We start from the raw sequence: 72089 nt of genomic DNA, 5'->3' as shown, positions 1-72089 counted from the left end.
ACCAAGGTCAGAATGACAGACAACAAGCCCAAGAACACAACAAAACGATTTCCAGGTTTCTATCTGGTTTCTATCTACTGCACACTTAAACCTTACACATGGCGATTTCATTTCTTTTTAGTCAAGCTATAATCTATCTGTTGCTTACGGAAAAAATTATTTTAATGCATTAAGTCAGCTCCTTTGCTGTATCTCCAAATAGTCTTCAGAGATGTACATGAGCCTTGTCACACGCTTATTTTATCTTCCATTTTTGGTAACTGCTCCTAATAGGGCTACTTTGGAAAACAGCAGCCTCTTCCTATGGGCTCCACTTTTCAGGGCAATGAGAACGAACAGTCTCTCAGCAGTTTCCAAGTTTTCCACAACACTGGTGTAGCCAGGCATGCTGACAGGGTTTGGGAGCAGCGGTGTGCACCGCAGTTTGACAAAAGATGCACAAGCCGGCTTCCTGGCTGAAGGCTTGCAGAGCCTTCTTTTTTAACCCTCCTCAAGCAGAGTGGCAGAATGATGGAAAGGTGCGACGGCCCTGCTCTGCATCACGTCACTCACCGAGCTGAGGGACAAGGAGCAGCAAAATCTCTAAAAACTGCCTTTCCCCTCCAGCTGATTTCTCCTCTTGCTTGTGAGCCTGTCCCAAGCCCTCTCGGAGGTCTATAACACCACAGTGGAGTACCGTGCCTGTGTCTGCCTCCCTGGCTCCCAGAGGCTACCTAAAAAGGAGTAATAAATTGCATGCGCAAGATTCTTATGAATCTTTATAAGGTATAGAGATGTACAAAAGGATTTGTTCCTGATTTGCTAAGTTGTAAAGATTTAATAAACATATTTGGAACCGGTATCTTTTGAGCTGTTTGAGGGCATTTTGGGGTTTGGGGTTCTTTTTTTAGAGGATTAGTGGGGTTAACAATACTGCAAATGCAGTTAACTCTCTACTGTCAGGGGACATGATGGCTTGCAAAGGGCCCTGTGAAAGCACCTGCTCAATTTCCTGGTTAAAAGCTGTACTGTTCTTGTCCAGTCCATCAATCTCCATTGAAGTTATTGGAGGTTTTCCACTACCTGGGGTATCCCTCGGCCTTAAGAGACAAGGAAAACTCTTGAAATGAGAATATAAAGTGCAAAACCAGTTCTACTCAAACTGTCCAAGTTTTGGGGACTGCTTTTATGCTAGAGCACATGTTGGAAGCTTGTGCCCACGAGACATGGTAGCAGGGAGGAAGAGGAGCAGCTTCCCACCATGTGGCCACCCTGCTTCACGTGCCACCACTGTAATACAGAGAGACTCCTGCATGGCTTGAGGAGACCTTAAAAAGGAACATAAAGGAAACAAAGTACACCACCAACTCTGAGAAAAACATGTGGACCTGGCTTAACTGCCCAAGTCCAGCATCACTAATTGAGGTTGATCTCACTGATGTGAGGTGGGGTGTAGGTGTCAAGGTCTTCAAGCAGAAAACTCTCTGAAACAGTAGGATGTTAATGGCCTATTTAGAAACAGCAGTGAGATTGTGTTAACTATGAAAATACTTAAAGCCATCTCCATCTTGCAAAAATTTAGTCCTTGTTCTTATGACAAAAGACCTCCTCAGCTGCAAGTGTCTGTAACACGTTCCTCACTCTAGGTATTTACCTAGTATAATTAAGTGTGGAATAGAGTATAATATTGCTGAAATGCAATATAAATTAATTGTGCATTCATAATGCATGGACACAAGAGAGTATATTCATTATTCTTCAATTTTTTGAGCATATTTTGGCATTTTTCTGCAACAATCTCTTACTTCTCTGGTTCTTTGCCTGAAAAGTAACATCTAGCTAGCAATTTATAAATGTTTGCTATCTATAGCATTGTTATAACCCTATATATCTTCCCCATTTCCATGATGCATACAGTGTATATTTTCCACTTGATAGGAAAACAGATGAGCAATGCTTTTGCTACTGCAGCTGTTGATTATGCAGAAGGGAGTCTGCTAGAATTTTCCCAAAGGGAGCTTAGCAAGGTTTCTTTTCATTCCTTTTTTTTGTGAGGCCTGCCTTTTCAGCAAGCAATTCACTCAGCACCTTGACAATGAATCCCTCATAAAATTGCATTTGCTCGGGTTGTTTTTAGGCACGGTGCTTAATACTGGTCTTAGGATGTTTCTAATTACTGAATGAGGGGCAATGTGTGATAAGCTTGTAGTTTATTATACTAGGGTGGGCCAAGTTGTAACAACATTTTGGGTCAGGCCAGGGTCTCAAGAGATCATTAAAATCTGAAGTAGGCCACTTGACAGTAAATACCAGTGCAGAAATGAATCTGATTCCTTTAGTTCTGAAAGAAAAGAAAGTCAACTCATTAGCTAGCTGCCCAGACTGATTTCATACAGCATAGTTTCTTCTTCTGTCTAGCACAACAATGTGTTTTGATATTTACTGGTTGTTAGAAAAAACCAAGGAAAGATACTTTCATGTGCTGGTGGAAATCTTGTGCTTGCTAGTGATAAAGCATTTATTTTCTGTTTCATGTTTTTAAACAAAAATGACCAAAAAAAGAAAAGGGAAGAAGGGGAAAAAGGGAAGAAAAAAAGATCTGCTTCATAAAAAATAAGGACTGATGAACTGGCTTCTAAACACAGAATCTTTTGCCCAAATTTTTATTAAATTTGCTGAGATCAGCATTTTTTCTTCCCCCTTCCACACAGATCCTCTGAGTTACAGGAGATGGTAGTAGACATATATTTACAGCAGCTCCTAAGACATTAAGTAAACACACCTTGGGGCTCATCACTGTTGCTTCTGTGCTTCTCTGATGTCACTGGGTTAAAAAACAGGACAACTAAAAACTATATCTCTGCTGGTTACAAAGAGACTGTCTTAAGCCTGATATTTAGAGGTATGTGGACAAATACAGCTTATTTTCATTGATATATTCACGTTTCCTAACTTATTTCTATAAGTTTCTAAGCCAAAACAAGTATGTACAAATACATATTTGAAGACTATGCTACCGGAAGGCAGCTAAAGTGGGCCTAAGTTAAAAAAACAACTTTGCTTTATCCCTTACCCACATCTGAAAGCTCTAAATTGGAAACTAAATAAATAGGGAGAGGCATAAAGGACTGGACTGAGCCATGAGGTTTGCATCTAGATATGAATTCTCTCCCAGTTGCTGAAAGTGAATCAAGAATGGATTTTTTAAATTCAATTTAGAGAAATAAGGCTAGGAAGTCTTGCCAGGGTTATATACCACAAAGCTACTTACTCAAGATAAAAGTGCCCCTTCACATACAACTTGGTTGGTATTAAGGTAATTAACTCATCCTTCCCTCCTCAGTCTTCCTTTCCTCACAGGCATTTCTCCACTTTCTTTTGATCTGTGCTTTCACCTTCCAGCTGCCATAGTCGTGTTACAGTGCCTTCCTTGGCAGTTTCTTCTATGGATGATTTCTACCCGTTGGTGAGCTTATGGCCACCTCTCACCTCCTGATGTCAGCTCTCTGGGGCAAGGACCTTCTTCATCACCCTGCACAACAGTGACTTCATTCATGTGTAGGTTCAGTGAACACAAACAATTTGCCAGTGATAAATCATTAATGTCACGGGAGACGGCTCCATTGGGATGACCCAACATAAGACCTCACCAGTATCACATGGGGAAGCCTGTCTCTGTCTCCCACCTCTCCTCTCCATCCCTGCCCCCAGTATTTGGCTCGTTCCTCCATCACCTGTTTGGCCTGTATTTTAGCTGAGAAGCAGAATGGGAGCAAGTGGCTGGAGGATGGTGGGAAGGGAGAGGAAGGAGTGCAAGCTGACAGGCAGCAGCACTGACCCATGAGACGGTTGGAACAGTAACCTTGCACAGGAAAATAGACATTAGGAGATCAGATCGGCCTTTTTTTTTTTTTTTTCTCAGAGGCCTAAAATTAAAGGATCTGGAAACACATAAAGTTACGCATAAGTGAGAAATCAAATCAATGGAACAAAGCCAATTTAAAATAACTAAGTAGGTTTGGTCCCCAAAGCTCATGAGTTATTGGCATGAAGTCTCTCTCCCCATCCTTTTTATTTTCCTAAGGATCAATTCCACTGCCTTGTTCTTCATCACTTTTGCATTGTTACACTCCAATGGTCCCCTTGCAGAGTAAGACCTGGCAGACACTGAAGCCGAGAAACATTCTTTTCGCTCCCATGGTTTATCTTCCAAGTGGGGCAGCGGGTTTTTTCAGTGCCAAAGTGAGAATATTAAATTAGTCCAGGAATGCACTGAAGCTCTTGGCATGTCTACTGCAAACCTGGCTGAACTCAGTCACAAATCAAGGAACTGCCAGTTTTTCCTGTCCACAAGTACAGTACAAGTGATTTAAACACTGTATATAACTCTCTTACAGCTGACAAAGTAGCCAACATTTCCTAAGCCTACAAAGAGTTAACCTTGGCCCGCAGCAGAAGGAGGGGGAGAAAGAAAAACACAGCTCATAGGGTGGAATTAAACCCCTGTGCTATTAAAACTGGTAAGGTCAGTATCGCTGCTCGTTGAGCTCACACCAAGCCCTAGATTTTGCAAGCATTTTCCATGACCTTGTCTAATCCAAGCAAGGTGCTCCTGTAGTTTGTCACACTTGTATAGAAAGAGACTGGGAGTGAAAGGAAGGAGAGGGAGGGAGGAGAGGGAGCGAGAGCTTGAGCCTCACCCTGAAAAGGATTACAGCGCGTGCAGTTTTATTTCATGGTCTGCCAAATGCCCCTTGCTGTGTCTCTGAATGGAAAATGGGATAGAAGAGTGAGCTGGAATTTACAGAGCCTTTGAAAAGCAACTGGTGTCAGCATGTGCTCCAAATATGCGAAGTACTTCTTTCAGTAGAGAGAAGGCCTCTTTTGGGTTTTATGGGGCACATGACAGTAGGCAGAAGACAACAAACATTGCCCTGCTGTGACCCCAGCAGAGAGAGACATCTTCCCACATCTCCTCACCTACAAGGCCAACAGGAGGACATATGATCACAGCTATTTTTGTCCTGTGTGCATCTCATGGCAATGCTGTAGCCAACATCTGCTAAATATAGCTTCAAAATGCACCTTTCTTGGACAAGACAGGAAGGTGATATAGCCTGCTGGGTTCCTATCGAGTGCTTGGCTCCTCCGAGGGAGTGGGTCTGGGGTGTGTCCCCACTTTTTTCCTACAACTGCAAGGGATAGAATTTTTTTGTTTCTTAAGGTGAAACATTTGTCTCACAACCCTCCACCTGGGGCTTCCAGTACCAGCTCTCTGGCAGCAGGAACATCACATCCATTGTTTGGGCATCTGATGTACCACGGCTGTGACCTTAGGTGGACCACATTGGTGGAAAGTGTCCCATCAGATTTGGATATGCTTTCAGCCAAATAGAGCCTTGCACAAGACAGTGCAAAACAACATGTATGAGTACCCAGTGGTTCCTACTGGAAGAGAAAGCCCAACCTAATGGAAGCACCATGAGCTGCAAGAGGAGGTGAGCTTTGGGGTGGCTGCTAGCCAGTAGAGGAATTCTGGTGGAATGATACCCATATGTTTAGAGGGAGGTTATATGTTATTATTCCTTTTCCTCATGAGCTTTGTTTATTGTTTTTGGAATGGGATAAAGAGAAGAAAATTTGGACTTAAAAATAACTTGCATAGCCTGATGTACAAAGATAATATACATGACAGCATAAGACACAGATTACAGGAACACACAAATATATATTTAACTATGTATTATTTTTAGATGCATAAGAAATATGGAGAGCTTTCTTCTCCAAGCAGGGGAGAAACTGTGCTCAGGAGTGGTCTACCCAACTTCAATAAAAATAAAAGTGATGTTCACTCTTTGCACAAGGTTTGTAACACTCCCTTTTAGCTTGAATGAGAGTCAGGCACAGGCTTACAATACTTGGCTGGATGGTGGGTCAGCTCATTTCAAGATCTAAGCCCTGAGCAAAGCATGTCCTTCTTCCTACTGGCCTAAAAAACTCTCCTCTTTGTAGAGTCAGAAACTCTCCTCTTTGTAGCAGCTTCCTGTTTCTATGACAGTTGTTGAGATCTTAAGGTCTTTAAAGAATGTCACTTCAGATGATTCACTTTCAATTACAGAGGGCCTAAATGCAAAGTTAAAAGGGATGTGCATGTGTGTGTGCATATGCACATAATTGTGATCCACCGGCAGCCTTGATGAATGCATTGTTTTACAGAACAAAAAGTTTGGATGCTCCTTTTCCAAGCAGATAAATTAAATGCCAAAGCACTCATGATGTTCCTAAAACTAAATATACTTCAGGAAATGAGCAGGCTGAGATTCTTCTAGCAGTTTCAGCTACCTCACACTATTCATAATGTAGTTGTAATAAGGTGTGTTTGTTAGTGCACAAAAATAAGTTCCCTATGAAAAAAGAGGAGGAAATTGAACAAAGGAGACATATAGGTTAGAGAAGAACATTTTCATCTCAACTGTTACGTTTTTCTCACCTTGTCTTAGCAAAAATCAGAATGTTTTGGATCAAAACAGAGAATTTTCTGTAAAAATAGAAAATATTAACTGAAAGCTTCAAACAACTGAAAGTAATGTCCTGTTACATAAACTGCAAGGCCACTTCCATTCTAGCATTGGGCAGGTCTATATCAGTAACCTGTCCTTGTGAGAGATCCTGCTCTGTAACCATCCAACAGGCAAACGGGATACAAAAATGCCACATTGCTGGGGTTTAAGTTCCTAAAATCACAGTCACAAAGGGGGGAAAATAACATTTCAAACTACTAGGGAGTTGCAACATTTTTCCCACTAAAAACTGTTTATAAAAAAGTTATTATTTTCTATTTGCACTGAGACTTAAAAACATTAGCTTCACTGAGAAACGATGATAGGGAGTATGTTCAATAGAGTAGCTGTGTTGTTATAATTGGAAACAAATACTGGTGAAAATGGATCTAAAGAGATTTGTGTTTCATTTGGCAAAATTTCAACTTCAATGAAATGTGATATTGCACTGCTTTGCGACAGGCCAGACTAGAGTTAGAGTGTGAAAGAATCAAATGGGAGGGTAGATATGCCTGAAGGTGGTCTTCACACATTCCATACTAACATTTTCCTTGTTTGTCCCCTTCTGTATTTAAAGTACAGCTTCAGCGATGAAATGTGATCATAACAGAACACTACTGATACTCTTATGCTATTTGTTCAAAATATGGAGTGTGAAGGGACAAAATTTCAAGCAAAAGTAAATGATGATGATGATGATGAAAGACAGACTTGGCAGCTAAATGAGCAACAGCATCCTACAAGGGCTTTACTGTCTAGTCTTCCACAGTTTAAGACCTGTCAGCATACTTAAAATGTGAAGTTTCCCCATGTAGGGCATGGTCGCTATAATCAGAGTATAGGAAACTGCTCACTGTGCCATCTGCATCAGTAACACATTTTACAGTACATCTTACATTTAACTCTGTTTTGTATGGATGTGGATGTTACATAGGTAGCCATATATGATATACATGGCTAAGCAAATATACATGTATATCATATTAATTTCTTATCTATATCTCCCACTTTGTTGTGTGGAGCTGGACACAGGTAAAACATCAATCTGAGCTTTAAGCGAAAATGTGTTTTTCTTACAGCTATGTCCTTGCTCTTCACTTTAATGCAGCCTTGAAACTTTCAGGTCTGAAGAAAAAACCCCAAATCTAGTGTGTTTTAGTATCCAGCTATCAGCAGCCCGTATGAATTCAGGCTGTGAGCTTCTCTGAGCTCACTGAAAGACAGCTCTCCAGTTATTTCCAGCAGCTTTAGAGGGGGACACATGCCAGGTTTAGATGTGTTCAGAGTCCCCCCATGATGGCACCACCATGTAGAGCACTTCCACAGTCTTCCCTTTGTGAATTTTTCTCCATAAAATACCTGGTCTAGACAGAAGTGGGGTAGAAATTCCCATCTCACCACTCCAGACAGACGGCATTTATGATCACCTGCAACATAATGCTAGCTCGAGACCTCTGAATAAATGAATTGGCATGGCTAAAGCTCTGCTGAGAGCTTGCTATGCTCGGGTCAGACTCTGTCAGTTTCTGTGAAAAAAACTTGCTTTCCAGAAAAGTCTTTGTTTGTCAACAGATAATAAAACCTAAGTCATAAACCACACCAGGCAGGGGTTAGGGTGGAGGATGCTCGATAGGATGTCAGAGAATTGACTGCCTGCTAGGTCCCTCCTGCCAGGCTTTTTGCTGATCCTGCTTGAATTTGGAAGGGGAGGAGCAGGGAGGAAGGGGGAAAACATTTCTCCTCTGTGGCAGGCAGGGTGCTGCAAAGTCATGCTGCTTGTATAAGAAACCCAGCCTGAGCAAAACAAAACCACAATCAGGCAGCTTTTCCTCATTTGAAGAGGCTTAACTTCTTTTGTGACAAGAAATAGATCTTGTAACACTCAGGCATGGGTAGCTTTTTTCTCTGCTGGCTGTTCCAGTTCTTGTGTTGGTTAGGGAACTGCTACTCTGATTTGTTGCTCTGTTCCTATGAGGCATAAGTGCATAGCCCAGGCTGAGCCTGTTGTTTCAGCCTGTTGTTTCAGCATCCTGAGGGGACTATTCTAGATGCACAGCCTCAGCCAGAAGATGAAAGCTTGACCGATAGGATTTAACAAGTGGGAGCCCAAATTCTCCCTCCTTCTCCTCTCCCCTCCCTCATTTATTTCTTTCTGGAGGCTTCCAGCAAGAAGGGATTATTGGAGTAGGATTTTGGGAGGCACCTGACATACAATAACTTTTATAACACAAGCCTGGGCTGACAACCAGCAGCCCTTCACTGCCTGGGCTCCACAAATACTGCCAAATAAAAGTAAACCACTCACCCCAATAAACGGTTTGATCTTTATGAGTTTTCAGAGCCATAAACCTAGGGGCTCCCTGGGACTAAGGGAGAGCTTGATTGCATGAGGCTGAGAGGTTGAGCTGGAGCCAGAGGACACTTGGCACCTCGCTGGGTCAGACACTTCCCATGCTGGGCCCAGCAGAGCCAGGTGATTTGCCACTGACCCCAGTGGTGCCACCATCTCACAACAACGTCCATCACAGCCTGTGGTAGAGGTCCAGATGACCAAAACAATGTGTGTGGAAAGAAGCCAGATCCCAGGGTTCATTATCCTTTGCAAATTGCAGGGTGGTGGGAAGGGAAAAAAAAAGAACAGGAACCCTGACCACTTTCAACAGCAGCAGGGCAGTATTTAATTTTCAATCAAATACCTAAAAAATACTTCAAAGGGCATTTAAGCTGACAGTTTTATTTTCTCATGGAGTAGGAGGAAAGATGAATAAGCAAAGAGTCAGATCTCTCTCAAAATAATTGCAGCCTTGACATATTTAAATTAGTTTGTGAAAGAAAATTCAGGGGCAGTTGATCTTTTTAATTAGAGATGCACCAGGACTGTAATACCCAGTTACTCAAAGGCAGCCTGGAGCTACTAAAATAAAATAAAACAAATCTTCCTTCTTCTCCAGTGAATTCAGAACATACTCCCCTCCCTTTCCCCTTTCCCCATTTTGAGTAAAAGTCATAACAAATACCTTCAGTTTGGAGGGGGAAGGGAAGAAATGTCTATTAAAAACATGTCATGAGATCCTCCTCCCACCTTACATGTTTCATTGTGTTTATGATGGATTGCACTGTCGTACATGTAATGGGTTTTGTTACAAATGACTGAGAAAACAAGTAACTCCACATTTAAAAAAGCATTACTTAAACACTATTAAAATCCTTTGATGTTGTTTTTTTTTTCCCGAGGAAAATAAGCAGTATTCTTTCTGATTAGGCTTGTAGATGGTCTTTCACTGCAATAATTTTTACTTGGAGTACTCAGGCACCTCTGTGCAGAACACTCCACGTGATCAGGAGAGGAGCCTCTGCCTTGGGGAACTCAGAGCGCAAATAAGGGGGAAAAGAAACTGAAGGGGCAGGATAAGAAAAATGCAGGGCTGAGCCTCAGGTCACCCGAGTTCACACAGAACATCATTGCCTGGCATCTGCCCACGCACTGGCCTGTGGCAGAGCTTTACCTTTATGTGGTAGACAGGTACAAGCACAGTTCTGCTCAAAAGAGCTGTGCTGGGTTTGAGAAAAGCTGGGGCTGCAGGGACCCCAGGGTTGTGGGACCTGCATGGTATTGAAAAGGATGTATCATAACTGCAAAGCATCTCTGACATATGTCCCCAGGGTTTTGAAGGTCACTCTCTTCTCCTTTTTTGTTTGAAACTTGTATTCAGAGAAAAACATGCTCCATCTCTCCCCAGAGTGAAAATCTTCGTGGAAGTAACAGGGCTGGAATAGAAAATAAACTTACTCGTCCTTTCTGGCATTAATTCATGATGGATGACTGGCAATCAGTAGACAAACTATCTGTAGTCTTTTTTGGGCTTAGATAGCTGTGCAATCCTTCTTACTTTTGGAGCTCAAGGAGAAGACACTAGGAATGGAGAGGACATGTCTCTTTCTTTTTGTAAAAGTGAGAAAGCTGGAAATAAACTTTCCTTTTCCTAGCCTGCCTATGTCAGGGAGATCAAGTCTAAAAAGAGAGGGCAAAGAACAGCTCCTTCTAAAACAGATATGTCCATTTTAGAGGGGGGTGCTTTGCATGGCTGTGCAGGCAATAAACTAACTGGAATGGGGAAGAGTCAGAAGCATGTTGAGCTCACGCAGCTCATTTGCTAAAATATTTAAGATTAGAAGCATAGTTAAAATTACAATTCCTAGTGAAGGGGACAGGAAACTCTTTTCACCTCTTTCTTCTGTAATTGGAATACAGATGACTTTTTCCTTCATTAGCTGAAAGACTTCCAAATTATCCAGATTTGCAACAGCCAGGAACCACAGGTCTGACCCTGAATAAAGTGAGAAGTGGTGTTTGGGACTAGGGGGGAGTAAAGCACATCCCACATACTGCCCAAGCCTTCCCTGTTACTCTTGAAGCATCGTCGTATCTCAGGGGGCAGGTGGAATTTTTAGGAACGCCCCGGAAAGTAGTGCATTACATTTTCCAACTGTAACAGCATCTTCAGTGAATTTTGAACAAAATATTTGCTTAAATATTTCTTAATGCTTATTAAGGCTACAGGACCTGAGAAGACATCCCTGTGATAAATCACACAGGAGAGAGTTCGCTAGAGGTGAAGGCATCTGAGATGACTGAAGGAAAAATTAAGTGGCCGACCCACTACCTCATGAAGAGAAAAGCTGTTTTATCTTATGAACCTTAGACAATGCTTTCACAACAACTGAGAAAGTTTTATGAAACAGATTTCTCCCTTGGAGCAGGAGTCAAAAGGCAGACCTGAGCTGGTCAGTCTCCAAGGGACAGTGCTCCTCCTTACGTGCTACCAGTGTATATTGATGTGACCATAGTAAAAGATAGTTCATCTGTTAAAAACTTGCCATAACCCTCAACAGAAGTATATTTTTATAGAGCATTGTTGGGTTTCGAGGTAGTAAACATCACATAAAGTAGACTAACAGAAACAGACTGGCACAGGTAACATGAAGAAAGCAGTCCCCAAGTTGCTGAGAGGCTGAAGGGGTTGCAGTTCCCCTCTTCAGCTAGACCCTGGCTCACTGTCACTCCAACATTTTGTCAGGAGCTACCCATAATGAACAAATGGCTTCTAGCACTTGTGGTTGGAGTCATTCTTTTTCACAAGAATATCAGTGACCTTTAAAGTTAAATTTAACTCATGCAAGTCAAAAATCTGAAAAGTTCAAAGTATGGTTGCATTTTTTCAAAATAGCAGAAATCAAACTCAAACTTCAGACCCAGGCTGTTATTTATTTTCTAAATGTATAATTATGAATTTTAAGCAAATACATGAATTTGCAGGGAAGATTTTTTTACATGGTTTTTGAAAATGCTGATGTTAGTAAAATTGGTCTTGAGAGGTTATTAAACAGGAGGATAGAGTGACAGTTGCTGGAGCATACTTTCACGATGACTGATACAATGGTGAACTTGAAGTGCTATACACACTTATAAGTGCACATATATATAAATAAATATTTCTAGATATGAAAATAAAGATTTATAGATATAAAAATAAAGCTAATGATAACATGGATTGCAATTGTCAGAGATGGTGGGAATACCAAAGCTATTGAAAGGACAAAGTTCTTAAACATTTTGTCTGATGGCAGACACTGTAATCAAAAAAACTGTGCACTCCCAATGGAAAGTCCAGACAAGTTTCACAGAAGTAGCAAGTCAAAAGGCAAACCTTTCTGCACAGCCACATTGCTTTTCTTGGATTTAGTTCAAATGTAAAATGAAAACAAGTTCCCATACCCAGGAAGCTGCTGCAAACTGTGAATGTCAACTCTGAGTCCATCCGTGTGTGTTTTCAATGGAAGCCTCAGTCCAGGACACTCTCAGCATGTGCTTGAGCCCCTTTCCAAATGTTTTCTTGCAATAGATTTGTGGACCCTTTGGAGGTAGAAACCCTGAGACTAAAGAAGGACAAAAGGATGTGAAAAAGGAATGGTCAGCTTCTTCTTACTCACATAATGCTTTACCACAAAGCAAAAAATGCAAACCCCACATGTTCACCCTTACTGTAGTATATAACTATAGTTTGTGAGGCAAATTAAAAAACTACTTGTGGAAATTGCTCTAGAAGAAGTTGCCTTGGAGAACAAATTGAATGATAAAAAGGTGATCACTATTTTTCATAAAGAGGCATTGACTTGCTGTGTCTCTCCCACGAAGTGCTCAGGTTTTTCAGAGGATCATCCCTTCATACTGGAAGTGGATCAGCCATGGTGAGGTGTGCCCTGTTACCTTTTGCTGCCCCCAGCAGCAGCAACAGGCACAGCACTTTGTGGGCAGCGATTAGAGACTCTCACCATTGCACAGTGTTGTTGTCCAGCACTCATGAACACACCTTCTCATTTACTCGAGGTGGTTCTATTATATATATCTATATATATATATATATATAGATATATAGATATATCTCCCGTGAGACTCCTCCAAGTGTCCTGCCTGAACCACAGTGATGGACAGTGATGCCACCCTTGGGCTTAGACTGAGCCTCCTGTGCAGCAAGATCTGGGGATACGAGTTCCATCACCACCTGTGAGCAGGCCAGGGTTCCCTTCCCTTCCCATTGACCATCAGGATGCAGTATAGCCCAGCAAACTGCTTTAGGAGCTGGAAATAAATTCTTCCTAAAGTTTGGGGCTGAGGGATGCCCTCCACAAACTGAAGGGGATCTAGCATGTCTCCCTGGCAATGGATGTGGTTGCCATGGTAACTTGGGGACTGCACACATCAACAGATTTTAACATCTTGGCAGTTTGGGAAGTGACTGTTTAGGCATTCCAATTAGGCCGGATATTTACACGTTTAAAGGTATCACACGCTTAAAATAAAAATAAAAAAAACCCAAGGAGATCTATTGGAGAGAGCCTAAGCAGTGCCAAATTAGAAAACAAGCCCTAAATATAGCCTTAACAGAGGCACATTTGAAAAACAACATCTAAACACAAGGAAGAAAGAGGAGCAAAGAAGGAAAATGAAACTCCCTTTGAAAACAAACAAGCCACCGCCCATGGCTTGACAGTAGGTGACACTACTCTGCACTGTCCCCTGCCCCAGCTCAAGTAGGGAGACAGCTGCAGCCAGGGCAGCCTGTGCTTCTCCTCTAGGTCTCCAGAGGAACCCCAGATCCCTCACATCTTTGACTGCAACTGGCCCTCGCCTGTGAAATGCAACCAGTTCAGTGTTCTTCCCATGCCTCTTGGAACCGGCCTTTTCTGTCACCCTGTTTTCAGTGCACCACAAGCGTCATGACAGGCTGATGTAGGTTGTGACATTGGGGCTGGAGGTTTTAAATATGGGGCTTCATCTCCTGGGATGGCACCTGCTCTAACCAGAGCCTTCAGCTAAGATCAGCTTTGAACGATATAAATGCTGACTTTTAAATCGCTATTTCAAATGTCAGGCTTAGCCACCCCGGAGGCATATAAAGCGGTTTACACCTCTCAAATCTTTTGTTTCACACAATAACCATGTTTATACCTAATTCAGGTTTCCAAGGTGTTTATTTACTGGCTAAAGCTACAGATGTGGAGACAGACCCACAAAACACAAAGTGGTACTAATTAAAACAGACTCTTGCAAGCTTTGATCCTGGAGCACAATGTTTTGAAAGCTTGCAAGTTCAGTGCCTGCAGAGTATGACATCCCTCCTGCTGCAATTAGAAGGATGACTGTGCACACTGTGGCTGAGGAAGGGGAAACTGCTTCCAAATCAAGGAAATCTGAAATAATTTAATCATACAGGGTTAACATTTCCACACAGGCAGAGCAGAGGAAAGATCCATGGCTGCACACATGAGCTTCAAATTCGTTAATGCTTTTCTTGCAGCCTTGTCCATGTGCCAGTCCTCATTTTGTCAGAGTTCTGACCCACAGGCACATCCCACAAATCTGCCATGTGCTTTTCCCTAGACATTCTCCCCCTTCCCTCTCACCACTGCAAATTCACAGTATCTATTTGTGCTTTCCTTCCCCCATTTGTGTTAAGTCCAGATCTAACACCCCCCATTCCTTGGCCACCTGCCACTCCTGGCTACTACTCATACTCTTGCATTGCCCCATCCACCTTCCCCAAAGTCCCTTCTAGGTGACTCTGGCATACCTCTCTCCAAAAGCCTCCCACACCCCCTCCCATCTCTTAAAATGTCAGTGATCTTCTCATCTAGGTCAGTCCCCTACTTAACTTGACTGGACGGTACACAATGCCAGCTGCTTCTTCACCTCACTTCTTGATCCAGCTCTCAAACCCTCCCTTCCTCTTGCCATTCAGCATCTCACTCCAGTCTCCTTGGAGGTGAAAACAGAGCAGCTTTTCAACTATTTGACCTTCCCTTCTGCCTCTTCCTCTGTAACCGCTTGTCCTTCCAAAACATAAGAGTGTTTCATCTGCCTTCTAGCCCCTCCATTCATCTCATCTACCCTCTTCTCACTGTTTTCTGGCTCTTTCCTCTTCCCGCAGAAAGATGTACAGTAACCTCACCTTAGGAAGGACCTTGACTTTTGATTGCTCTTGCCTCTTTGAGTAGAGCCTCTCTCTCCTTTCCTCCTATTCCAAATAGAGTAGCCTATATCCAGCCAACCACGATCTGGAACTATTCTCTTCTAATTGCATCTTGGAAAATCTCTTGTCTTGCACTCAAGAGAAACCTTTTTTCACAGAGTTTCTAACTACTTCATCTTGACCAAAGGTTGGGGCACTCCTTCATCTTGAGCTTCCTTTGACCCATAAGCCATCCGTAAATCACACGACTGAGCACAATTCATAGGCTGGTATCTCTTGTCTCAGTCTGCCAATCTCACAACCACAGCCGTCCTTCCTCTTACACCTCTTTATCTACCATTTCAAAGTCAACTGAGTTTAAAAACAGTTCCTTAACTCTTTTGATAGTCTCTCTTGGTTTTCTCTAATTATTGCCATGTTAGCCTCTGCTGAGACCTCTATGCTGCAATCTGTGCTTTGTGTTCTGCATATGTCACTCTTCATATTCTTGTTTCTTGGCCTATGGCCAAGTCATGTACATTGTCTTTCCGTGGTATCTCTGTGTCACGCCATGCTGCTGAAATTCTCATTCCCCTGCACCTGCATCACTGCAACATCCTTTTATCTGTCCTCCTCACTGTTATTAATCCAGGATGTTCCCAGTAAGCCAGGGATTCTTACCCATTACTTTGATCCCATACCTTTTCCCTTCACTGTTTTCCATTTCTCAGGTGTGTTGAATGTGTCCCACATGTCTTAAATGCCCGAACTGACTATCCTTGTACTCAGTATAAAAATGTGGCAAATTTTCAAACCAACACTCCTTCCAAGAGTTCCTTCTCCAGCCAAGGTGTCCACGCTGACACCTCATTAGCCCTCTTCCAGTTGTTAAGACTCTTCCTTATCATGACATTTATGCAAAACGTGGCAACTCTTAGACTACAGTTGAGATCTCTGCCTATCCTGCTGACTGATACCATGCAATGGTTTGTGTGGGCTCCACCATCTGCCTGTATCTGCTTTGTCTTGCACTCACATCATGAGCTTCCCAGGAAAGTGGCAATCTTTTGATTTCACTCAGACTGATCTTGGGTACTCGTGCTTGTCACCCATAGGAATTGACATTGCAATAGCTGTCTCAAATTAGTCACATTGACATAACAGCACAAGGCCTGACCTTAATATTAGTATAATGTGTCTAATAGGCATGGAAATAATTTCATTAGATTTGTAAAGAAAAGAGGATGTAAAATCAAAATAGTTAGCATTTTTATCAAATATCTGTACAAAGAATAAACAAATTATTCTTTAACCCCCTTTGCTCTAAAACAAGATCCTTCTTTGTACATGCCTTTCCTGCTTAATTAACTACTGTATCAATAAGCCAATGAAACTATAGAAAGTTGCATTTACATAATCAAATCTATTTAAAATCAATGTAACTAAATTGGTGCATGCCTATAATGTAGACATTTAAACTAGTGTAATCCTCACACACAGTTTTTAGCTAGCATTGATAAATCACTGTAAACTGATTTAAGCAAAGGATTAAATTAGTTTTTGTACATCTAATTGAGATGTTTGTACTGGTTTAACTAGATCCATGTTAAACTTAATTCCTGAAAGCAGTGCAAGTTTTTTATAAAAACAAAACTTTGTCTTCCTTTCCCTTCAGTTCCCTTGCAAGTCCCAAGTCATGGTCTGCAGGCCATTTACTGACAGGGTCTGACTCCCCACCTCATTTCCAGGCCTTCAATCTCTTTACTGCTGGGAGGAACCTCAGGTTAGTAAAAAACAGCAGGAGGAAAGGAGAGTAGTCAACCTAAGTTGACCTCTGCCTCACGTACTCACCCATCTGGTGAGGCTGCATGAGTGAACACCTCTCCCAACGCCTTTTAGTGCTCATCATCCCACAGCTTTCAGATCCTCTTCCATGAAAATTCCTTATGAATCAGTTAAATTGTGGGATGGCTCATTTAATATCAGAACGGTACTGTGCTTATTGCCCTGAAAGCCTTATGAGAACCCACTCTGTTCCTCCAGATTCAGTGTGCATAAGGATCACTGTTGGGTGAGAGAGAAAGGCTTTGAAATTTTTAGACTCTACTTTCAGTGTTTCCTTACGAGTATTAAAATACTTCTCTTTCACACTGGTCTGCAGGTCCACTGAACACTTCCAAATTTATCTTTTTAATTCCTAGATCAATTCAATTGCAGTTCAATTCAATTTTTGTACGTTATTAAAAAAAAAAATAATAAGCCAGTTTTGGGATGATATCTTCTTGTCACACAATCTTAGCTATTATATTTCATTTGTATCATTCTGCATCTAAGGGCTTTATTAGACCCAGCTGTAACCTTTCAGAGCTTCTGAATGAAGACAAGGAAAGTCAGGAATTAATCTTTATGCTGAAGCTTTTTCAAGCCATTTCAGTTCCAACATTTCTTAACCTGTAATTTGGCATAGTATTGCAGGGTGCATCATGCTGTGGAACTAACTGTTCTTAAATTGTTCTATTTTAATGAGCAAATTTCTCCATTTTAAGGTTATGTCATGGTGAAAAACAGTCTTAATTTTAATGAAACAAATATTTTTCTCTCTTCATATTTCTATAGTAAAAGTATCAGCCTAAAACCTTGAGGGTGCTGCTCTTTTTTGCAGCAGAATGTCTCACTCATAATTTATCATTCAGTTGCATAGAGTAAATGTGTAGCTGAATTACTCTGAAGTGGCTGCCTAGCAGGAGGGACATTTATGTCCATTGAACTTTCTTATCCAGGCAATGACTAAGCACAAGTAGGGAATGAGACACAATTTTGTAGCTTTAGCTTTTAGGAAGGACATTAGACTGATCAAGGAACACAAAGATGACGAAAAGGTGAGTATTGGATCCCTTTCAAGCTCATCAAAATATGGCTACCACCGTTATTTCCGGGGGAAAACTCTGCAAGCTGTACAAAACTGTGGGCTCATAGGCCAACAGTATTTTCTTCTCAATGTTACTGTCTTAGTCATTGTGTGCACGACACCTCTAATCCACTTGCCAGCATATGCTTAATGCAAAATGATCTGAGGAGCTATTTAACCTTGTCGCTTTGCGTGCAAGCAGAGATTTATGTCTGCAGAACAGGAAATCCACTATAATGGCAAATGTCTTGTGCCATTAAATGGGCTGTTGAACATCGCTAAACTTACTCGGAAGGAGTTAAAACCCCCACATTGCTTACAATGATTCGTTGCAATGATTAATTCCATCTTCTTTGAACTTTTTTTTTTTTTTTGGCCAGGAAAGAGTATTTAGACCTAAAAACTAACAGGTGACAAAATCTGGAAATTAGATAATGGAAGCATGAATTTCATCCCGCTACCTAGAAAATTATTGCATTTTATAGTCTATTCTATTCATGGCAGCAATCTTCAGATCTATACCCAAGTACAGAATGGTAACTGAATGCCAGTGCAAGTACAAATAAATTTGGCGTAAATAGTATGTTAAAAGCTGTCCACGTGTTTATGTACTCAAGTGTCCCAATCAGCAAGACTGGGACGAACACTTTTGGAGGAGTTCATCTTATATCTGCAGCACACAAAAACGTTCACGCAGCCACCTGAGAACAGCATGCATGCTTGTAATGTGCACTTCTTAAAATTCCCCCAGCTGCATGCTAACAAATGTCATCAGATTCAACAGACGGCAAATCAGGTAGGCAAAACACAGAAACCGCTTTGAAAATCTGCCAAAACAGAATCATCTCGAGATCTAGCTGCCATTTAGAACGCAGACTATTCTGTGTGACAGGGATGCAGACAAAACGAAGCAAAGCGAACAGCTTCATCTGGATACATTTCTAATCAATTAATCTGAATCCTCATTGTAGATGAAACCATGGTTAGCAGAGTCCTCAGCAAAGATAGATACAGATCAATAAACATCCCACAAAGTGGTGATATACATCTTAGCTGGGGAATCAAGATTTATGTTAATCTGAAAGGGCTCAGCAAGGATGCTTTCATATTCATTACTTCCTTTTTAAGAGTACATTTTATAACACCTGTTTATAAAAAGGAAAGTCAAGATCCCTGTTGGGCACAGTGTCCTTCCCCTGCTCTCATTTCACAGGAAGATGTTACCTACCTCTGCTCCAATACTTCAGAGTTACACAATATTTAGAAATGTCACCTGCAGTTACCAAAACCTGCTGAGCTCAAGTCCACTGATTTATTTGGGGATTTGTCCTTTGAAAAGTGTCTCTATACTGACAACTATGGAGATATATATATATATTGATTAGGAGAGCATGCTTTAAAAAAATGTATTTCAGTACCATTTTAAACTTCCAGTCTAGGAAGAATAAGTTATTTTTTGATGTGATGAATATACGTCATAGAAGCGATGTCATACAAGCAATACATATACACATAAGTAATATAGATATTTATGTATATATAAATATAAACATATGGATTTTCTAAATAACTTACTACTAGAAACAAACAAAAAACCCTATCAGTTTGGTGCATGACTATGCAGGTACTTTTTGTTCCAAGAACTGTTCAAAGGTGTGAAACTCTGTCACTGTGATTTATTTAGGAAATAAAGCATGCTGTTCATCTCATCCCATGTGATTTTTCCCTGCTCTACACACTCTTTGGTGCTGCCTCTAACCCACTCTAACCTAAACACTGTTTTACTGAACCCTAGCCTTCAAATCCTGAGTTTATTGCAATAATTTGCCTTCTGGCTCACTGCCATAGTCTCTGTGCAACTCAATAACCCTATTTCACTGATACCTCTGGGAGATTTTTTGCAAGCAGGGGCACTGAAAATCCCCCATACAGTAAGCTTTCTTTGGAGCATCTGAAATTTCAGTACCTTATCTCAAACCTAGAAACTTCCAGGTCTAAAAGCCATATTTGTTTTATTTGTTTATTTGTCTTTTGTTTTGTTTTTGTTATGGTTTTGGTTATTTGGTTTGTTTGGTTTTTTGTTTGCTTGTTTGGTGTATTTTTTGAGTTGTTTTGGTTTTTTGGTTTGGTTTGGTTTTTTTGGTTTTGGTTGGTTGGTTGGTTTGGTGGTGTGTTTTTTATTTTTAGTTCTCCTTATGATTGTTGCTAGATGCTTCAGTGAAAAGGGAGAAGAAAACCCCTATTGTCTAAACCAGCCTCTCTGAAGATATCATCCTGACACCAGGCTTATTAGAGAGCAGTTTAAGCCATGGGATCCTAAAACTTTACATTCTTGCCTGGGACCATCAGCTTTAAGTATAACCTCTTTTGATAATCTATTCCATATAAATGTGCAATCCCTATCTGAAAATTGCTGAATTACTGACCTTAGTGATTTCTCAGGTAACCAAGTTTTAACTTTCTATTTATGGGGGGAAACTGTTTTACCACTTTTGAATTTACCACCTTTTGATTTCAATGACTGTTTCAGTACTTTTAGCAGATGGGGAAGAGAAGCTCTCATTCAACTTTTTCTATTCTATTCATTCTTCCATAGACTTTTTCTTTTTATCTTGAGCCCTATCTTCTTTCCAAGCTAAACAAACAGTTTTTTCAATTTCAAGCATGTTATGTTACATTATATAGTCTAAGATCAGTATCTATCTAAGCAGCAGCAGAAATAAAACATGAAAAAGAATCCTGAATTTAAGCACACAGTGTGCGTTATCTGCCATAAATTGTAAGAAGTCAATTAAAAAGTTCTTTAGCCAGTATCAGCGATGTGTAATGGGAGCATTTACTTGATTGCTAATGGCTGGGTTTACACGATGTCTCAAAGCATCAGTTGTGAGGGTTGGCAGCAGTACAGCATTAGGACTGTGATCATCACTATAAATTAAGTTTATGTTGATATAATTAGCAGTTGTAAGCTAAAGTAATATTTATATTGATCCTAGAAAAATCAATGGTGTACCAGTAAAAACATACTCCAAAAGTTCATGTGTCCTGTGACATGGAATTCCAGCTGTTTGCTTGTTTCAAAAGACAGGAAGACGGAGAAGTTCAGCAGTTTAGCTGGTGCTCAGGACCTCTGCAGAGGTGCAAAGACTACTCTTTTGTGTCCTTTCGTTGGGTGGAGTGAATGCGGAAATCCCCAGGGGAATGCAGTCCCGAGAATAATGAAGAACTGTAAAAATAGCAGGGTGAGATGTTTATGTGCATTTTCTTTAGTCCTTCTCTGACATGCATTTACAGAGTTTTGACTATGTTGGTTTTGGTGAGCTTAAACACAGCAAGTTGTTCTCTCAAATCCTGCTATGTAAGGATTAGGAAGAGGGGAGCCTGCAGCGTTGCCACCGGCTGGGAGCACGCAGACAAGACAAGATAGCTATGCTCCTGTCTCTGGCTTACACGTAGGTTTAGTTTGCTTGAAACAGGGTCGTTTGCTATTTGTTTTGCTTAACCTCTACAAGAAAGCTGTCTCTTTGTTTAACAGGAGTTTAAAGCTCTCTGCTTTTGGTTCTTAAAAATGTCTGATAAGACGTCCTTTCGCTTTGGTACCTACCCCAGTGCTGGCAGCAGTTTACATTAAACCTCTGCTTAATTGCACTGTATAAATAACATTTATACTGAAGGAATAGCTACAGGCCCCAACTAAGCTGGGACCCTCGGCTGCCAGCCCCTGTGCAAAGAGGGAGTTAATAATAGCCCTCGGAGCAAACAGCTCAGTGTCTTAACGCCAGGTGCCTCAGGTATGGAACTTGCCCTGACAAGTCGCAAGTTACATTTCTGCCACTCTTTGCGGGGCTGAGAGGAAGGTTTCGAGGGAAGTGGGGGGGGGGGGGGGGGGGGGGCTGCTGTGTCACTAGAAAACCCAGCTGAGGACCCAGAGTCTCCTGCAAGAACCAGCTGCAGATTCACCCCTGGGTCCCTGGGCTGAAGGCACCCTCTGGTAGCACAGCTCCCTGCCTGGGCAGCAGGTCATGCCACACTGTGCTCAGCCTGGGCTAAGCCTTCCTTTTGGATGGCATCTCGAGTTTCATAACTCCTGAACAAAGGAGAGAACATGTAGCAATAGCATCATTTTTTGTTTCTCACTGCTACGAAGTGACGTGTGAAGAAGAAATTACCAAAAAAACCTACCCAAAAAAACAACAACAACAAAAAAACCCCGAACAAAAACCCCCACAACCAATCCACAACACATAATTATTTTAAATTAAAACATCGAAAAAGCAAAACAACGACAGCAATTAGGCTGAGCATACTCTTCGATTTGGAACAAAAACAGGAAGCTCAACTCTCTGCTGGCTGAACTCCACTGAAGCCAATGTTTTGCTAGCAAAGAATTTGGCTCTGAGTTTCCAACAGCAATAATAAAGTAGATTTATTGCCTAAGTAAAAGAGTAGACACTGCTCTATGTATTTCAGTGCCCTTCTCCCAAAGCTTTTGTCCAGGTGAGCCAGCGTGATCAGGATGATATGCTGCTAGTCCCTATGGAACGTGATGATGACGGGCAAGTGAGCCAAACCAGTAAAATCAACTTCAGCAAAACAGAAGACAAATCTACAACTAAAATTCTGGGTAAATGTGTGGCTATGACAATGAAAGGGCTCACTGTGTTCCTACCAATTTTTACTGTGTGTGACAGAGAGAAGAGTGTGACTTGGATAAAGGGTTGCCACTGCCTCCACCTAACAAAATCAGAAATAATCACCTTTTCCATGTTGTGCATGCAGGGGTACAACTCAGGTTGCACACACAGAAGCAGCTGTGACAAGAGCCCAGAGTCCATGTCCCCAGCTCCCATGTACAGCCCACGTGATGGGTTTTTTTTGTCTGCATCTGCTCTTCCACTTGGCCAGTAAATCTGTTGTTTCACTGTTATGCTGCTGTTTGGAGAACCTGAGCTTCGCTCAGGTGTCCTGAGGATCTCACATTGCTGTTTGTGTGTGAACTGCCAGAAAATGGGGCAAGGGGAGGTCTTCGGTGAAAATACAGCACATCTAATCTGTTTTCACCTGGAGTGGAATCTCTGTCCTCGGGTGCAGGAATATAAACACTAATTCCCACCTCATGGAGGCTGCTGAAATTCTTGGACATCAAAGGTGGTGTGAGTGTGGGCACATGGAATCGGCTCAGGCAGGGGCCTGGCACCACCATATTCCCTGTGGCTCAGATGAAACCAGGAACGGCCACATGTCATTTGGCTGCCACACCACCCTGTTGCCTGTACCCCCCTCTGGAGCAGAGTAGCTGTCAGTCTCTGCTGAGTCACCAAGGGAAGCTGATGGGGTTCTACTGATCATAGCCTCTGGTTTCTCAGAACAACAAGGCTGTGGATAATACTGGGAAATTATGGTTTCAGCTGTTTCAAGATCCATAGCCTTTTATTCTCTCTCTTAAAACATAACCAGGGGAAACAGGGGAGCAATTTTGAGCCTTGTTAATCACAAGGGGCCTTTTAAAGTGTTGCACTGTCAATATATAACTTTTATGAAATTGTATTATAAATGCCAGTTTTAGACAACTAACATATTTTAATAGTATTTTTAAATGCAATCTCACTTTCACAGTTGTTAATGAAAAGCAGATAACTGAGGATGGATCAAGTCATAAAAAGATGTGGAGACGTGACCCTCCTCTGTGGAGCTGGAGATACCCTTTCAGGGTCAGCCCCCCCCCATAGCCAGAAAGTCTGGTCCTGCACTGACTGCCAGCTTCTGTGGCTTTGCCAAAAGAAGGCAGAGGGCTCACAGGCTACTTAATGGGTGTATAATCTTTCCATGAGCAAAGGGATTTGCCAGCATTTAAAAGGGGCTTTTAAGTGTCATGACTGATGAAAAGTGTTTTTAGCTTGCTTGGGATCCCTTGCTGCAATAACTGAGGTATTTCAGATCCCAAGCTAACAGTTACACTGCTCAGCAGAGTCTCATACAGACACCACCTGGTTGCAGCCTTTATTCAAAGGCTGTCTCTCCTAACATAGCAAATTAAACCTCTCCCTCTGCTAGTAAGCCAGCAGCAGAGGGTAGCAAACATGCTCTGCTGCATAAGGCAGCCTGGTGCTCTTGCGTCCCTGTGAATGAGCCTTTCTGAGTTGGGAAACACTTGGGTTCTGCCCACCGGTGCCTGCAGCATTCCCTGCAATCCCTGTGTCTGTCCAATGTGGAATTCAGAAGTTACTCTGCTTCACACAGGGAAATACTGCTGAGTGGAAGTGGTAGGTCTTCACTGTTTAGTGTATTATTCCTGCACAATAAATACATGTTATGAGCATTATACTGATATGAAAAGATTAAGTTATTCACTGATATGAAAAGATTAAGTTATTCAGAAACTGCTTCCTGCATATGAAGAAGTTAAAAGGAATTCTGTAAACAGAGACGAGTGTGACCCCAGTGTCCTTTACTCTCTCCACAGATCTCAGAGGTGAGACATGATACATTCCAGGGATGGAAAATGAGAAGAAGACATAGACGTGGACACACATATATACACACCCCTCCATTTATCATGAAGAATACTTTGCTGGTATATAGTGTTTTCTATGGTTAAAAAGTGTGGAGGCCAATGTAGGTAAACTCAGCACTGAAAAAAGTTTTGATTTCTAAAGAGCACGTGCTGAGAAAATGCCCAGCCCTGTGTGGAGAATGGGTTCCTGCCTAAACAGGGGCAAACAGAAATAACCAAGGCAAACTGCTGAGGGCTTCATGTGGCAGCTGGTTCCTGCAGTCAGGAGAAGACTCTGTTGCCATGCAGATATCTACCCAGAGGATGTTCATGAGCGTGTCTGAGGATCTGTTTACTGTTGGAAGTCGTCATTGCACATCTCTGAATTAAATTTGATATTGTGTGGGGATAAAAAGACTTTTCCTTTCAAATCACAAATATCCTACTTCTTCCCTCTCTTTTTCTTCCCTCAGATGATCTGGCTGTCTCAGCCTGCTCTAGCTAACTGTTGGAAACAAATGTGTTTTGGCCCGCAACAAGCTCCTCTCCAATAGGCTGGAGATGGAATACTGGTCCATTTTCTGCAAATGGCTTTGCTCCTGTCAGTCATCCCTCTGCTATTGCACACTTCCCTCTGCTCCCCCAGCATATATACCTGTTTGTCTCCAGTGCTTTGAAGCCAGGGAGATGAGGAAGGGCTGCATGAGGAGGAAGAAATGGAAGGCTGGAGGATTTGTAGTGGGTGCAAGGGACTTTGTCATCAGGAGCAGTGGAGTGTGTGATTTCCATGCCTTACCCGCCCTATCTGACTTTACGTAAGACTCCTTTTCCCAGGAGGGTGAAAGGGCATTTTATAAATACAATTACAATACTGTTAGGATCAATACCATGAGGCAGATAGATAGCTCAAAAGAAACAGATAGATTAGATGGTGAGATAAAATAGATTAGTCAAACTGATCCAGGACCAGCGAGAAAAGGTCCTTCCTTCCAGAGTAGGCAACAGTGGTGCATGTGAAGGATGCCTCTGTGATGTGTACACCTCTCTGCTGCTTTTCTGTCTCTTCTCCCTTTGTCTGCTTCATGCTACACCAAACCAGAAGAAGAACAACAACAACAAAAAGCAGAGATAAACACCACTAGGTGACTCAAAGCCCTTTCTTCTGCATCCTTGCTCCTTCCCAGCCACCAAGCAGGAGCTTTCAGCTGGGTACTTTTCTTCTCCCTTCTAATTCAGGGTCCCAAAGTTTGCCACTGACAAGAAAAACAATAGAAGGAGCTAGGAGCTGTGGTGTTGAGTCCAACAAAAGCGTGGCCTGCTGTTGAGCACTCTCCTTTCCAAGAATAAGTGTGATATAAAAATACTGGTTTGAATTATCTAGGTAAATCCAGGAGAACTGCATGAAACCCTCTTTTACCAGGAGGCTCATCAGAGAGATGTGCACTGTATACACATATTATATGCATACTGACCTTTGGTTTTCATTGCAATGTGTCTGCCAATACATATTCCTCTAGCAGACAGTTGGGAATGACAAATCTACTTCAAACCACACCTGTTCATCAAAACCCAAGGAAATAATAGCAAATGCTATCTGTGTATCACATAGCCAATTAGCCCTTGCAGGAGAAATCTTAACTTTGGGAACACTTTTGAATGCCAAATTTTATAATCTCTCTGGTTTTATATTTAAATTTCTTCTACTCCTTTTTTTAGTTTTTTTTCTCCCCCAAGGAAAAAAAAAGAAGAGAAAATGAAAAATCCTGAGACACACTGCTTTTACAAATGCAGTTCCATCAGCAGCACTGGTAATTTCTTTTACCTTTGGCTATTTGGCTCACATGACTGACATATTGCATGTTACAAAAAAGCCATTCTTCAGAGGAGAACAAACACATCACTTTTTTCAGTCCCAAACTGCCTCTGCCCTGGCTTTTGTCAGAGCCAGGAATAAATGTATGGGCATTCAGGGAGGCTAGAGGTAGATGGCCCAGCCTTGGTTTATGCCCTGAGGGACTGAGACCTTCACGTGGAGATTTTGCCAAATGGTCAGGGCCCAATTTATCTAACAGACTTAATGAAGTGCCCTATTTTATGTTACAGCAGTCCATGGAGTTGCATCCCTTTCTCCCTGATCCTCACGTCTGCAGGCTGTTGGCTCTTCTTTGTTTAGACCTCACAGAAAGCTGGTTTAAGGGGCTCAGGTGGGAGAAAACTAACCCTGCTGTAGGAAGAGAGGCATTCAGTGCTGGTTCAACCCACTGAGGTGGCTCACTGCGGGCTCAGAAACAGATGGGAGGAAACGGGCAGCCAGGGACAAGAGAGGTAAGGGAGGAGTAACACTTGCCCCTTTGAGCAGCTCACAGGTGATTAGTTCAGCTTAGCTGTAGCCTTAAATGACACTTTAAGCCTTAAAGGGCCCAAATCACGTGTCTGGCAAGAGGAATTGATAAACTCTATCCCTAGTCTTGCAATGGGATTTGTTATACCCTCATAAAACAGCATCAGTTAGAAAAAATGAAAAATTATGACTAATTCCCTTACAAAGAAAAATTGAATTTATCGAAGTTTTCTTCTGAAAGGAAAGACTGGACAAAAAAAAAAAAAAGTCCCAAATCAAAATACTTCTACCCAGAAATCTAAAAACTGCAGAGTTTTACAGCACTCATGAGACCCTTGTCCAGAGCCCTGCCCCAAGGCAGGATCAGCTGTGCTCAGTCTTCCCTGATAAACATTTCTCTGCCTACAGCAGTGAAAATGTTGCCCTAGGAAGAGGTTAGCCAAAAGTCTCATGCTTCAATTCTCCCCCACAGCTTAGGCTGTTCAGACCACATCTCCCAAAATAAATGCAGTTGTTGTGAGTAGAGACAGGAGGTGGTTTAATCAGAAAAAATCTGTGAAGAGCATCACACAAGAACTAGTACCTCTTGATGTTCAAAGTCCTTCAGCAGCAAAGGCACAGAGAGAAAATCACAATGTGGAAGAGCAGCCACATTGAAGTACATCTGGAGGACTGGTCTAAACATTTTTGCATTTTGGCACCCAACTCTGCTTTTCCAGTGTTCACTATCTCAGCCATATCTAACAGGTAGGCACATGTAGGAAGCCCATAGCGTTCACCTTATATCGCCCATATGGATTGCCACAGTCTCCTGCTGGTGGAGAAGTTACTGTATCCATAATTTCAGTTACTGGCTGACTTGAACGGCAGAAGGTATAGAAAGTGGTTTTGCCCCTGGGTAGAGCAGAAGTATGCAATGAGTCTCTGCATGATCAGCAGAGTTGCTTCTAGGCTGCTGTTGACATTGGCAACAAAAGGAGGGCTAAGGAGAATCTCCATCCTTTTTTGGATGCAGGGGGAAACATAGTGACAAAGGATGAGGACAAAGGATGAGGTACTTAATGTCTTTTTTAATAGTAACACCAGTTGTTTTCCAGGTATCCAGCTCCCTGAGTGGGAAGCCTCCATAATCCAAGGGCATATGGTCAGTGACTTGTTATACCACTCAGACCCACACAAGTCAATGCAATCAGATAGGATCTACCCAGGGGTACTGAGGGAGCTGGTAGAAGTGTTCACTGAGCCACTTTCCATCATTTACCAGCAGTCCTGGCTAGCAGGTAAGGCCCTTGTTCACTGGAGGTTACCAAATACTGCACTCACCTGCAAGAAGGGCCATAAAGAGGACCTGGGAAACTACTACAGGCCTGTCAGCCTGACCTTAGTGCTGGGGAAGGTCATGGAGCAGATCATCTTGAGTGCCATAATATGGCAGGACAACCAGATGATCAGGCGCAGAGGGTGGTGGAGAATGGTACTACATACTGCTGGTGGCAAGTGGAGTTCCCCAGAGCTCAGTATTGGGGCTGGTCCTGTTTAGTATCTATACTGATGACCTGGATGAGGGGATCGAGTACACGCTCAGTCAGTTTGCAGATGACACCAAGTTGAGCCAGAGTGTTGATCTTCTGGAGAGTAGGAAGGCGCTACTCAGGGATCTGGACTGGCTGGTATCCATAGGCTGAGGCCAGTTGTAGGAAGCTCATTAAGGTAAAGTGCCTGGGCCTTCACTTGGGTCACTATAACCCCATGCAAAGCTACAGGGCTGGGGAAAAGTGGCTGGAAAGCTGCCTGTTGGAAAAGGACCTGGTGGAGCTGGTCAACAGTGGCTAAACATGGGCCACAAGTGTGCCCAGGTGGCCAAGAAGGCCAGTGGCAACCTGGCTTGTATCAGCAATATTGTGGTCAGCAGGACTAGGGAAGTGATTGTCCCCCTGTACTCAGCACTGGTGAGACCACATCTTGAATCCTGTGTCCAGTTTTGGGCCCCTCTCTACAAGAAAGGCACTGATGTGCTGGAGCAGGTCCAGAGAACAGAAACAGATCTGGGGAGGGGGACAGAGCACAAGTTCTCTGAGGAGGGGCTGAGGGAGCTGAGACTGTTTAGTCAGAAAAAAGAAGGCTCAGGATGGACCTTATCAGTCTCTACAGCTACCTGAAAGGAGGTTGTAGTAAGTTGGGGGTCAGCCTCTTCTCCCAGGTAACAAGTGATAGGACAAGAGGAAATGGCCTCAAGTTGCACCAAGGAAGGTTTAGATTGGATATTAAGAAAAACTTCTTCACGGAAGGGGTTGTCAAGCATTGGAACAGGCTGCCCAGGGAAGTGATTGAGTCACAGTCCTTGAAGGTATTTAAAATATGTGTGGATGTGGCACTTAGGACCATGGTTTGGTGGTGGACTTGGCAGTGGTGAGTTAATGGTTGGACTTGATGATCTTAAAGGTCTTTTCCAACATAATCAATTCTATGATTTTATTCCATGATTCTGTGAATGGCAAAGGATACTTTGGTTCTTAAGAATATAAGCTGCAGAGAACTTGAGCCATTATATTAAAAATATTATTAATATCTGGTTATATAATAAATTGAAAGTCCTTCCTCCTGTACAAATATGTTTTCCATCTGATTTGAAGTAGCTATCATACAGAAAAAGTTACATTAAAGAAAAAAAGAAAGGCTAGTCAGCTGTTCAAAGGTGTGATATCTATGAAAGAAGCCAAGTCAGAGAAGTGATTAAAGTGGCCAAGTTAAACAAGATACAATTAAAGCCACTGCTTCCCCACCATCTCCCCAGATTTTCCAAACAAGGATTTATGAATCCTAGGGGACCAGGTTAGCTCTAATTGTATCTTGTTTAACTTGGCCAATTAAACAGCAAACTCTTCTCAGAGCTGGCCCTGCCTGCAGATATCACACCTTCTTTGCTTCTGACTTCTTTCTTCAGTTTTTGAAGCATATATACCATATATTTTATTAGCTCTTGGGAATGTGTTTCTAAAAATGCCCTTTGGTTCATACCTATTGCAAATATATGAACAGCCTTTTCAACTATATTCCGTTTCTGTGGAATAGTCAAAAATGTCACCCTGAGCTGTGATACCCTCACGTGTAAACCCTTTAAAGAGTGGACATTGACTTTTCAGAAGGATTTGGGAGAAGACCAGAAACACCTTTTGCCTCAAGACCCCATTTGCAGCAGGCTGGAACCGAGCTGAAAGTGAGGAGAGTGAGCTGGCACTGCAGATTTTTAAGATGGACAGAGCTTTTACTTTTCAGAGGAGACAAAGGGCAACACCTGAATGGAAGAAGAGGGGACTGCACTTCCTCTGGGCTAAGTGAGCAAGAGAGACAGAAATGGCCTCCTTACCCTATAGATTACCAAAAGATGGAAGGGAAACGTGGAATTTGTTACTACTTTTCAATAATTATTTAAACTCAATATTTGGAATTCTATATGACTCTACTTAAATTAGTAAAGCATGCACAATATTTTTAGAGGTAAACTGGTCTTCTGCCTGTTCAGGGTGACAATTTCCACTGTTCCAGGGAAATGGTTCACTTAGTGCTAAATTTTACTAGGAGTTACTCTACTTTTGCAGGGGAAACTCGTAACTGTCTATTAAACAAAACTATACACAAGTACTCAACTCTTACAGATGAACCAGACAATCATTATTCCTACTTTGGAGAGAGGAAAATGGCAAAGTGACCATAAAAACTGATAAAAGAGGCATGCCAAACCTCAAAGCAGCATTACACTACATTATGTCAGAAATGTGCATAATCCAAGGGATACATCCTGCTTTCAGGTAGGAGAGAGAAACAGACATCCACAGCTCCAACCACAGCTCTGTTCAAGACTTATCTCAAACAAGTGTCCCCAATTCATTTTCCCATAAGTAACACAAGGACTAGGTTTCTCTAATTCACTGAGAAGTGGCAGCAGATAATATTCACTTACCACCTTTAAAAAGTCAGGTGCCACCCAAATGCACACAGGGTGCCTACAACCTACCTACAGCACTGTCTGGTACCAGAAAGAGCACATAAGTTTGTCCAGGAGTGCAGAACCAGCACCATCAGGCTCCTGATGAATTATGAATTATTAGGAAACACTTTTTTTTTTTTGTTGCTTTACCTTCCATTTTTTGAAAATCAAACTACTACTGATAAACTTGATTGAGAGTACATTTGGAAAATGTTTTAATTGATGCTTGTTGAAGTTTCCTGTGATTAAAATGCTAAAAAGTTAAAAAAAATCAGCACGACAAGATGCCTGAGGAAGCATGCTAAGTAATGCAGAACAGTAATAACTGCTGGAGTGCCTGATGAGAGAGCTTCGCCCACTTGTATGTGGGAATCACCAGATGGCACTGTAACAACACATAGTTTTCCAAATTTTTACTCTAAGTGAGCAAGAACTACTGGGTTAATGAAGAAACAATACCTTTCTGTTGTTACTGTGAATAAGTAGTTTTGGGATACTGGTGAGAGGGGGAGCTATGAGAGATGGTTGTTGCTCCTAACCTACCTTCACCTAAAAAGTCAAGTTGATCCATGGATGGTAACTGTAAGTGCCTGGGTGTTACTTGAGTACCTCTGGTATATGTGTACACTTAAATAAAGAAAGAATGCTAAAACCCAAAGTCTCTAGGTCATCTTCATTTTGTCTTTTACGGCATTTTGAAACATTCCTTTAGCAGGAGATTACTACATATTTATGTAGTTATATATGTATGTATGTATGTACAGACACATACATATGCACATCATTTGAATTAATCAAAACACAGAAACTTCCCTAAGGTTATGAAGCAAGGCAGTGGCAGAGCAAGGAAAGGAAGCCAAGAAAACTCTAATAAACAGCTGTAACAGAAGTACCTTATTCATGTGTGACTCACTAACACATAATTACTCTGATAACAAATAACACATTCTTGGAGAGTCTCAGTTTTGATTTATGTCACAGTTTCAGTAAATACAGAGGAGCTGCCAAATTTGCCTATATAAATTCCAGTGATCTCATTTGTTTTAATCAGAAGTTTTGGAAAAATTAGACAAAAAGGTCTTCCCCCCCACAAACATCTTTTTTATTTTACCTTATTAATTTGGTGCTCCGGCATAAGGCTCTGTTTTGAACTCTGCTAAAGGAGCAAGCATTTCCAAGGCCTGTTTATGACAAGATATAATTAATACTAGAGGGGAATTAAAGGAGATTTAAGAAAAATATTGTACATATTTGGAGTTAAAAAATAATTTAGCCTCATTAAAACAGGTTTCCATTTGCAACTAATTTTATTCCTGGTTACAAAGGCCATCGTTTGTCTGAGCAAAGATGAAAAAGTAGCTGTTAACATAGTGCAAATGAGAATGAAATTGGAAGAGACATGTATGTTAATGAGCATCCAAGTGCACTACAGTGCGCAAAAGAGAGCAGAAAAAAAAAACCAGATTCCCCTGATATTGTTGAAAAGCTAATGATTATTTGACATGGCAAGGAATGCCCTGAACATGCAATCTGCTTTACATGAAGATACAGTTGTTTGCAGGAACAGGGGCTACTCAGAACACTTTGAGTACAATACTAATTTCTTGATAGGATATTAATTATTCATTTGCAATTTTGGAAATAATTTAAATAATTTTATTTCCTTGCAAGAGAAAGGTCTGGCAAGAAGTGGCAATAACTGTGCATTTAGAACCTACCCTGGGTACCTGAAATCTAGTGTCCATATGTGGTGATGTGCTTAGCTTAATCCCTGCATGTATATGCAAGTTGTTGATTCTCTCCTTCAATACAAAATGTATCACTGAGCTTGGGAATAAGTAGAGAGAGAGAGCCATGTTTCATGGAGATTTATGCAGTATGCACACTCATCAAAGCCAGAAGGACCATGTCATCGTAACAGAATTTGGTCTTTCATATTTACGTTAATGTACTGAATGGTTTTGCGTGTAGGACTCCAAAAATTAGTATTGAAACTTCTTTTCAGCTGAAGATAACAAATTGAAAACAGAGACTCCCCTCCTACCAACAGCCCAAGCACTAAAATATCAAAGAGGAGGAGCCCTGTCTCCTTACTGTGACTTAAACGATAATAGATCTGTCCATTTTGAATGGAAACCCCATAAGCAGGAGGGCAGTGCTGAGGGCAAAATATGTGCAGGAGACACACCATTTGTGGGTTCCAGCAACAAACTCCATTTATTCTGTGGGTATCCAGAATGGTGCTATGTATTCCTGAGTGCTGCCTACTGGCACCTTAGCTATTTTGTGTGCAGCCTTGTGGGTGCCTCGTACACGTCCACAAACAAGTTGAGCATTTTTGACACCTCTCTGCCCATAGTAAAAAATAAATCATCTCCATGGACTTGGAAAATATGATGGAAAGTTTGTCTCGAATTGCTCGTCAAATTTGTTTGCAATGACTTGAATTTGCAGTGGATATCTTGTCTGGGGCACCCACTGGCTGCTGCACAAACAAGAGAAGTGGCACTCTGAGCTCAAAAAACTAAACTTGGGCAGGATTTAAGCCTGGGAAAGCATTTCTACTTTCTCCCAAGCTATGCTGCAAGCAGAAAAAGAGTTCTTGGACACACATCCAACCCAAAAAGCACTATTATCTCTAAAGCAACTGTTCTGCCTTGCTGCTGAAAATCTAAATGGGGGTCAGTAATGTCTCAATCCAAAACATTCTATTGTTTTAAACATTGCTGTGTTTATTACACCCTTTCCCATTCATTATGCAAAGAAACATTGAAAGTTTCTTTGTGATATAAACGATATATGCGAGATAAACAAGAAGCATGAATAGTTGAGTGGAGCCTGCCAGAATTCCCAAATATTTCATATTTTGGCCCCTGGGATGAATTCAGGCTCCAGACCACCTAACTAGAGAAAGAGCTGGATGTTGTAAATGTGTTTGGACAAGATTACAAAAACTTCTGAGTTAAATCATTTTGCAATGCTCTGCTAAAAAAATTTCCTTAGCATCCTCCTATTTTTTTAGATCACACCTTGCCAGGGTGGTCTTATGCTTGTACACCAGTCATCAACACATGGAAATACTGATTCAGTGATGATGTTTGCAGTGTTTGCCAGACATGGAGCCTTTCGAGACCCCCCGAGTACCCCTCAAGATAACTAACAGGCCATAACTTCACAAAGTGTTTGGAGATAGAGAGCCAGGCTCAATAGGGGGTTTAACTAACACTGCTAAAACCATTGTGCAATGAAATGATCTTTCTTTGAGCTTCATAAACTATAACATGCAATTGTTGAATACTGAAGTGTGGCACAGATAGCCAGTCCATGCAACAGAATCCAGGTAAGTCAACCATTTACTGGAACATGTGTTTTAGTCATATAAAGTATGGGATATTTTTCCTGAGGATCATATCCACAAGATACCAGTCTTACCAGTGTGGCATTAGAAGTATTGCCCTGCTGAAACAAATGTGTGTTTTTCCTTTTTTACATCCTTTTCTCCTCCACTTTTAACATGACAGCCTAATCTGTGCAGGTGTAGTTCGCCAGACTGCTTCATCCCTTCCCTGGTGTGAAATTAATTCATGCCTTCAGCATAGTCCACAGACTGCTCATAGACCCCTGATCTTGCTTCCTTATTTTTTGCTTTCTGATTCAGTCTTCTTACTGCAGCAATTCTCCAACAGACTTATTTTACATGTTTATTCTTTTTTGTGTTCATCAGATTTTTTACACTGGTTAGGAAGAAATACCGCACCATATTCTGATTTATAGTGTTGTCTTACATTCTCTCCAGATTAAATATTTTTCTATGCCAAAGCAATAGTCTATTAAAGTTGCTGTATCTGAAAATATGGGTACATCTTTCTTTCATTCAACTGTTTGCCTGGACACACAGATCCCCAGCTCTACTAAAGGATTCAAAGTGATAATGTCAATCAAATGTGGATGGCACATCTTCATGGCATTTGTTTTGCTGTGATCGAAACTGTTGTACATAGTGCCCGTGTTTCAGTCAACATTCACAAAATCCTCTATTTCTGTCGCTGTATTGATGTGTGTTTGCTCATCCTTCCTGGCTGAAAAATGAGAGGAAAACTCTGGTTGTGTTCCCATGCTAAGTTGCACAAATATGATACTTTCAGTGAACTGACAGGGAGTTGGTGGCTTCATCCCGAAGAAAGAGAAAGTGAATATGCATCCCGCTCTTACACTTACTGCTCTCAGTTCTGATTTTTAAGCAGCTGGCAAAACAAGGTAAATCATAGCAGAAGAGAAATAAACTGTTTTAAATTAAGACATTCCTTTTTCACTGGGAAAATACTGGCACTGACACTCCTGCAGCAGACCGTGCCCACTTGTACTTTGCAGCAACACAGCACCACACAAAAGATCTACAAAAGACTTTAAAGGACCTGGCATCTATCAGTGAGCCTACAGCCCGAACACCAAAGAAAGAACCAAAAAAGGAGGAAAACAAAGCCTTGAGGAAAAGAGCTGGTGTGATCACAGCCACACTTCCTACCATTCCATCTCTCTGAGAAACTGAAGCCATTCTCACTTGCTTCTCAGCCAAGATATTGGAAATCACAATAGAATCACAGAATGACAGAATATGTTGAGTTGGAAGGGATCCACAAAGATCATGGAGTCCAACTCTTAAGTGAAGGGCCCATACGGCATTCCTCTAAATATTGTCTCCTTTCACCTTAGTTTTTACAGAAGAACAAGAAAAGATACATTACAGGTATTTACACCATTACCATCAACACATATATTGAAACCAGAGAGTCTAGGAGGCTTTTCCAGGGAAACAAACACTTTCCACAATTCTGCACCAAAGTACTTCTATTCTAAACCCGCCTCTCCACTTTTAGTCTCCCTCATTTCATGTAGTCATATGGGAATGCCTATGCACAGCTGAGGGTCCTGCTCTGAAGAGGGAAAAAAAACCCAAGCCAGTTTTCACTTCAGCTTTGCATTGTAATTCGTCTTTCAATTGTTTGACAGCAGCATGCAAAACATTGCTCTGATTCAGCAGAAGCTCTTCACAGCCAGAACACAAAGCCCTTGCTTGAGCCTCAGAGGGAAGAAGGAGGGCTTTCAGCTGAGTTGTTTTATGATAGGGCAAGTTTCGCTCCTTACAAACTTTCTATGAAGTTGCCAGAAGAGTAAGAAAAAAGGAAGAGAATTCTCTTTCAAAGACTCTTTCTCAGCACATTCTTGTCCTGGACACAGATTTATTTATTTATCTGGCTTAAAAAAAAAAATCATACTTTCTCCGCAAACAATTTAGCAACTAGACAAGTACCCTGTTTAGCATTTGCAGAAGTCAGGCAGGTTTACCTTTATTTCCAGATGACAGCTCCAGTCTGGCCAGGGGCCAATGCAAAAGTAATCCAATGTTGTTATTGTTACTAAGTTGTCCTAAAAAAAGTTGGAGGTGGTTTATCTTTTACAGCACTCCTTTCTAATGAATTGGCAACACATCTGACTTGGGTCCTTGTATGGGGCCTCCCCTGAGCCCTCTCACCCCTGCTTGTTACTGGCTTCCTGCTGATTTACAATAAAACTTTGACATTTGGTCTGCTCCTTAATAAGGGCCTGTGACATTGCCCAGGTATGAAAAAGGAGAATAAAATTATGTGGGTTAAAAATGATATAGCTCTTTGAAGGTGGAGACAGCAGAACAGGGCTTCAAAGTCCAGAGAGAAAAACGATACCCACAGAAGGCTCTTTGTTCGGATGGCTCGACTGGCATAAATCTCCCAGCTGTGGTCCTTTATACCACCTCTAATTATTTGAAACTCATTTATCATTTGAGCGTCAAATAATTAGAACTGGTGTAGAGAAACAGAGAATAAGAAGGCAGGAAGGCAGGAAAAAAGGGTCGGAAGGAACGGATACCATAGGCCATTCAACTGGGTGATTTTGAACAGGAAGAACTTATTAAATTATCTTGATAAGGGGACTTGAATAATACCTGAATTTCAGGGAAAAGCAAACCAGGCCTCTTTACTGTTTGTATTAAAGGGGTATCAGAAACCCTTGGACTGCAAAGAAGAACATAAGCTTAGAAAAGAAGATTCAAATTAAGCATCAGAGCAGTGATAACTCCCTGAAATTCCCAATCAAAAAAGCAGTGCTGCTTGAGAGCGCTGCCTACAATTCAATACAGTGTTACAGCTCTCCTGTGTCAGAGGCCTGAAAAGGAGCGTAGGTGTTCTTGTACAAAGTAAATGCTAAGCTAATTGAGTTCCTGCACTGCAGCATGAGCAACGCAATGATCAAGCACTTTGTTCAAAATTTCCTAAAGGGCTCAAATCCTGCCCTGACTTACCCTTTTTTGCAAACCCACCAACTTCAAAAGGGTTTAGCAAAATGGGTTAGCAGCAAAACCAGAGTATTTCTTGCTGGGTGGTACTTTATTGGTCTGGCCAGGAGCCAGTGCAAAAGTAACCCAGTGCTGTTATTGTTATTCAAATGTTTTGAAGTTCTTATACAGCGATATTCACTTTCCATACTCTTCACTTCTTCAATTATTTCTCCGCCTTCTGCAAAAATTTAATATGAAGTAAATTTGGGCAAGGTAAAGACAGCATGACTTTAATAGATAAAATCTATACCTCTCCAACCTATGACATCTATATCTAGATAGGTGATAACAAACAATGGATAAAGGCAATGGTATGGCTCTGTTTTCATTTATGAACGATCCCCTACAAACAAAGAAAAGGATGAGAGGGAAAAGGGATTAAGGCGGAAAAGCGAAAAAAATAAACCCATAAAGCTGGCTAAGAAACAGAAAACACACACGAGGAATGATTTTCCAGAGTTACGCAGTACAATCTGTGTTATCAGGTACAGGGGTCAATGCACTGTAGCTACAGGTGCCAAAGATATCACGCGAAGATTTCCAATGGCCCCCAGGAGGACAGGGGAGGAGGAGCAGACGCGCATCTGTGAGAGGCAGCTGCTCCCTGCTCCCACCAAGCTGAGTCCCGAGGGGAGATGGGAGCTGACTGTGCGTCGCGCCTAGCCCCACGGGCAGCATTTTGCCTTGTTGAACAGCACTGTTCAATGCTCACAGAGTTCCTACTGCTGCTTTTAAACTGTAATTTGGGAAAGCAAGTGCCTCCTGGAATGCCACCACAGGCCTGCTGTGCTGGTGACTAGCCTAGAATAGTTATCGAGTCACGGAAAGACAGAAAAAAGGCTTCAGGGCTGCCTATGAGAGACTGGAGGGGGAATCGGGACAGCAAGCAAGCCAATAGAGGAACACAGGCATTTCTGAAGGACGCATGCTGGGACATGAGCAGCAGCCCAGGCCAGCGAAGAGATGCTCAGGTGCTCAAGGCAGCGAGGAACAGAGCAAATGCCCTGCAGCAGAGGTCTGGGCTCGGCATCCTTGCAAGTGCTAGTCTGAGAGCCCAAGCCCCAGGGAGCAACGGCAGCCATGCTGAGATCAGTGGCCAGCCCCCGCTGTCCTTCCCCTCCCGTTAGCTGTGCCTCCACCTTGCCTTGCAACCCCCTCCTCCTTACCCTCTTCCTCCATGAAACGACCCCCTGTGCTAAAAATACCCCCCTGCAGCACTTGGTACAATAGATAAGCCTGGCAAAGCTCTTGTGGGAGACGCTGTGGCTTCACATCTGCTTGTTAAAAATATCACATATTATTAAAAAAAAAAAAGTTTCTTGTGACTAATTTCAACAGCAAACCATATGGTCTTTTTACTTCTCCTGCACTCATAATAATTAAATGGCTAATTTCCCCTCTTAAACTACCTTCGGCCCACAGAAAGAAACAAAGGAAATCACAGCTATTCAGCTACAAAACATCTTGTTAAAGCACAGCAAAGAGTTATGCAATTAACCCCACAAAAGCTGGAATTTCACAGTTATATCTAACACTCCGAGTTAACAAGAACAGGCTTTAAATTGAGCCTTTTTTTGTTGCTGCTGCTGTTTGCTGGCACAGCAGTCACAGTTAAGGTCAGGTGTCAGACCAGATTTAAGCCATAAATGTCTGTTTCCTTGTTTTTTTGTGAGCCGGAGTCAGCGCCGTATTGTGATTTAAATCAGTCGCTGGGTGCTTTGGAGGAGGCTTCCATTAAAGTGGGGAACAAAGAATATGATTGCTTCCACGGCACAACCGCCTGCGTATCTCCCGGTGCATTTTAAGTGCCGAGGCGAGCGCCCTGCACGCTGGTGTGCCGCGTAAGCCACCGATGTGGTTTATAGCTTCATCTTGGGGCTGTTTCGGGGCGGGTCAGGCTTGCCGTGGCCTGCCCAGCTCTGCAGGGCTCGGCCGTGCTCTTCTGCTGTCCACCTGCACCAGAAATGGCCATTTTGGTAATTCCATTTGGAGTCTCCATCGGGCCATGGCCCCAGAGCAGTGGGATGCCAGGGATTTTCAAATTTTATTTGCAAAACAGCTAGGGTGGTGCTAGAGAGGTTATTAAATTGGCTGAGAAGGTGCTTGAAGCAGAGAGGCAGTTCTTCGGGCTACAGACTCCAAGTCCAGCTGCAAACTGATGCTCCTGGGTGATGCTGTGAGCATCATCTCTTATCCCCATAAGAGACTGTGGGGCTCAGCGGCTGCCCCCAACAGAGGCAACTTCCACTGCAAAGCCAAAAGCACTTGTGTTATCTTTCAGTCATCTTCCATTTCCTCCTGTTCCTGCTAAACAACCCCAAGGTCTACAGTGTGGGACGTGCCAGTGGAGCCTGTCCCTGTAAGGATGCCGCACAGGGACACATTCCCAGTACCCAGCCCAGCGATGAGCCCTGCTGGAGGAGCAGCAGTTTCATGGAGGAGGATGCCAGTGGCACAGTACGATGAACAGCATAGCAATTGTGCTCAATGAGACAGAACGCTTCTAACCTGTCAGCTTAGGTGAGGGTGCCCATTCACCTGCTGTACTGGAGTGCTCAGATTGGCACTTAGGAGAATAAAACGGGTATTTGGGTACCTAAATGCCTGTCTGAAAATTAAAATTTAGAACTGGGTGCCTTCATTTAGACAATCAGGTTTGAAAATTAGAGTGAGAGATTGCATGCCTGAGTATAATTTAGAGCACAGACTCATTATGGATAGTTTTATTGTTTAAGAAAATCCTTCCTGTGTGGAAATGAGGCAATGACCAGGACTGTAAAGACTGAAGAAAACTGTGATGGTGCTGGGCAATTTTCTTGATAAGATGAGCCACTAGATGACACTTTGCATAATAACATGATGGACTGAGCATTTCCGTGCTACATATTAATTTTCTAGCTTGGTAAAGCCTATTATGGGCTGGTGCCAGGCAGCCCACAGACCATAAAGCTAACTAGGGCCTTCCTAAAGTACCTGCCTTCCTGATAAGGTGGGTGGTCTCCAGCTACATCTCATGCATGCAAGTGGCAGAAAGAAACTAAAGAGAAGAAAGAAGAAATTAGCAGAGAAAATAAGATCATAGGACAACTGAGAGGGAGGGAGCTGGGAATAGGCCAGGACAAGATTTGGTGAAGGCAAAGCATCACACATGGAGGAAGGGTTACAAGGCGAGACACTAAGAGATCAGGAAGGGTGAACAAAGTAGCAGTGGGGGCTGAAGAGATAAAAACTGGTGACAAAAATAAGAGTAGGAACTAGGTGGAAAAGTGTAAAGTTGAGTAAGATGGAGCATAGTCTAAGAGAGAAGAACAGAAGAGGGCCACTTGGGAGGAATTAGAACATAATTATCCACTCATAAATTCATACAATATAAAATAGCAATATTTCATTCAGAAAAAACACTTCACATGTTTTCCCAAGCAGCAGCCTTCAAAGACAAGAGAGAAGAAAGAACAGGGAGAGCAGACAACATGACTGTATGTTTCAAGTTGGTTTCTTATATTTCAGAGAGTTTATGTATCTGGCATTAAATACAAAAACATAGAATAATATCTTTTCATTCTGTTATGAGATGCAGTTTCCACTGATTCAAAAACTGAATTTAGAAAGAAATATACCTCTCTGTCCAAACAGAAAATAGCCGATATAGATTTCTTATATTACACTATTTATCTATCCTTGCCTAAGAAAACAAATACACACTTCCACTGGAATTTTCTGGACCATTTATCAGCATTTCTCCCTGTGATGTGGATCAAAATGCTGCATTTTTGTCCTGTGCTTTCTTTCCTTATGCTCCAGCTGGAGAATGACCAACAATGTAAGATCTATCGTGAAATACTGCAATGTGCAAGTTAGTTGCACTAACACATTTTAGGTTTGGTTGGGTTTTTTGGGAATTTGGTTTTTTAGTCTTTTGTGGTTTGTTGGGTTTGGTTTGATTTTGTTCTAATTAATTTTCTGAATGACTTACTAGTTTTTAGTGAAAGCAGTTCTAGTTAAGTTGAATGTTTTCGTGAAAGTGCATAGCAACCGTGCTCAATGGAACTGCAAGTGTCAGGGGAACCTTCAGTTCATCCTGTCAGCTAGCAGCCTGTTTGCAACTGCTGGTATTTAAGCAGCATGGACTGACTGGTGTAACATCTTCGCATCCACGCAGCTAAGGTCACTAAAATACATGCATCTGGCAGATCTTGGATAATTTCACTCCCAGTGTGATTAGCCCTTAGTCTAACCTGGAAAAATGCATGGTATTTGCCTTTCTTTTGTAAAATCAGATAAATAGGGGAGATAAATATATTGGGCAAAGAAGGCTGTTCCCTTGTTCTACTCTTCAACTCCTTCGGACTCAAAAATCGTCAAACCTTAGGATGCTTGCAAGGGAGTCCAACAGATTTTCAGGAGCAGGTGTACCATGAGGTACTGGAAATAGGAAAGAAGCAGACCAGATACTGAGGAGCCTTTTTCTTCCTTTTCTTACTACCTTTTTTTGCTGCTTTCACCTAACATAAGCAAAGCCTAGTTTAATATTACAACACAAGACAGAGGTCATAGAGGTGCTGTGCAGGTAATGAATACTGAGGACTACTGGCCAGCAAACAAACTGTTAGTCTGAGCAGAAAGAAAATTTTTAGCCTTTCTCTACTGCTGAGGTGTCCTATGTTTCTGCTGTGGCTCTTGGGAATATCCTGCTTAGAAACCAGTCACATAATGATGCCAGAAACAACTGACTTTAGTAGTGTGAATACTCAAAGAATTAGTAAATGTGCAAAACGACAGGATGGTGGAAACGCAGCACACTTTACTGTCACTTACAGACGGTAACAGAAAATTACCGGGTGCAAATGGATCTCTAATTATAGCCCACTCCCCCACAGCTAACATATTGTCAACATCATCTTCACAAAACATTTACACTTTCCCTTAGGGATACCTACTTCTGTTTTGGTAAAAGAAATCGCAGTTGCTTGGAATCTAGAACACAGCAAAGTCATAACAACAGAACAAATTAATCTAATTTAACAGTAAGATTGGTCATTTTTTTAAAGGTGAAAATTGGTTTACAATTTCCATCTGTCCCCATGGAAGCCAAAATATATTTTGACTTTCATATCTGTGTCTGACAATCATAATCTATAATACAAACAGTAATAAAACTTCCCTTTCCTCTGACAAAAAGGTACCCAGAAATACAAGCAATCCTTTGTCAGTTCCCTCTCTCACGTCACAAAATGTGGATATTTAGAGTCAGATACTCCTGCTCAAACCTGTCATAAATGAGCCCTGCAGCACCTAAATGCTTTTTCTTTTTAAAATGTGATTTGAGGTTCCCAGTTGTGAGTTCTCGACTTGGAAAACTGGGAACGTGTTACTGTTATAACAAATAGCACATTTGGATTCTTCTCAAAGGGTTGGTATCTGATTTCTGTGCAGAAAGTGAGGAAAGTAGCTTCTTAGCCTTTCCCTGTAGCCATTTAGTGGCCTCTCTAAACTACTACCTGTTTTAGAGTAACTGCAAGCCATATATATAGCCATTCCCAGGAAATGGCGAGGCAAAAGAGTGCTGCTTTGCTGCAAAAACAGGTACAGAGCTTTATCCAAGCAAGTGCTACTAATCCTTTGCTTCTATCAGCACTTAGATTTGCACACAAACCACAAATCCAAGTGGCATGGTGAAAGACATAACTCAGGTATATCCCACTGAACTCTAGTGTAGCAAGTGCCAGTAGAAAAATTTTGAAATTCCTAAGCTGAATTTTTCTTACCGAATCAAGCCTAACAATTTTATTTTTATATTAATTGCCTCTTGCATTCTGAGGTCCATGAATGAAGGGCATTTTATAAATGTAAATTTGATGGACTCATACATGTATATTTATGAGAATGTAGCTGGAACTGAGTAGGTTAATGTTAGTTTACACTCCAATTTTGTCAATAAGAATCAGGAAAAGGAGGGATTAATGGCTCACTTGTAATCTAATCATATCAATGCTATTCACTAACCTGGACAATGCAAGAACATGTCTGTTACATGAACCCTGCATAAGTAATGATTTTCCAAATCTGCAATTAATATTTAGAACATATTGCATGAGTTTTGGCACTCATTTTCATCAACCATTTGCTGCAGAAACATTTGTATATAGGAACATGCAAACCATTCAGGGTTCATATCACAGAGGGAATAAACTGTGAACACAAAGAAAAGATAGATAAATTTACATAACTGAACCCTGGGTGGACAGCAGGTATTCATGCCGTAAAGAAATATAAAACGAGAAAACAAATTGTAATGCAGTAGGGTTCAAGCATGTTTGCTGAGGCAAGGCTCACAGAAAAGTGCATTTATGCCTCTTGCTAGGTGCTATGATAAGCATGGTAACACCCCCCAGCAGCAAAATCCATGCTAAGGACCTTCCACAACGCATGGCTACTCTGGTGGTCCACTAACAACGCTCACCGTAGGAGCACTGACACACACCGTATGTCGATATTTTATCACCCAGGCTGTCTAACCTTATCTGGAGCAGAAACACAAAGACAGTGATAACAGGGACTGCTGCTAGCACCTCGGCCGTGTTATGGGCCAATGCTTGCGTGGTGGTCCTAGCTCTGATAGCCCCAGTGTTGTTATCACTGGCAGCAGGACAACAGTAGGAGCTTCCTCAAGCAATATTATCCCACTGCTCAACCTCCAGATTGTCTATTTTTCTCAGTGCAAGTTGGTTGTTGCTTTGTTGTGTTTTGGTTTTTTTTTTAATTGTGCTAGCATTTAACCCAACTTCCCCTGAAGTTCTTGGGTAGGAAATAGGTCTTTTGGCTCTAGCCAGAGATAATGCTTTGACTACTGTTGAGAGGAAGCGTGTATCGAGCCTGACATCTATCAGAGCCTGTAGCCCTCTGCTTGTCTGTGCCAGGAAACGCAGTCCAATTTCTACGCTCCTGTGGTCTAACTGACAAGCTGATTTCTCAAGCCCCTTCATAACTCTTGATGCTAACACCCTTCTTTCTCAGGGACGTTTCTTACAAATCAAAGTGATATTGCAGCTCTCAAGGCTGGTATTGTAAAGGTGACAGTGGTTGCTGTTCTGGTGTTTTCAGTCCCAGTTTTCACAAAGGCATCAGGGACATGAGTCACAGCAGGTACTCCTGCTGCTACGACTACTTTTGCTAACACTTAGATCAGAAAATGGCTGGAGTTAGATGATGCCACAATCTCAGGCCTCTGAGAGCCACTGCCAACCACACAGCCAGATGAGAATTAATGAAATGGTAGGAAATGAATGTCCATGTGTATCTAGTATTGTATTATATTACATTAATGTAAAAATGGCCTGAGTGACCTCATGGAGTACTTGTATGATGAGAACACCCTTGTAAAGCTACAGCTGTTTTGAACTATTAAAGGTTCATAAGCCAGACATGATTTTCCCTGCAATGCTTCTGCTAAATGAGTGGCTATGTATTGCATTAGCATTCCCAGATGCCCTCCCTCAGCTCAAGCAGCCTAGGGGTAAAAAGGCAGGAAGGCTTTGGGATGCACTTCTGTGTCTGAGAACTGCAGCGCAAATCACCCTAATTGTTTGTTAGATGAACAATGATCACTAATTAACATTGTTAAAATGTCATCAATGATCACTAATTAACATTGTTAAAAAATTGTTAACAAAGGAAATTTAACAATATCTTAATTAGGAAGGATTTCTAATTTGTGATATAGAGCATGTTAGACAAACAAGGCACAACTCCTCCTTTGTTTTTCAACTCTGCAGCAGGAGAGATTACATGATATGACACAACACAGTCTGCATTTGCCGTTTATCATTCTGTGTCCTCGACACAGTTCTCCTGTATAATTACAGCCAGGGCTAATTTTACCTGTGTTATTGTTTGCCCTGTAATTTAGAGAGAATGGGCCATGTTGATGCTATGTGATTTAGTCTGGGGCAGTCAATTGGCTTTTTGCCACAAGAATACTTCTCATATGTTACTGCAATGGAGTGCATATATTGCGAAATAGAAAGAACCTCTTTAGTGTTTTAATTTACTTAATAGTACAGTGTAAAGGTAGCAGCTTTCTTCATATTTTCTTTTTTGAAATGTAATTTATCCACTAACCACTGAAAGGTTAGTACCTTTCAGTGCTGTGTTCTATTTCAAAACCACTGTACATTGTTGGAAAAAGTCCCCTCCTATTATCTATTACTTAATTATTAAAAACCGTCTACTCTGTTTTCATAAATTATCTATGTATCAGGGATGTTGGCTTATGAGGAGCAAAGACATGCACACATATAAGCATGCAGGCTTGGGGAGGTTAAGAAGTTAATTATCCCTGACGGAAACTCAGTAATAAGTAAAAAACTCCTGATTTTATTTCACACAGTCCTGGAGTCAGAGAGTGAAAAGGTTTTGAGAACTTCTGTAGCAAATTATCTTTAAAAGTAGCACAGATAAAATGGCAAGCTCACCCTGGTTATGCTCTACCTGGCAGAATACTCCACATATTTGACACCATTCCCGAAGGGAGTATATTTATTGCATAATGCCAAAGCCTATCTCCAGTGGACTCCTACTACCAGAGCAGAGGGAACTTTATTTGCTTATTCATTTTGGTGGAACCATTGTACAAACCCTGCCATAAATACAGATGAATGGTTAAGGCTGTGCTTGTTTTCATAAGTAGGAATATGAAGATTTACGGCTTCAGTGTAGACCTGCCCTTCTGGTCTAGGCTTTAGTTTTATATGTTGTATGGAAATCATCTGCTTGTGGTGATGGATCACTCTTTCTTTTCTCCCTTTGCAAGGTCCTTCTACATGTTTTTATCCTCTACAGTGCTTCTTCCAAAGGACTGGGGAAATTTGGATTCACTTTTGAATAGAAATACTCCTGTCTTCTCACATGTGCTCACCACCACCTCAAAAGCAACCTGATGGGGAGTGAGAGATGATGTTCTTCCTAAGAAACACTGCTTACATTCATATCACCCAGGAAGTCTGGAAAAAGCCTGATTCCTTACAGACCCTCCTGCATTACTCAGGAGTGTTCAGCTCCAAGGGACGCCTACAGTGTGCTGCTCACCCTGGCACTGTTTTGAGGAGGAGAATGCTCTGTCAGTCCCTCAATGAACACATGCAGACACAGGGATGTTCCACTCCTACACCAGTCAACACTCTCACACAAAAAATGGGATAACTTCTCAACACTGTCACACACAAAATGGGACAACTACTTACCCCTAAACCATCAGTGTACAGCCATAGAATCATAGAATATACTGAGTTGGAAGGGTCCATCAGGATCATCGAGTCCAACTCCTGACCCTGCACAGGACATCCCAAGAATCACACCATGTGCCTGAGAGTGTTGTCCAAATGCTTCTTGAACTCAGACAGGCTTGGTGCTGTGACCACTTCCCTGGGGAGCCTGTTCCAGTGCTCAACTACCCTCTAGGTGAAGAACCTTTTCCTGATATCCAGCCTAAACTTCCCCTGACACAGCTTCATGTCATTTCCTTGAGCCCTGTCACTGATTACAAGAGTGAAGAGATCAGTACTTTCCCTTCCACTTTGCTTGTGAGGATAGTAAAGACCAGAATGAGGTCTCCCCTCAGTCTCCTCTTCCCAGGCTGAACAGGCCAAGTGACCTCAGCTGTTCCTCATAAAGCATCCTCTCCAGTCCCTTCACCATCCTTGTGAGCCTCCTTTGGATACTCTCTAATAGCTTTGTATCCTTTTTATATTATGGTGCCCTAAACTGCACACAGTACTCAAAGTGAGGCCACACCAGTGCAGTACAGAGCAGGGCAATCACCCTCTTTGACCAGCTGGCGACACTGTGCTCAATGCACCCCAAAACACAGTTGTCCCTCCTGGCTGCTGACCCTGATGGTTGGAGAACTTTTCTGGAAAATGGCAAACATGGGTTCAAATTTTCCCCAGGTATAAGGAAAGTCAAGCTTTTGACATTCCCCTCTGATTTCCTTACAAGTGTAAAGTGCTGTGTCTGGGGTTTCACCCAAGGTTTCTTGTACCATGTTTTGTTTTCAGAGTTTGGTTTAGCAAGGAGAGAAAAAAAAGTTAAGTTAAAATTGTACTCAATGTTATTTTTCCTTTTTTAATTACTTGCTTTCTTGGGGAATAAAACTATCAAAAGTAATTATTCTCAAGGTCTTGTCTTGCTTTCCTAAAGCATTATTGAAAATTCAATAACACTTGTTTTCTTAAGAATGACATTGTTTGGCTCCAGTTACACAGGGACACTTATTTTGTCCCTTTTCTCTGTGCTTATCTATCAGTCCCTCATGAAACACATTGCCTTAATGCATAAAGCCATTCCGAAATCTGTTCTCAGTTAGGTTTTCTGAAAAAGAGCCTGCCTTTTTTAGACCATTGTTCAAGTGACAGTCTGATGTACTTGCCTGGAAGGTGAATTTTTTCAGGTTTAGTTGACCATGTACGTACTGAAAACAGTATCATTGCTTCAATTTGGCCTCTGAAATTTTTTTTGTTTAAAAATTATATAATTTTAAACTCTGTTTTTGACTTATCCTGTTTGCCAGCTGTTGTTTTTCTTCTTCAGATGTTACCATTATATTCTGAGATTCTTCTGACAGGATATTCCAAAATTTTAAATTTGCTGTAATTATAAAAAGGGTCCTTCACACACCAGACCACATAGTCATCATTTTTATTCCTATCAAGTTTGCCACCCCCTTCCATATATCTCATAATGCCCTACCTGGTTTCTAAAGCTCTCTGGACTCCCTGTATTTTGCAATGTGACTTATCATTTATGTCTTCTGGCTTTTTCACATGCCTCTCATTGTGTTGGGACTGTCACCTCTTTGGTCATATGCACAATGAAGATACCCATCTTTCCAGCTAGATGAGTGGCCTTATTTAAACAGCCCCTACTATACTTTTTTTTTTATTTTATTTTATTTTATTTTTTACTGATTTTTCACATTTTTGCCAAACAGTAGGTGTGTTGGGTCTAAAGCATTCAGGAGAATATCTTTCCTCTTCCTCCTGCCATAATGCAGTTTCACTGGCCTGTTCATATATATATCCTACCCTGGCTATAGATGAAAAAGCCAGCAGCAAAATGCTGTTTTGAGAAAATATTCAGTCTCTTTTTCCCCTATACCTTTGCCTTGGGCTTGATATAGAAATAAAGGGAAATTTTAAGAAAAAAATGAAAAAACTACCACATGAAATACACTATCACAGTATAGTCACTGAAGAGATATTTAGAATATGGTTTGAAATTAGATTTTTCCTGCTGCACATTCAAATATTATTTTTATGGTTAGAACAGCAAATTGAGTTTTTTTCAAAATCCTTTTACATTGTCATTCCAATCCCTGTATGTTACAGATGAAATTTAATGCTGATCCTTAATATGATGCTACATTAACTACACTATCAACAACAAAAGTACATGGAGGCATCCAAGAAGTCATGCTGATTTTCCAGGATTTTTCTATAGAAACCTGAGGGTTTACAGCAGCTATGTTATTAGCTTTCTATAAAATACTCTTGCATTTTTTTTTACATATGAACGCTATAATACTTTCTATTTTCAGGATTTTACTTTCCTTTCTATTTTAGTGACGAAAAATACCCCTGAAGTATATTAGGGCATAAAAGAGCTATTTCTGATACTAGCCATTTCAGGTGTATTCAGAAGTAATGAACTGATATGCTGCATACAGATACCTAGCAGTATTTCATATACCATTGCTAAATCTACACAATACAATTCAGAATATTTATGAAATAAATAAAAGATTACTTTTTTAAAAACAAGTAGTTATTGCAGCTTTCAGTTTTCTCCCCTCACACTCAAATAGGGAAGGAGATGGGAAAAGCACATGAGATCTTTCTTTCTCCCATAGCGTCAACCACAAATTTCAAATAATTATAGTTTAGCAGGAAGAGGTGACTGAAAGTGCTGGGTAAGGGTAGGTTGTGCTGGGATTAAGATACAGCACTCTCTCCACAATACTGATATATGCCCTTTAAGGGAACTCCATAGTAGCAAGGTCAGTATTTGCAAACTGTTATTTCAACAGAAAGTAAGGAAAATATATTTCAACTCCTTTCACCAAACTCCCTAATGCATTCTATACACACTTATCACCATAGAAATGCATTGAAATAAAAGATAGTGCAAACACAATGGTTAATTATAAGCCGCTGAAACGACATAAGAATAAATATAGGGTAGTAATAAAGTATCTGAAAGAAATGTAGTGTATACACATATTGCAGACAGATGGGAAAGATATCATTGAAACTACTGGGTGCTGATGTAGGATGGCAATAAAGGTACATCTGGGTCATCATCAGGCACAGGTGGTGTAGGAACAGGGAAGCAAAACAGTTTCAGGTGCAACTGGTTGAATTCCACTTGAAACAGGAAAGACAAGTTCAGGGGTCAGTGGGTTCTTAAAAAAACCCCATGAAATTAATTACTTTATATGTTTTTTGTGTTAATACATTTCTTGATGAACAGCAATATCCTTGGTAATCTTTATCTTCAAGCTTCAGTTTATGTTCAGATCTATTTCTAACACAAAGAGAATCGGCTATATGCCTTTAATTACAGCATAGAAATATTTTTAACTTTTCACTGTCATTCCACATTTGTAACACCTTCTGTCTTCTTATGCTCTTCTTCTGTGGGTTCAGCCTCAGGTAACTGTCTTGGATAGCTGTCACTTCTCTTTCATCAAATGCAGCTTTTCATCCAAGGCTTACTCTCTGAGCTACACCACCATCTTCTTCCTCAGACCTTCCAGGGCTGTGAGTGGGCTCCTGCTGCATGGTTTTCCAAACAATATGAATTGTTTTGCTGTTTGTTGAGTCCCACACAGCAAGAGTGTTTTCCAAGACATGCCAGATGTTGAAACTCTTCCAAAACTTGCTCAACTGGTGTCCTGTTTGCTTTGTCCATCAGTCCAAGTAATTGCATCATTGTTTGTTGTAAACAAAGCATTTTAGAGTTAGTAATCACTCCTCCGGCTGGTAGTTGTGTAACTGGGGTGATGGCAAAAACATAACTTGAGTGTGTGGGTGCAAATCACCTGGATGAGATAGATAGATAAGTGTGTTCCTGAGGATCACCGAGACTTGTACTACTGAAAATATTGGAAATCACCCAATGCCCTTTTATTTGAAAGCTAGTGAACATCTGGCCCACATAGGTCAAGTAGGCCTGCAATATCTTTGGGTTTTATGGGTGGGAGCCAGCAGCATCACCCTACAATATATAAGCTGGACTTTGTTTTGCAGCCTTGGGCTCTGGCACTCACTTCTCCCCTAAAGGGATAAAAGTTTCTGGTGGTGTGGGTTTCCAAAAGAGCATTCCTTCAGCTATATTGACCACCTGTTGTTGTTTGTAGCAGTGCCGCGTAAACTTCAAATTGCTTCTGCCAAATAATACCAGAGCATAGTGGGAGGGAGCTCCAGTTTTCATCCTCCATCTGCACTGAGCACATTTTTTCCATCAATGTGTTTAATAAGTTATCTTCCTGGATAAACCACTTGAATTTTATGCTCTTCTTTAATGAGTCAATGTTTCAGTTTATTGATCTACATTAGACTCATCCTCTGCTATACACAACCAAGAGCTGTTGCAGATTCACCACGTGTCTGTGTCCTTTGCATCTCCACATTTGTTTCTGAGGATAATAGCTTTTCTGGACTTTTTGTTGATATTTTCTGTCAAGGGTTGAAACGCACCTTTTCAATACCGCTGGGCTTCTGGTGATCATAGAAGCACAGAGTGTGTTGGAAGGGACCTTAAAGATCATCTAGTTGCAACCCCACTGCCATAGGCAGGGACACCTTTCATTTAGCCAGATTACTCACAGCCCATTCAACCTAGACTTGAACACCTCCAGGGATGGGGAATCCACAACTTCTCTGGACAGCCTGTGCCAGCACCTTACCGCTCTCATAGTGAAGAATTTTTTCCTAATATCTAATATAAACCCATGGTCTTTCAGTTTGAAGCCACTATCCCCTTGTCCTGTCACTATACTCCCTTGTAAAAAGTCCCTCTCTAGCTCTTCTGCAGGCCCTGTTTAGGGACTGGAAGGCTGCTCTAAGGTTTCCTCAGAGCCTTTTCTTCTCCAGGCTGAACAACACCAGTTGTCTCAGCCTGTCTTCATAGAAGAGGTGCTCTAATCCTCTGAGCATCTTTGTGGTCCTCCTCTGGACTTGCTCCAACAGACCTGTGTCCTTCCTGTGTTGGGGTCCCCAGAACTGGATGCAGCACTCCAGGTGGTGTCTCACAAGAGTGGAGTAGAGGGCGAGAAACACCTGCCTTAACCTGTTGGCCACACTTCTTTTGATGCAGCCCAGATTTTGTGCTGGAAGACAGTAAGGTAGAAGAAGTCTTCTAGACTGCACGAATGCATGATTTGAACTCCTGCATCTCTGCCAAATCCACAGGAAGCCCACAATCCATGTTGCACTGCAGCTGAAGTACCTGCTTTGTGCTACCATGCTATTGCAATTATTTGCAATCTTTTTCATTGTTTGGGGTTTTTTTCCCCCTAAACCATTCCTAAATCCTAGGAACAATTTGACTTTGGTATCAGGAAAAGTCAGAGAAAAGGGCTTAAAAAATAAATTGTGCAGTTGTGAAATCAGCAATGCAGAGACTCTTTTTTTGGAGGGACTTCTGTGAGAGTTGTGCAGACATGAGTGACGTGCTGGGTCTGCTGAGTCCACAACTCCTGTGTGCCATTAAGGTGAGTTGCTGAATGTGCAGGATGATTCACTGAACAACGAGAAGAAGGTGCAAGAGGAAGAGATATGGTCTTATTTCCCAGAACTTCTGGAAAAGCTCAGGTTGAAACCTGGTAGCAAGCTGCTTCCAGAATGATATTGCTGACTCAGTGTTGTGTGATGGAATGAGCTCCCACTGAAATCCTGGAGCCAGGTCATAGACCTATGAAATTAAACCCTGAAGGGAGCCTGTTTCCTGTTCTTCTCCCAAAAACAAGAAAAACCCCAATGGCAAGGCTGTGTGATGGTGTCACTTTCTATACTTAATTTACTTCCTTTTAAATCAATTAAAACTTGATTTCCAAGTGGAAGACAGAAGTGAAGCTTTGAAAAGGGCTATTGCTGCTACTAGAAGAGATACCGGAATATTCAGAAATTTTCCCAAGCTCTTCCAAAACAACCATTCTCTGATGATGCAGCAACCTGTCAAATGGGGATAATTTATAGGTGTTGTTTCAGGTAAAAAAAAAAAGCAAGGTAGAAGCAGAGAAGAAATATTATTCAGGAAAATAATAAATGTTTCCTGCATTTTACATGCTGAAAAGGTAAATTCCACTTCTGACATTCAACTTACAGCCACTCTAAAGGCAACTCACAGACTCAATAGGGAGACAGTAAACACTAAATCATAATTACTTCCTAAAAGGGGAGCCTGTTTCTCTGAATGCCTGCGATCTGGTTTTGCTTCACAAAAAATATCATAAATCTATTGTGTTCTACTCAGATTTATTTAAGCCCAATTAGTGCTCATATTAAAAAAAATAAGAAAGAAAAACAGAAACAACACCTTCCAAACTTTGCTGTCGTTTGTCTTGATGTGAAACCCTGATTCTCCACTCTCATTAAGGAGCTGTTCATTAGAGGACAGCATGTTCCAGAAGAGCTGAGGTCTTACATTAACAGTGAACTATATAAAATCTCTCCTATTTGGCAGCACACATTAACATTTTTTCTGCAAAGGGATTTCTTTTTAATGCAATCTAGTGCTGTATGTGTTACTGTACAGAAGAAAAAAAATATTTTTCAACACAATCTTGACTTGACTTTAATATCCCACAGGGTGACATCTGACACTGTACTGAGACAATAACACCTCTCTGGGCAATCTTTCCAACAGAGCCTGAAAATGAGCAGTCTGTGCCATTAATATGGCAAATGTAATTAGCAGAGCCATATGACTAATCTTTTTTTCTTATTTTTTTTTTTATTTTAAATCAACATTTCCTAAAGTTATTTTTCCAATCAAAGTTGCTCTAGCCAGTGGCGCCAGGGAAAACTAAAGTTGAATGCACCCAAATAGGTGGTTGTTTTGAAGCACAGGTAGGGAGATCAAAGGTAACACAGCTGCCTGCTTTAGACCTGATTCCTTAATAAAGCTAATCATCCAGTTGCTAAGAATTAAAAAAAAAAAATTCACCTAATTTCTAGGTGAAATTAGTTTTAATAATAATGTTTTAAGCCAAATGGACCTTTGGCTTTAAGAAATAAAATGAAAGGAGTTTGAGTTGTGCTTCTTCGTCAGCAGAGAGCCAAAACTCTGGGGTAAGGATGCCCATGTTGTGTTCAGATACATTGGGACTCTGGGTTTGACCCACCTCCCTGGGCAGCCTATTCCAATGCTTAACAACCATTCTGGGAGGATTTTCTGGGACTGGTAGCAGCACACTGGTTCTCTGCTAACAAGACAGTCCCATTTCCTTAAAAAACACAGATGTTGTCAGGGAGATGAGGTGTCCTCCCTTTTAAAAAATATCTGAGGCCCTGGAGATCACACTGACATTCCACAAGCAGTGTGGTTGATTCAAGACTCAGACCTGTATTTAGAAGTATGAAGGCACAAATTTAATGTTGAAACATAGCTAGTGAAAAATAATGTACTCACCTAGATGAATGCAAAAGCCTTGACTCAGACGTAGATTATCACAGCAAAAGACACAGCTGCTAAGAAATTCCTGGTAAACAGTCCATATATTACTAATAATTGCTATGTCTTTGCACTGGGATAAGTGATTATAAATACGTTCTACATTGCAAATACCAAATGCATAGAGGCTAAAGGAACAACTTCATTAGGACTGTACTGATCATTACATCTTAGCATTGTTCTGCAGGAGTACAATTTCAACACGTCTGTATTGAATAGCTTTTTAAAACAGCATCCTTAAAAAAGGAAAACATCAGTGGTTGGAAAGGGTTGCATACAAGACGTATTTTAAAATGTAGGCTGGATTTGGCACTGGCACAATAAGGAAGGTTCAGTGTACCAGTGAGAGCAAACAGATAAGAGTGAGCCAAGCCTTTGGCCCCTTGGAGTTAAGGGCTGCAGTCTCCGTAGTAGAGTTGCAACAAAGTCTGGTGAGTCCAGAGTGGGATCAGCAGGACTGAGGTTCTGCGTTTGATGGAATTTTCCCAGGTGCCAAGGGAGGTGTTTCCACTGAATTCCTACAGGTGTGTGGATTTGGCTCTAATTTTCCTTATACTTTTGATTAGGTAGAAAAATCCATTTAACCATTTTGCCTGTAAAATTAGTGTATTTCCCATCACATACAACCTTCAGAGAAGCTTTGATGAACTCCCTCACATGTGAACAAATTTTTAGTCTCATGAAGACAGGCTGTACAGTCTTTAATCTCTGATCTTTTGTTATGCAAGCTGTGGTGTCTGTGGATTTCCAGATGAAGAAAAACTGTCTATCTGCTTTGATCCTTGATTATGACAATTCTAGGTCCCAAAAATAAAGTATAACAATTAGGCTGAAATTAACTTCTCTCTCTTTCAAAAATAATTTTTTTAAGTTTGTGCAGAGTTTAATTATCTTAATTCAGCAATAGCACAATAAAGCAAGTTACATTTAAGCCACACAGAATGCCCTATTCCTATTTTTCTTCTTTTATTACTCTTAAAAGGGTGCAGCTGAGAGGGAAAACTCTTATCATTTTCCTCAGGAACAATATAAATCTTTATCAGTCAATATTTTAATGTTTATCAGCTAATTATAGATCTTTATCCACATAATCTTTATCAATCAAGCATTCCAAATGCAAAAAGTCTTAGCACATATTCGAATTACCACATATTAATATGTAACCCCCCCAAAAGATTAATTTTTAACATTTTCATTTTTAAAAAAAAATTAGCAAACACCCTCAATATCATATTTGCTCACACGATGGCATCACGCTGTGATTAAAGTCCTGGATTTGCAACAGTCAACAGACTGCCAGCAGCCTTAGAGCTGTCATCCTGGCACTGGAGGCATGTGGGGGTAGAGAGGGTGAGAAGGAAGGAGGGTGAAGAGTGGAGGAAGTATCCATCTATGAGGAAAGAAAATAACGTCATCAAATAAAAAAAAAAGCTGTGCAAATACATACTTAACACCAAAAAAAAAAAAAAGCTTTGCTGTATTCAGCTGCTGTCAGAGGTGTGACAGAATAGTGAGTAATGACTTAATGAGCTTAAGGAAAATGTGCCAAACAGCTAACAAATAACATCTCTAAGAATTATTCACAATTAATGTTGACCTGCCCTGAACCCCAAGATGCAGGTGAGAAGAAATGAAGACTGCCTACACCCATATGCATAATATTTCCTTCAGAAGGCTCTGCACAGAAAAAATGCCATCAAGTTGGTTCGTAGGCAGCCACCTGCCTACAGATAGAGCACAGTGTTTTTGTGCTCTACAAAAACATAAACAACTCCAGAAAAAGATCATAGGATCATAATTCAGGGTGATGGAATAATCTAGGACATCCCTAGTCTAACCACTTGTGCAAACATGGTCAGCCACAGGATCAGACCAGTTTGCTCAGGCCTTTGTCCAGTCTGGCCTTGGAAACCCCTGAAGATGGAAACTGCATAGGCTCTATGAGCAAGCTCTTCCACTGCTTAGCAGTCTTGGGGAAAAAGATGCTCCCTTAGTATGCAAGTTCTTTAGGCTGTTGGTGTTCTTTAAGTTCCTGGCACAACAGTGTCCTTGTGTACACTCAGAATATACTGCATCCATAGTAAACCAAGGCAAAATGCCAGTGATAATGGCAGAAATCCGTTAATAATGCTATTCCATTGTGGAGCTGAGCCCTCATCCTCTTCCCAAGTGCAGGAAAAAGTTAGTGAGTCTTGTTCATGTGGAAGTTTTGAGTGTGAGAACAAGGGCTTGGAGTCCCTAGCACAGCTCTGGCATCTCTCCTGCTGTTTCTCTTCTGGCACAAGCATCAAATTCATTGTGCACACCCAGTCTTTGATCACTTGCTCCCTTCCAGCCACAGCATTATGCTGCATCTGCATCCCTTACACTGCGTCCTTGTTCTTCTACCTGCTTTTTGAGGACAATCTGGATGGAAATACGCGTTTGCTACGCCTGCTGATAAAGGAGTTGGCTTAAGCATCTGGAAGTAACAGGTTAGTATTGTACACTTGACAGACCCCTGTTGTGTGGGTGCCAATGCTTAATGATAACAATGACTAATTATTTCACTGCTGATCACAGCATAAGACTCCTGAAAACCTTATCCATTGAAACTGAGTTTCATAAGGACTAGAGTAAGATGCTACTCCCACTGGTAGATGCCTGCAATCTCTGATAGATTTTCCAGAATGGTGCTTACTTCAAATTTTTTTCAAGCAATTATGTTCCGTAAGTTGTCTTTTAATGGTAAGTTCTTCCAGAATTAAATTGATTTTTCTATCACACCGGTTCCTAGGGGTCATAATCAGAAGAGACAACTGTTCCCCTAGGCATCACACAACTTTCAAGAGTCATCTTCTCTGCATAGCTGAGTGATCCACACCTTTATACATTTTAACTAATGCAAATAGCCATACTAGAGACCATGTGAAAAGGGCCAGGTACTGAGCGGGTTCATCCATCTCACTTGCAAAATCAGTACCACACTTTCCTTGATCCAGCAGTGCAACTAAGGCATGTAGTGTCTTTATTTACAGGGGTGAGGGGAGGACCCATCTGTAGTAGCATGGGGTAGAAGAATTACAAGTTGCTGGAGTACAATGCACCAATGTAATTAGTTCACTTGTAGCTGGCCCCTTGATTTCACTAATTGCTGTTGGTTATACCCACTGGTCACAAGCAGTTCCCCCAGAAGGAAGCAGCCACTGAGGCAGATCCTGGCCTGCTGTGTGCATCCCAGGTGAGCAGCAGAATCATGCCCTCCCACTCCTCTGCAGGGCTGTGGGAGCAAGTGCCCCAACCCCCACAGCCCCTCTCAGCCAAGCTGATCCACCAGGCACCCTTCCTCATTCCCCTGTGAGGCTGACAGATTGGGCACTTTGCCAGCATCGGAGACACAATTACAGTCACACATGCTGGAAGTTGGAAGAAAACGTGTGGGATTTATTTTATTTTGGGGGGGGGAAAGAGAGGCAGGAGAGGGACTGGAAGGCTTTTAAGCAGTCAAGGCCTCTGACAAAACAGGACTGAAAGCTATGCACCATATTTCATATAATTCAAGGCTGGACCACATGCATGTGTTATTCGTTCTCAAAACCACTGCGTATGGCAATTTCTCCATCCTCAGTGAACTTTTCTGGCTGAGAGGCCAAAGGAATAGTTGGTACTGAGCCAAAGCAGTTTAAGAATTTTTCCTGAAGGATGGAGGAAGAAATGTGAAGCAGAAAGCAAGAACGGCTCTTCTTTTCGGGCACAACAGCCTCTGCTAATGTTTCTTAAAGTTTCTTGTGTCTTCCACTCAAAACTCTCTTTTTTCACAGGTAATCCTCCCCTTACCCTCTCTCCATTTCAGGGACAAATAAACACTGGGACAAAGTGGTCTGTCTCCCAGCAGTGCCTGATCACCTCCTGGAGCAGCCATCACACAGCTACAAGACCAGAGCAGTCGGGGATGCTCTGACAGTTTTCTGGGGTCCTCATAGATCAGCTGAAATACGTTACCACAGCTTTGACAGATGTCTTACACTCATCTCTGGAGCTTAGGAGGGAGGTGAGGGAGAAGGAAAAGCAAGGAGGAGGAGAGCTGAAAGGTTTTCAAAGACTATTCAAACAGAGGCCTTTTTTTAAAAAAACAAGGAAAGAAATTAAATGGGGAAAGTATTTTAAACCAAAACATTTATAAATGTATAGCTTCACTTTAACCACAGCTTTATTTCTCTGTCTGTCTCACACCATGTTTCCATTATTGTCAGGAGAATGAACCGCATGCATGCCAAATCAGGTCATTCACAAATATAGAACGAACGTCTGTCATTACAGATTTACCGCTCCGACAATGGCATATCCCTTCTGTCTATAAAAATCCTGATCCATTAGCAGGGCAAGCTCTCTGTGTGTCAGCCCCTTAACACACCATGCACCTCAACAAACTGGAGATATTGCATTCCTTCAGCAGGACAGTCTATGCATTTGCTCCAAGACAATGACAGAACCTGTGGGTGATGTCCATCAACTCTACAACAAAACCAAGTTTCTTTATGCAAAAATTTGCAGCATGCTGAATCTTGAGTGAGCTCTGCACAGACTCAGCGTCAGCCCTAAACCTACAGAGACCATCACCCTCTCACCTTCTTTGGAGATGATGTAAAGTTGCTGATGCACAGAAAGAACCACATCCCCGAGTGCCACATCTACGTATCTTTTAAATACCTCCAGGGATGGTGATACAACCACTGCCCTGAGCAGCCTGTTCCAATGCTTGACAACCCTTTTAGTGAAGAAACTTTTCCTATTATGCAATCCAAACCTCCCTTGATGCAACTTGAAGCCACTGTCATCTCAGTTCCACTGCAGAGTGAAGGAGACCCCGGTTCTCCAGACTGCCAGGTCTCTGCTTTAGCTTTGGCTGCCTTGAGTGCAGTCAGCCTAATGGTTATGTGCTTCCTCATACCTATTCAACCTCAAGATGAACCCATGCTGTCTACATACGCTCTCACAAGCTGCTCTACCATCACAGAGGATTTCAAAATTACCCTAAACCAGCAACATCTGGGGATTCTTTAAAACAAAGCATCGCTTCAGTGCAAAGCCTGATTTTTCACTTGAAGCCCTGACAGTCAGTCAGAAGCCTAGTTCATGCTGGACAAAGCAAGTTTTTGATATGGGGAACTTAGTCAAGGACAGATGAAGCTGATTTCTAGACTTCTTAGGAACTAAATGTAAGTCTTGCTGAAATGCTCAAAGACATATTCATATAGGAAAACTGAAGTAGAGCACATCTTCGAAGACCAAGATTAACGTCCTGATGAATAAGCTGACCTCTCCTCTCTGGTCACACCAGCTTCTCACAGTGATGCCCCAATTAAACTTCTCTCAGTGTAGAGTATCTGCTTTCCATTTTGGACCACAAAAATGTTCTTTTGACAAGTACACCAATTAGTGAAAACTAATAAATAAATCCTAATAAAAAGAAGCAATACATTGCTTTGTCCACGAAATTGGTTGTGCGTTCACATCTGTGATGTTGACATACTGCTGTGCATCGTACAACACAGCTAGTCTGAAATCCAAAACGTGACTTGAAAATATCCATGGATTTATTTGCCATCATGGAGAGCAATTAGGCTTTCACCAGTGGACAAAGCATTGCTCTTAGATTGTCACAAAAGCTAGAATCCACATTTCAAACAGAACAGTGGATAAAATACCTGCTTAAGGCACTGCCGTTAAAGCTTTGTGGATTTGTAGTTTTATTTTAAAGCTTCAAGGGATTTTTCATTTTTAAAAGGAAAAGAAGAAAGCAAGAAGCCCAGGTAAAGTGTGCATTTACTGGTGACAATGAAGCTGCCAACGTACAAGGCTCCAGCTAAAGCTAAGCCTCTCTACAAATCACTTATAACCTAATAGGCAGATGTGCAGAATACAGAAGGGGAAGGGGGTGGGCAGAAGACTCAAGAACTTACTCAAATTTGTTCCATTTCCTGAGGAAATCACAGGAGAACTGACTCTTCAGTAAGATTTCAAAGGGAATGAACAGTAGCATGGCAGCAAAGCAGAGGCTAATATTGCACATGAAGACAGAATGAAAAGACCAGGGGAAGGCAGACAGCTGTGGTGTTGTCTGGGTAGCAATACCATATATGGCCATGTGTGACACAGCCTGAAGAAAGCCTTTGGGTTTCTTCCACCCTTTTCCTTCCTGTGTACCAGGAATTAATAATGTGGTTGCTCACATGGCTGTCCAACGGTTTCTCAAGCTCTCCCACCAGTTGATTCAGACTGAGAGACAGGTTTCATGACAGACTGCATTTGGTAGGTCCCCACACACAGACACAGTAACCTCCAGGAACATAGATCATGAAGGAAGCTTGGTTCTAGGTTCAGTGCTTACTATTGGAGGAGTAGAGGGAAGAAAAGCTGTAGGAATGGGACCCAGCAGGGTGCACTGGTTTAAACACCCTGATGCTTACTAGAGGAGAATGGAACCTGAAATATTTTGCTTTGCAGAAATTAAATGAGTAAGACTCCTCAGACACAAAAAAGGTCGTATAATAAACCTACCACAGCTGAAGCAGTCAAAGGCTGCTCTGCATTCCTGAGGGGAAAAATACAAAGATAAGGGGAAGAGCGAAGGACAGAGCCCTCAGCTGCATCTTTGCAAGATTTGATTTTGTACTTCCATGCCAATGTCACTCTTACATGAAAGCCTTTGAAAAGCCACCAGTTTTTAGACTGCTTATCAGTATTTCTGATTAAACAACAAAGTACAGTAAACAATACTAATAAGCTGTTTAAGCCAGCTGCAGCGCTGTTGGTCTTATTAATATAAACAGACAGACCACTAAACCAACTGGAGGAGATCTTCCACAGAGATAAATGGGTCCCGCCTAGAGCTGATGACAGATGGTTTTAGAGCAGGTCAGACATGTGGTATCTATGTAGCATCTTGTATCATATGGAAAGCAAATTCTCTTTTACGCGGTTTACTCCAGCTGAAGAAAAAAAATCCTTTTTGTTTTTATTGCCACACCATCTTCTGATCCCCAAAGGTGACAACAAATTAGCATAATTTCCTTCTGATTCACAGTGATAACCTTTCTCAGAAACACAGGAATGGGCGGTGAAAGTCTAAAGTCTTTATTGAGAGCAGACATTTTAGTTCACTTGCAAATCCCTCTGCTTATGATCAACCCTCTCAGTCTAGCATAGTCTGCCACTCTTTATCATGTCCCTCATAGCCCAACACTGTGCAAGTTAACTTTGGTACTGGTGACAGATAGAGAGGGGCAGTGACGGAGAACACATCTGCATATTATACATGTTGTGCTCACACCACCTGGCCAGTCTTAGTGGTCTTGACATCATCTCTGAAAGGACAGTTTCTAGCTGTGAGTGTCTTTGCTGCACCCTGAGAGGTTGTCTGGTAAAGCAAAACTTTGTGTTGGGAAGTAATGATATATGCATTTCATAGGGATTGGAAAGGAGATCCCCAGTTGATTTCAGATGCTAATGATGTTCAGCCAGTATCAGCACAGGTCAGCGATGAACTCCTGACCTGGAGGGGAAAGACTGTGCCACTGGTTTGCAAGCCCCCAAGCTGCTCAATCCCATGTTAATGTCATTTCTGAAACAGCGCCAATGGAGCATAAAAGCAGCAGGCAGGACAGAAGGCATCAAATGCTAATAGCCACTCCTTAACAGAAGAAAGAGTCTAATCCCTGGCTTTGAAAAGCACTCAGCCCCCACATGCTAAAAAGAGGTATGTGGGAGAGCTCTACCCCGAGTGTGCTAGAGGACGTGGGACAGCAGATGCACATGTACCTGAGAATATACTTCTTCTGAATGCATAAGGAAACCTTATGTTCCCAGGCTACCCAAGGCACAATTAAACCAGACCTTCATTTCAAGGGCAATTCCAAATAAGTGGCTTGTTTGAACTTGACTCAATCAGGAATTGAAAACATGGAAAAGAAAATAGGAGCAAGCAATTGTATGAGGGTCTGCAAGAGAACTCAAGTCTGACAGATTTATGGAAACTCCTGTTTCCATATGGATCAGTACTGCTGCCTCCAGAGCTCCAGCAGCAACAATCAAGGAAAACAATGCTAGCTCCAGCGGATGTCTGCATGGTGAAAAAAACCCCAAAAATACATGTGTTTTTACCCAGAAGCTAAGTAAATAGAAGTGCAGAACTCGGGTGGCTTCCTTGTTCATTTGCCACAGCTGGCGTCCCACCCAGCGGGACATGGGGCTCTGCTCTGATGTACAGCTGCACTGGTGGGAGGAATCAAAAGAGTGAGCTGATTTACCAAGTTATGAAACAGTGACATACCCTGCATGAAAATGAAAGGAAATATATCCAGGCAGGCAGCGAGAGCAAGGCGATGGGGGTCAGGTGGGAAAAGGCTACGTCATTAGATGGATCGTCATACAGCTACAGAGTCAAATGGATTTACACGGTGGGCAAGAACTCTTGTCCTGCTGCTGTATAAATATCAAACTGTCTGTAACCCTATTACACTTAAACACCTGGTAGTGATCGGAGTAATGAAATACACTACTGCCTCCATAAATCCCTCTGTGTGTGTGCACGCACACACATGTGTATCTCTGCGAACTATAGATCTCCAGCAAATAACAGTGATGAGCCTAAATTTGAGTGTGGAACAAATTCTGATGATGTCAGTAGCGTAATAATGAGAATAAAGCTGGAAATGGCCATGGTGTTCCTCTCTGTCATCCACACCTGGGGGGGATATATTGCAGCCAAAAATGGGCATGGCCTGCGCTCTTTCTTCATTTGCCCTTTTCTGAATCTAGCATCTGCAAGCTTCAAAGAGGAAGGAAATTTCAGTTCTACTGGCTGGACCACTGAGTAAGAAGGAAAATTTGCAACTGAAGCAGAAGATAAAGCAAAAAAAAGGGTGGAACAACTTCAGTTCCAAGCAGTGTAGGAAATCAAGCTTTAGGAAAATGCATCATCTTTACAGGGGAAAGCACTTCCTCCTTTATCTAGACCTTTAATCGTGCCCTCATTCCCCGCCCTTGGCATCTGGCCATGTCTTATCCTGCATGAAAGGAAGTGCTGCTTGTTCCAAGAACACTTCCTTCTTCTGATTAATTCAACAGTGCATCCACAGTTTTCCCTGGAGTTTTTCCACAGGAGTAACCAAACTAGGCTCAGAGATAACTAGCGCATCTCTCAGTCTATATAAATTGGAAACTGGACATCCACAGCTGATTTAGAAAAACAGGCAAATCTGACAGTAAACAAAGCACAAGGAATGATGCATGTAACTTGAAACACATCTTAAGAAGGCACCCAAGCATACATTTGTTTTGCATAATGTTTTTTATCTGTTACAAAATGCAAACCAAACCAAATGAACCAAAAGAATTGGTATCAATAGCTCTGTCCAGTGATGGAGATTTTAAACCTGTGACCCATCCTTTCCCTGCACGGTACTGGCAGACAAATTTCAGTGGCAGCCAAAGGGAAGGCAAAAGCTGAGGGGAGCATACCGAACAGAGCGTCTTCCTCTAAGAGTTGGCATCTACTGACAAGATCGATACGTAGAGCTGGAGTTGTGGCAGCCAAGCTGGGAGCTGCCAATTTCTGTTGGTTAAGTATTTGACAGGAGATTTTACACACCCTGGCAGAGAGGGTAACAGAGGTCCAACAGATAACAGAGTTAGTTTGGGTTTTCAGAGAGCCAGGATGAACTTCTTGAGACACGGAGCAACCAGCCCAAGTCCCCCAGGGCCCTTTTTGCCCTGAGAATGCTGGGAACAGTTGTAATTCTCTTCCTCAAAAGCATATTGTGATGATGATGCAGTATAAATTGGGATACAATTATGGTTATGGGAGCCATCTGATAGGCAGACATAAGAGATAGCCAGGCACCCAATATATCTCTCTAGCTTATATAAATGGATCCCTCAGGGCAACGAGCATGAATAACTTATGAACTGCCAATGTATCTGCTCCATAAAGAGAAAATACCATGAGTTTGCCTCACTATAACCGCCAAAGTCGATATTCATGTATACAAAAATGGTTTGGTTTGTAATGGGGAAAATAGCTTCTAAGTGCACATATGACAGTGGAAAAAGTTGAAGCAAGGGAAGAGGAAAATAGGAATTCCCACCTGTATTTAAACTGCCTTGTACAGTGTTGCAAGATGCAGCTTTGGGATTGTTTGTCCTTAAAGTAAATCCAGGTAAACTTGCGACAGCAAGTATGTGCATATAAATGCAGATGCAGACACAGAACTGACAGGAAAGGAGGAAAATAATCCACATTTTTGAAGTGTCCCCCTTCCTTTCCTCCACAATTATATTTTCATACGGTGGTTTTGCATCCATCTAAGTCAAACGTGCAAATGGGGTAGGCCCTAAGGCTCTGAGATAACCCAAGTGGAAAAAAAAACATATGAATGCACATGAAAATGCTATGGTAAGTAGCATATATTTTAGATACTGCTGAGATCATATGTTGATATGAACTAACAGAAACCTCTGCTTTTCACCAGAGGCTGCACTCTCTACACACTGGTAATCTATATAAAAGTATGGTATGTTTTAGATCTATATGAAATGCATGTTATTTTTACATGACAAATATTGAGAGAGGGGAAAAGTTAAAGACAGAACATACATGGAATCACAGAGACAAAACGTTTTATCCTTTGCAGCAGTCTCACTCGTCTAGTAGAGCACATCAGGTTCTGCTACTCATGTAACCTCTCTGTTGCTTTTTGAAAAAAGTATTCATTTATTAACAACTGGCTACACTCCCTGAAGTCTGGGAATGGAAAAGTTTGGGGCAAATCACAAAGCAGGGCATAGCTAAGGGAGAGAGGAAATACAAATTCAGAAAGCAGCATCATTTCCTCACACAAGGCTGAACCCTGCTTCCGTGCATCTTGCTTGAGTCTAGCAAGGAGGGCTTGGCTGATAGACTTTGACTGCAAGAAAACTTTTTTTTCTCTGGGTGCTGGGGCATATTAGCAGAATAATCTGAGTTTGATTACAAACAGAATTTAGATTCCAGATCCAAAGAGCACCAGCCTCTCTTAGCTATCTGGCTCTAACTCGAAATCTCTCACAGCAGTCTGTACTACAGTCAGAGTACTGTGATGAAATAGAACTGTTTGGAGAAGTTTGTATGGAGCCCTATTCCACTGGAGCTTGCAGATCTGTAAAATCAATTTTTTTTTTACAGAATCAAGTAATATTTTTAATATACGGTTAAGAAGAAACACAAGAAGATTTGTGACAGTCTCTGAGGAAGCTGCTTAGACATCCCAGAGGAAACTCTTGCCTTCAGAAATCCTGAATCTTTTTTCTGAAGGTTTTCTTGCTCTGCAGAACAATGCTAAATCTCAAAATTCTTTGTGAAACAGCATATGCAACTTCTAGCCACTCCTAAGAGAAGAACAAATGAAATACTGTGAAGAACATATTAGTGCCTGCTTCTATAATATACAAAACTCTTGGAACTCAGGAAAAGATAAATTAATGTGACACTACTAGAAATGAATGAAAGATCTTTTACAGCTTTGAAATTAGTAAGAGGGTAAATTCTCATTTTTTTTAGCTGAGGTTATGTTACATGAAAGTAAATTAAAACATTACATCAAATGCTCATTTTTTCATTTAGAAAAGATTGATGTAGGCCTCCTGAAGCAATATTTGGAGCAAGAGTTTTGCCAAATATCATGCTCAAATGATTCCAATTGCATTTTTCTATCTACTACTATTCAACCAGACCAGCTTACAAACACACATATAGTACATGTGACAGCATTTTAGCCTGCTTTCGAAAATCCACACAGAATTTTGAGCCTAAGCTGTACTGTTAGGTTACTCTACTCTGATCACCTCCTCAAAACTAAATGTTTGCTCAATGAACAGTCAGAAACAGATCCTCAGCTAGTGCCAAACAGTACTCTTTTCACAATCTTCAGTCATTTTCAATTTTTGGCATCCCAAAATGGCTTAGTGGAGGAAAAATTCCCATGTATTGGCAACTCAAAGCCTATTGACATTAGGGTTTGCTTTTCTTAGTTATCTTTTGTAGTGCTTTTTGAAGCAGTCCACAGAGACCTTGGGATTGGCAGACCACAGGCTGAAAACCACATTTCAGTAGAGCTGCACCAATTTACAGAAGATTAAGCCCCCAGGTTTTAAAGCTGGCCAGTGGCAATCAAAATAAACAGCTGAACAGGAAGTTCTGCAGCAGGATTGCACAGCCGGCCCATGGTGGGCTTTGCCCAGCACAGGTTTATGTTGGAAGAGTGGAACATTGTTCCCCCCCCCCTTCTTGCCTGGTGAAATAAAAAAGTTCCTGCAAAACCAGAAGCTCTAATTTAAAATAAATTTGAGGTATAGTCATTCCTGGATCAGACTAGCACCTATGAGCTCCAATGGAATTGGAATGAGTGGCCTAATAGAGGTAACGGTCTTAAGTTTATTGCCCTTCATGCTGTGAAGACATCCTTTGAAGGCATTAGCCAAGCATGCCACAGTGCTGAGGCTGCATGAGAGCAATTAAAAAGACACTGATGTCCAAAAGCTGCAGAAAAAGCAACTGCTCCAGTGTTTGCTGATGAGTTAACAGTCAAGGCCATAGGTATGAGATTCACACTTTCCTCTCCCCTCTGTTTTTCCATGCTCAGTCCCACTGGCTGACATCTAGTGTACCACATCACTCTCAGCTTTTTCTTGTTGCCAGTTTTAGTGGTTCTCCTCTGGTCCTGCCTAAATCTCATGGCCAGGTCTAGTTTCACAGCATCAATCTCTGTTTCCTCCCTGCCTTTCATGATGGCAGTAGGGACAGTGAGGCTGATGGTGGTGCTGTCTTCCTAACTCCTTGTCCAAACCTTCATCCTTTCTCTCTTTTGCCTAGCTCCGGCTGCAGCCTGGCATTTGGCCTGCCCTGATTTGGTGCAGGAAAACTCGCCTTTGCTCACACTCAACTGCTTTTGCAGGGTACATGACCAATCTTCAAGGAGGACCTGAACTACCCAAGAGAAACATGAAGCAGGAAGAAGCTAGAGTAGGAAACGATGACCAGAGAAAAGAAATGCAAATGGAAAAGGTGAAACATCTTTGGCAGAAGGAGATCTGGCTTCCAGAAAGACATGGGAAAAGCCATTGCTAGAGGGAACAGAGCAGTAGCTGTCACAGTAGCACTAACCCTTGTCTAGAGGTGAAGTTTGATGTGACAGAGGAGGAGGCACCCAGCTAATGAGGAAGCAGACAGAGAGCAGTGACCTGCCAAGGGAGAGATGGGTCTCTGCATGGAGATTAGCAGTACTAATTAATGGGAAATGGCGATCAGGGAGGAATGGCAAAGCAGTTGAGTTGCATTTGTGCCAGTGCAAACAGTACATGAGAGGGAGAAAAGCAGAAGGCAGCATGTGCTAAAGGGGGCAGCGGAGGCCAACCTGCCCTGACGCAGCCATGCTTGCGGGGGAGACCTTCTCCTCCAGGCTCCCAAAAAACCTTCCGGCGTTTTCAGCCCTCTGCAGTATGGGGAAAATTTCCTAGTAATGGCACAAATTTAGGAGACAAATACCTCACCATTAGTCTAGCATTTTTCACACCCAAGATGATCTTTAGCTGTGGACCAGCAGTGGCACGGACTCTCGCTTTTTGATTAATCTTTCATACCATCTGCTCTCCCTCCACCTATCCATCATCTTGCTGCCTGAGTGATGATTACTTCAGAGTGCAAATCACCTAACATCATTCTGGCTGATAAATTATATATGAAGGACAGGACTTGGTGAGTAAGACTGAACCCGGGGACATTGGTTTATGTCTGGGGATAAGCATGGGTGCTCAGATACCCTAATGCCCAGCACACTTGAAAATATGCAGATTGGATTAGATTAGATTAGATGGAGAAACTCCAAAGGAGTTAGTCCAGGTTTACACAGGTGTAAATGAGATCAGAATTGGACTTCAGTCTGTGGAAAAATATAACCTGTTTATGAAAGGAAATTTCAGGCACATGGAAAAGACCCTATCCTTAATTAATCACATGAAAAAATACTAAAAATATGGACTAACCAGCAACAGTGGCATCTTCTCTCTACGATAGTATAATCTTTGGTATACACACCTACTTAGCAACTACTGGTGTTGGTTAATCATCTTTCAACCTGGGGAAAAACAGTCAACTTAATTTGCTTTGCTTTTTCCCATTATTTGCATAAATGAAAAAAACATGTGAAAGAACAGCTCAAGCAGAACTGCAGGCTCAGTGAATGGGATTGCTGACAAGAAGCACTGAAGATGGGCTCCTTGCACCGTAGTGATGAGTGCCACACCTTCCCATCTGTCTGCAGAGAGAGCTGGTGAGTGAAGCTGTGGGCAAAACACACTGGCTGGAGGTGAACACCCATGGCATGGACTCCATAGGCATTGTGGCCTTTCCTCTAGAAGGCAAAGATGACACCAGGAAATATTCTGCTGAGGATTTATCTTCTTGCCGTCACCCAAATGCCGTGGTAAAGGATAGAACCGGAGAAGACAGGTCATTTCTCTGCTGGAAAGGGAATAAGGAACAGGGACTGAACAAGGTTGTTACCATTTCTAGTGCCTCTGATTCTGCACCAAGCCACAGGCAACCTTGACAAACCTGCCAAGATGTTTCTCCCCTTGCTTTGTGAGTTCTCCACATTTCAAGACTAACCTTGATCTTGTTTTAAATACTTTCCAACATTTTTTTTCTCCTCTGGAAATAATGTACAGAGCGTAAAATGAATTACAGGGGCTGAAAATTATCATTATAGTACTCTCCAGAGAAGTAAAGCATGCCGTCGCCACCTGCATCTTACCCCTGGGGTCGATGGAAAGGCTCATGAAGGGCTCCCTTTACATGCTATAGGGAACAGCAACAGCATTTTCCCAGTAAGTTTCCACCCTGCTGGCTGCACGTGGCTGGGCTGGTTCCTCCAGCACGATCTGTGCATGGCTGGCTGAGCAAGTTGGGAATTCAGGAGGTTTTAGGAGTCTGTGATGACTCCATTTTCTTCAGGCAGCCTCTATCAGTAGAATGAATAACACCTTTGCTACCTAACCCACAAACTGCAGCCATTGCAACTGACAACAGACCTCCTGACCCACTGGAAACCACAGCTTGTGCACCACTTTATAGCATATTTTCTTGCCAACACTGGCTAGGGCAGAGATGAAACCTGCCAGCTGGTCTGTAAAGTCATGTGCCATAAAATCTCTATTTAAATCTGTCATCCCTTTCAGGGCTCTGTCCTGATGTGAGAGTGTAATGTGCCTGGAGCAGATGCAAGAGACCTGCACCTCTCTGTGTTGCCCTGTCTTCCTCCTGGAGAAAGCTACTCTGTTCAGGCAATAGATCTTTAGAAGAGGTCATCTAACACTAAGGACCAGCATTAGACTTATCCCGTTACCTTCTCAAAATTGACTAATTACAAATTAATATTAACAAAAGGAAATGAAAGACACAGAGATAAAACTTTCCTAGTCCCCCTTTTCTCTCTAATCCAAGAGCAAAACCCACCTCGATGCATGCAGCTGTCCCACTGGGCAAAGGATGAAATGAAGAACAAATCATGGCTGTGGCCCCAATATTTAATGCATTAGTGGAAGAAGTTCAGATGACCTCAGCTCTGAGAAATACCTAGAAATCCATTCTGGAAGAGAGCAATACTCACACATCACTGTGCTAAGTACAAGCCGCTTTTGTGGGGGAGTGGTGGGAAAGGAAGTTTGAAATTAGGCAAATTATTCAAAATGTTGTATCCTTCAGAACTTGAGGAAGATACAGAACAAGGGGAGGAAAGACCCACTGGGGCAATATGACTTATTTCTGCTTCTCCTGAAAACAAAGAAACATCCCTGGATGCCTGCTCTCTGGCATTACACTTCCCTGAGAAGGAAAAGTACGCGTTCGGGGATGCTCTGACAACAGTGGGAGTCCATTTTACACCACTCCAAGAGAACAAGGGAGGCTTTCTATGTCTAATCACATGGGAGAGATCTGTTCCTACATCCTGAAATGCTTCAAATAGTAGTTATTTCTAATGGAATATACACTGGGTACAATTCATGTCTCTTATTGCAACACTTCAGTGAATTCCACCTCAAAGCTTGACTTGTGCCGTTTAGAGGAGAGTTGTGAATCAGAAATAAAAACAAGTAGTTGCTTTCTTCCAATTCTCTTACTACTACGCTAAGTAAAATGTTGAAACTAAAAATATGCGAAAAATATTACTATCTGAACATCAGGCTCAAATTTTCTTGAATAATTGGAACCAGCATATCTGAAAATATTCAAAGTAAGTAAAACACTTTTCAAATTTTGCAGTAGATGAAGTTCTCAATCTATTTTTTTTTAAATACCATTCAGATGGTTTTATTTTTCCTACTGAATAAAAGAATACGGACTTCATTATTTAAGCTTCTGGTATCCAAAACTACCATAAAGAGTCAGCTGCTAAGGACTTGCATTGCCAGTGGTTTTGGACCTTAGCCAAAATCATAGATTAGCAAAACAAATCTAGCCCTGCATGGGACAGAATGGAATGATTCAATGTGAGAAAACCTGTTGTTCTCTCCTTGCACAAAATGTTAAAAAAAAAAATACCTGAATTGCAAACACCCCACAATTACAGAGTGTCCTAAACAGACCTTTTGTTTGGTTTGAGAAACTTAAAGTCAGGGTGGTTAGAACATTCTGTTTGGAGGCAGGGGGTGTTAGAAGATTTTGTCACATCAAATATTTGCATCAGACATGGATTGCTAGCGGCATTAGTCTCTGCATTCTTTCCTCTACTTGTTGGTAGCTGTACGTAGGGTAGAGTTTCTCAAAGCCTACGCTCTAATAGGAAAAAGGCCCATATCATATCAAGTTATGGGGGCACAAGAAAGAGAGGCTGATTATGGGATTTTCCAGCTTGCTCTTATTTACTGAGAGTAACCCATGGCATTCTAGTGCCTTTCTCTAGAAATGAATGTAAACATCTTTTTCCAACCCTCTGGGAAGGACAAAGCTCATATGTGGGACAGTTCCCTTTTGAGAACAGTGCTGCTGTTAGAGTGACTGCTGAAGGAAAGAGTAGGAGATGTGTTTTACATTAAGCCCTTGATCTGGCATGGGTAGGGATCATTTCATTTTGTCTGACTTTGCATCCTGTGACTGTGACCTGGCTCTTGTAGATGCTTATCTTTTTCTCCTTTCTGACAGCTTTATTCTTCCAGTGAAGTGAAGCTGTCAGAGGAGGCCATTGCCAGGGAAGGAACATGAACTCTCAGGTGTTTGGGATCAGGAGGAGTAAGACAGACAAGTGCTGTCTGCTTCCCCCTCACATGGGAGCCAGTCTCAGGAGTACCAGGCACTGAATTAGCAGAGACCTCATCTTTCAGTTCATGTTGTCTAATGCAAGACCAGTGGGGCATAAAGTTTCTATTATCTATGTTTTAATAATGGATGAATCTCCCCTCCCTCTGCTCCAAAAAGCCCTACATATAACCCCATACTTGGCAGATGATGCAGCTGGTCCTTTGTTTGCTCATCTCCTTTCAGATGGGTATCCTGTGCCACCTACAATGAGTGGGCTTGGGGAACATTTTGTTACTTGCATTTGACTACAAACACCAGAGTCTTCCCCTTCTGAGCTCAGTTCTATTTTGGGGGTGTTTGTTTTGCATTTGTGTTAGTCCTGATGGTGACCAGGGGATAAAGAATGTGCTCCTGAAGCTCTGCATTTTCAACTTCACTACCTAAAATATCACTTACCTGTTGACCGACTGTTAAGGATGCTAAGAAGTATTATTATTCTGAATGATAAAAGTCCGCTCAGACAACATGGCCTCAGGTTCGGACCTCCAAATAAGGCCTCGATTCAAATGACTCCCAGGTTGCAGAAGGATGAACACTGAAGCCACTGCTGCAAGGAGCTGATCATTTTCTGCGCTCTCTGCCTGCTTTTATCAGGACCAGGACGCTCTCTCCTATGATACAGTTAGTTTGGAGATCCAGGTGATTAGCACTGTGTTAGGGAAATACCTGAAACAGTTGAGCAATTCATCATTATTTTATAAAAGTGTTACAATACCAAAGAAAATGATGTGCCAATTTTTAACTGAATAAGAAAAAAATCAAACTCAAAACAGGCACAGAAGCACAGAGTGGAAATAGAAGTGTCAGAGTTGACCTGTGGAGAAGGAGTGGGAAT

The sequence above is a fragment of the Corapipo altera genome, unplaced genomic scaffold (assembly GCF_003945725.1).
Source record: "Corapipo altera isolate COAL_440 unplaced genomic scaffold, ASM394572v1 60, whole genome shotgun sequence".
Classification (NCBI taxonomy): domain Eukaryota; kingdom Metazoa; phylum Chordata; class Aves; order Passeriformes; family Pipridae; genus Corapipo; species Corapipo altera.
This window is presented reverse-complemented; position numbering follows the sequence as displayed.